Genomic DNA, 71,699 nt, shown 5'->3' on the forward strand with positions numbered 1-71,699 from the left:
AAGCGGGGCGTCACAAAGAACGCCTTGATCACGAGAAAGGTATGCCTAAAATCATTACCTGGAGGATCTTGGGAACGTCCCTGCAAAGGACCTCCAAGGTCGACCGGAGCGACACCACCGTTGCCTCGGCACACTCACGAAGCCCGTCCCAAGACTGCTCCTCCCGCTCATCGTCAAGAACGAAGAGGGGATCCGAGGCCCCACGGGTCCGGAACCGAAGCAACTAGCGCCGCCCCTCAGAACTGCGCCGCGCGGGGACAAGGCTGCCGCTCGATGGGACGGGTCGCGGTCCCGCGCCCCCTCCTCTGAGGCACCAAGTAGCGACGCCTCGGCCATCTCAGCATCGGCGGCGACGGGTGGCTCCACAGCCAGAACGGCAACGGCCTCGGCAGCAGCCGGCAGCATGTCTGGTGGGCCCGAGGCCACGGCCGCGCCAGCAGCCTCCCCCAGCGCGACGGCCGCCTCGACAGAAGAGTCAGCCTCGGGAGCTCGCCCCACGGCAACTGGTGCCGCCTTAGCCTCCCGCTGTGGGGCGTCTTGCGAGGAGGTCAGCTGGCCGACGAGGCCCGTCGCGGCACAAGCTGCGGAAGCCGACACCGTCTTGAGGACCTTCCGGGGAGCCAGATCGGTCGAACCATGCCTCCGCTTGCTAAGGAGAAAAGGAAAATCAGGGTTGGGACATACGAAGGAGGAGCCAGGACGAAGATATCCTAAGATACTTACCCACTCCGGGCCATGATCAATCGTGCCTGTGGGGAGGTCTCTCGAACCTCGATCCCCGAAGGTACCACCGAGGTCTGCCCCGCTGCCAGCGTCGGTGCCATCGTCGCCTTGGGCGCCCTAGGCACCCGAGGGACGGACTGCCCAGACGTAGCCACGACGACCTGAGGATCGCCCTCCTGCGCAATCGGCATAGGCAACGGTTCTCGGGGAATAGGCAGCTCGGCCTGACTCCCCGAGGTCACCTCAACCACCTCAGACGAGGGGTCAAGTACCCTCTCGGTCTGCCCCCGCTCTTCGGACCGGGACCCCGACGTCCCGGCCCCGGATACCGATGGCACCAGCCCGCTCGGGGGCTGGCTTGACGATCCCTAGCCCAGCCCGAGATCCGGGCTGAGGCCGAGACGGGCAGCCATGTCGTCGTCTTCATCATCGTCTTCATCGTCGTCGTCATCGTCAGACGGACACAAGAAGAAAGAAGGAGCGGACACTCACCAGGGACACACACCCGTGATCGGGACGCATCAAGAGCTGGGAGAGGGCGCCGGCGTCCGGCTTCCCCAAAGTGACGGCTACCCGCCTGTGGAGGTCGTCGACGGAAAGGGGATCCGAGGACATCCACAAACCCTCCAAGTCGACCCCCGGCGTCATCTCCCAAAGCGGCAGCCGCCGCTCCGTCAAAGGGAGCACCCTCCGGCGATGAATGGCGGCAACCACCCCCGCGGCGGTGAGCCCTCCTTTCCGTAGCTCCTCCAAGGCCTTCAGAAGGGGCTGGAGATTCTTTTGTCTGTCGCGCGGGGTCCCGTAGCGCCAGTTATCGGCGGCGGCGGTCACCACTCGCGGAGAAAACGACGGGAGCCTCCCGTCGTCATTTCGGAGATAGAACCACCGGCGCTGCCACCCTTTGTTCGAAGACGCGAGGACGGCGGGGATGTACTGCAGCGCCCGCGCCTGCCTCAGCTGGAGGATGCAGCCACCGGCCCGCACCGCCATGCGGACCCTTCTTTCCCTCGTCGGCGAGGCAAAAAGCTCCGCAGAGAAGAGATGGGTCCACAGGTCCCAGTGAGGATCAATCCCCAAGTATCCTTCACAAACCGCCGCAAAGATGGCGGCTTGCGAGATGGAGTTGGGACTGAGGTTGTGCAGCTCCACCCCGTAGACATGCAGAATCGCCCGCATAAAACGGCTTGCCGGCACTCCGAACCCCCGCTCGTGAAAGGAGACGAAGCTCACGACATACCCCGGCGGCGGGGACGGGGCGGCTCCGCTCGAAGGGGCCATCCACTCTGGCTGCGAGTCACCAGAGAGAGGGCGAAGCAAACAATCAGCAACAAGGGCCTCCAGGTCATCCGCCGTGACGGTGGAGAAAGGCCACGGATCGCGCGGCGGAACAATGGTCACCCGGTCGGCCATCACCAAGCAGAAGAGGTGGCGGCGGAAGGAACTAGGTGTGCGGTTTCCTTTCTCTGGCTATTCCCTCAGGTTGCGAAAACCTAAGTGGGAGGCGAGCAGCTGAGTAAAGAACCGTCACCAGCCCCTCTCCCGAATATATAAAGGCCCAGGCGAGACCCATTCAACACTTCGCCCGAACCTGCCGCAAGATTCAAAACTCAAAGCGAGACGCCCGTTCCTCGAACGGCTCGCGCACGCGCAACGGCCGCCCCGTGAACCACTCGTCCCGTCGCATTAACTCTGCGGCAGGACGGGCGACACCTTTGGCGGGCGAAGCAGGCGATGCTTCACCTCCGCCATAATGACCGCGTCAAAAAAGGTGCGCCATGTCATTCGATTTCGTATCCTTTTCCTCTTCCTCTTTCTCTCTCTTACGACAGGGACCGGGAAAGGGGATACCCCGAAAGGGATCCTTCTCCGCGAAGGAAACGGGCCCCGAGCCCCCCTACTGATTAGAGGTTCGAAGGTTGGCCCCTCGGAAGGGTTCAACTGCCGCCTCAGAGCACTCGGGCTCCACGCCCACTACTGGTCAGAGGTTCGAAGGTCGGCCCCTCGAAAAGGTTCAACGGCCGCCTCAGGCCACTTGTGCTCCGCTCCCATTACTGATCAGGGGTTCGTAGGCTGGCCCCCGAAGGGTTCGACAGCCGCTCAGACACAGAGCGAGGGATGACCCTGGGTACGTTCGATACATAACCAAGGCTCGGGCTACGCTCCCGAGGTACCCTAGGACATTTCCGAGACCAACGGGATTGATTTTGTAACGGAATCCCACCAGAGGGAGGCATCGAGCCCTCGGACCCCGTCAAAAGGGGACCGGGTCCGGCAAATCACCCGCAGGTACTTTTGGAGCGCGCCTCCGGGCCACTAGCCGACCCCTAACAAATGGGGCACGGGCGTCCACTCGGATTACCCGTTAGCAACTCACTGGAGACACCATGTTCGGCGCCCTCCGAGGGCAACATGGCGCTTTCCCCCCTCCTCCTTGCGGAAAGGCGACACAGGGGCGTATGTAAAAAAAGTCGAGTCTGTCCTTGACCGTCCTCTCGCTCTGTGCGGGAGCTCAGGGGCTGCTCTCGCAAACCCGGCTCCGGCCAAACCGTTGACAACGTCAACATACCAGCCCGAGAACTTGGGACACGACTGTGCACCCGGGCTACGGCCAGTTCGCATGAGGGAACAACCAGACCGGCCGAAGCATCGTGAAACACATTAAGACCTCGAAGGAGTCAAACCACTCCTCCGAGGCCTCGGGGGCTACACCCAGCGGGTGCGCTCGCGCGCACCCACCGGAACGAAACGCAACCGAGAAAGGCTGGTCCCCTTGCAAAAAAGTGCGACAAAAGCCTCCAAGCGAGTATTAACACTCCCTTTGAGGCTCGGGGGCTACTGTCGGGGACCATAATTAGGGGTACCCCCAAGAATCCTAATCTCAGCTGGTAACCCCCATCAGCACAAAGCTGCAAAGGCCTGATGGGTGCGATTAAGTCAAGGCTCGGTCCACTCAAGGGACACGATCTCGCCTCGCCCGAGCCCAGCCTCGGGCAAGGGCAACCGACCCCGGAGGATTCATGTCTCGCCCGAGGGCCCCCTCAAGCAACGGACACACCTTCGGCTCGCCCGAGGCCCAGTCTTCGCCAAGAAGCAACCTTGGCCGGATCGCCACACCGACCGACCGTATCGCAGTAGCATTTAATGCAAAGGTGGCCTGACACCATATCCTGACGCACACCTTTCAGTCGACTGAGCCGAAGTGACCGCAGTCACTTCGCCGCTCCACTGACCAGCCTGACAAGAAGACAGCGCCGCCCACGTCGCTCCGACTGTTGTGCCACTCGACAGAGTGAGGCTGACAGCGGCCAAGTCCGGCCTCGGGCGCCATAGGAAGCTCTGCCTCGCCCAACCCCAGGGCTCGGACTCGGGCTCGGCCCCGGAAGATGACGAACTCCGCCTCGCTCGACCCCAGGGCTCGGACTCAGGCTCGGCCCCGGAAGACGACGAACTCCGCCTCGCCCGACCCCAGGGCTCGGACTCGGCCTCGGCCCCAGAAGACGACGAACTCCGCCTCGCCCGACCCCAGGGCTCGGACTCGGCCTCGGCCCCGGAAGACGACGAACTCCACCTCGCCCGACCCCAGGGCTCGGACTCGGCCTCGGCCCCGGAAGACGACGGTCTCCGCCTCGCCCGACCCGGGGCTCGGACTCGACCTCGACCATGGAAGACAGACTCGACCTCGACCTCAGAGGAGCCTCCGCCTCGCCCGACCCAGGGCTCGGACCGACCACGTCACAAGGGGGGCCATCATTACCCTACCCCTAGCTAGCTCAGGCTACAGGGAACAAGACCGGCGTCCCATCTGGCTCGCCCCGGTAAACAAGTAATGATGGCGCCATGCGTGCTCCGTGACGACGGCGGCTCTCAGCCCCTTACGGAAGCAAGGAGACGTCAGCAAGGACTCGACAGCCCCGACAGCTGTCCTTCCGCAAGGCTCCAGCGCTCCTCCGACTGCCACGACATCACATGAACAGGGTGCCAAAACCTCTCCGGCTGCCACGACGGCATGTACTTAGGGCACTAGCTCCTCTCTGCTAGACACGTTAGCATCCTGCTACATCTCCTATTGTACACCTGGGCCCTCTCCTTACGCCTATAAAAGGAAGGTCCAGGGCACTCGTGCGAGAAGGTTGGCCGCACGGAGAGGACGGGACGGCGCGTGCAAGCCTCTCGCTCCCTCCCACGCGGACGCTTGTAACCCCCTACTGCAAGCGCACCCGACCTGGGCGCGGGACAACACGAAGGCCGCGGGTTTCCCCTTTACGCCTGTCTCCCTCTGGTTTCCCCCCTTCGCGCTCCGTCTCGCGCCGACCCATCTGGGCTGGGGCACGCGGCGACAATTTACTCGTCGGTCCAGGGACCCCCCCGGGTCGAAACGCCGACAACATGTATCCAAAACCAACTCCTAGAAGATAGGTTTCTGTAGCACAGCCCAGATACGGAGCCAGCGAATAGGCATGTATAGAGTCTGCAAAGGATTAGTCACATTTTTTCTGTTTAAACACAATATCATTTCCAAGACGCCAAATAGTCCAACATATTGATGCTGCCCCTAACAAAGCTAGCGGTTTCAAAACCTTATTAATTCCTCATAGCCAAGAATCAAACATATTCAGTGGATAAAGATTTGTAGGCACGTGCACTATATTCCACGTCATCCGCGCAACCTGGCACTCGAAGAAGATATGCTTAATTGTCTCATCATTGTGACAAAAGCAACATTTCATGCTGCCATTCCAATTTTGTTTCGTGAGATTATCCTTCGTAAGTATTACGCCGTGCCGTAAATACCAAAAGGAATATCTTGATTTTTAGAGGGGCTTTAAGTTTCCATAACCTTTTGTGAGGTTAGGTACAGGCAACTCTTCAAATGAAGATCGGTATGCCATCTTAACTTCTACTGCTGCCAATGGTGTTTACTTGCATTCGTTCATTGTTGCTATGTGTAAAAATGAGGCATCATGTTTGGTTATTATAGATAAGTGACGAGTTTCTACTACGTTGTGTTCTGGGGCTGTCAGTCTAGAGTTTACTCTAACTGGCCAGATAGTTAGGGCCAAGTTCATAGCTTTTCTGGTGCTCGTTATTGCAAGTACAACTTTTATTAAAATGCAATTGATGCCTTCGACTTAAAAACCAACTCAAATCCCCTTTTGCATGCTGGTGAAAACCTATGTGCTGAGAAAGCACCACCTGTTGTGCTCTCATTCTCATACAAGAATGTTTTGGTTATTCTCCTCTGCTTCATGTGAAAGAAGCTTAGCATGTGTACTTGTTGTTTGTTGTACATGTGATGATTAGGGTTGCATTAGTTGCAACAGCATTTGTTGTAGACTAATTATTAACTACATTAATCTTTCCTAGAGTTAAAAACTGCTTCAGTAGCAGCTGTTGAACTGTCCGTGTTTTGGTATGAATGGATAGGTTCTATTCTACCCACTGCTATCCATGCAAAAAAAGGCTCTTGGCGCTCGTTGCTGAAATTGTAGTATTGAGCTCAATACATAGGTACGTATTGAGGTGCTTAAGCTAATTTACACCTAATCCAGCTCAACAAGTGGATTGGGTTAATACTAGATTACCTAAATAAAGCTTTATTGGGAAACGAACAGGATCCTGGCCTAGCCATACCTAGCTGGTCTAGGGCAATCAAACAGAACCTGCATCTTCCTTGCCGCGGGATTAAAAAAAAAACAGCGATAAATGACGGATCTATCAGAGCTTGCTTTCCAGCGAGCTATTTATTTTAGAGAGCCTCCAAATCAAAGTTTTTGTGTAAATTTTACGGATTCCGTTGGAGTTGCTCTTACACTACTGACGTTATTGTAAACTAGATTATGTTGTACAGGGGAGGAAAACGGAATCCCTCCACGTCCTCGAGAAACCCAGCATGCTGGCAGAACTCAACGGTTTCCGCAATTGTTTCCTTCAGCGGCCTGACCTTCCATCCCAGTTTCTTGAGCTTGTCGGACGTCATTGGAGCTGGGTGCTCCATGTCGTAGATGCTCTCCCTACCATTCCCAACTAGCTTCAGTATATGATGAAACGTACAAGAGAAATGGTTAGGTAAGTAAAGTTTACTTGCTAATGAAAGGGTAATCATCAGGGTACATCGTCTTCAGCAGCTCCAGCAGGTCACGCGCGCTGATGAAATGAGGAGCGCAGATGTGCCTGCCGGAGGCTTGTGGTGTCTCGTACACAAGCAGGAGAGCATCGGCAGTGTCCCTGACGTCGACGATGTGCCAAAGCTTGTCCCTCATTCGATCAGGTCCTCCTACATGAACATGAAAAAGGCAAATATAGGACGATCAAGTCAGAGCAATAACACAATCGGCTGTAAGGGGAATTATAAAAAGAAGACATGAATTCAGCGCATTTTGTTTGGTGATGCGTGACAGAAAACCTTTCAGGAAGTAGACGAGGAACTGGCAGCTCGTGTTGAGCGTCGGCTGCAGAAGAGGGCCAAAGACCACAGCTGGATTGACCGTCACAACATCCAGCCCGGTCTGCTTCGCGTATTCAAGTGCGGCCTCTTCTGACGAGATCTTGGCGACAGAATACCAGTTCTGCAATTAAACAGGGCGAAGTGACGAACTCATATTTGGAAGTATGGAACTTATTTTGAAACCAGGTCTTTGGTCTGTCCAGGCTCTCCCTGTTTTCGTTACTGCCGCTGGTTTACAGTTCCGGTTACCTCTTCGTTCCTGCAGAACTCTTTATCTGACCAGCAGTTCTCATCTTTGATCTTGTCTCTGGGCCAGTCTTTCGGGTTGATCTCAACGGCAACCATGGATGAAACGACGACCACTCGACGAGCATTTGCAGCAGACGCAGCCTTGAGTGCGTTTATGGTGCCGGTAACAGCAGGACCCAGCATCTCTCGCTGAAAAGTTGTGCACATCATGATATTGGACCACAAAGTGAGATAAATATAGCACAAATTAAAGCTGCCACAAAGAAGTTGGAGTCTGCATTGCTTTGTACGATTAGCATTCATATCTTTTTTTTTCTCAGCATGTTTCATAATCTTTAATTTTTTTTTGTGGGCAAACAGATGTTTAATTGATGACGAAGAACTGACTTTGAGCCCAATTATTTGTGATTAAAAGTAAACGAATGTTACAGAAAAAAAAACTTGCCTCTGGATCGGTGATCTTCCCTGAAGGCACAGGAGTGGCGACATGAAAGACTCCCTGGCACCCTGCGACTGCACCCGCCATAGCGTCGTAGTCAAGGACATCAGCCTTGAAAAGCTTGAGGTTTTCGGAAGCATTCTCTAACCGCTTCAGATGAGCGGTTTTATTGTCACCTGAAACACACAGGTACGACGACACTGTCGATGCTGTCTGGATAGTTTTCAATTCATTTCAACTGCAAGCTGTCTCCGTAGTGCACAAAAACGAGCTGCCAAGTACGACGGAGTTTTGTTTTTGGTTACAGTACGTACTGAGGTCGCGGACGGTGCCGTGGACGGTGTAGCCACGGGAGAGGAGGAGCTTGACGAGCCACGAGGCGATGTACCCGCCGGCGCCCGTCACGCACGCCGTCTCCGCGCTCCCGGCGGCCTCCTCTGTGCGTCCGGTGGACATGGCCACCGTTCAGCTTCAGCACATCTCTTATCGTCCGCTGCTGCTCGTGTGAGGTGTGCCTGTGAGGAGGCGTGGTAATGGATTACGGTTCGAATCTATAGAAAAATCTAGTAAACAATATGTAGGAAAATAATTGAAGTCCATTTCCTACCCAGTATAATATAGAATATATTTAAAGTCCGTTATAAAAGGACAGGGTTCAAATCGTATCCCGTCGCGTTGCATGAGCACGACGCGTCGCCTAGGGAGTGGCGGTTTTACCATGCGGACAGAGGATGACGGGAGAAAAATCCATGTGATGTCGTTTTCAGATAACGTCGCTGGTGATGATTGTGTTTTCTTTCAAATCCGTTTGTACAACTGTTATCTCGTCAAAGGGTGAACATTGGATGGATATGAACCACGTCAGCTTGCATTATTTATACCTTAAACTAGCCAGGTACCCTATTATACTACGGTTTTTATATATCATATAAATATATATTGAGATGTTTATTAAATATAATTATTGCTTATTTCTAAATATCGTTGGTTAGCTTCAAATTTCTAAAGCAGCGAGCGTGGGTTCAAGTGCTCGCTCTTCACTATTTTTATATTTTATAAAAACTAAGATACGTGTGGTCTGATGCAGACGCTGGGCCTACAGATCAAGTATTATTCGAATGGGATACAATTATTGTTTATGTTTTTATGTTATTGTTGACCCATGTATCCCTTCTCTGGCCGATTCTCTCTTACCATTTTTTTTGTATGCAGTGAACAAATGGCTTGCCTAGAGGACGGCAATGCAATAAATGCCGACCAATTATCTTCCATTCTATGCAAGTATGCATGCATCAATCACTGATTCAAGGATTCCGTTCACGGGCACATGAGGGAAAAAAGACAACTATTAGCTGCTGCTTTAATTTCCGTGAAAAAAAATACGTGCCCTGTTTTTTGGATGGAAGGAATAGTTCATAATACGGTGCCAATGTCTAATCATGCATAGTCCAATACAATATATAAAGATAGTTTTAAATTGACAAAAATATAGTTTTTACTATGTGATTGAAGATCGAATTATGACAAAACTTTTAAATCCATAGCATCTAAAGCATAATAACTTATGTCTCTAGTTCCACTCTTTTAATAGGAATTTAGGTATGAAAGATATTAATAATCATCAATTGTGAACATATTAGACATATCAACACAATGGTTTATATAGGTCAGAGAGCTGAACCCTAGGGATCTAAGATTACTACGTTTTATTTTGTTCTATACCTAAGGTGCTAAAAATTGTCACACATTTTATGCTACAGTTGCCTAAGGTTAAGAACTCAAATTTTGCATTACAGTTTGCCACGTTTGAAGGAATCTTACAACAGTTTTATAAGTCATTGACGAATGAGATCTACGTAGTAGGAGAATGTAACACCCGGTTTTAAGGAACAAAGCCGGGTGCATCTCATACATGCGCCAAGAAGACAACATATATAATAACAGAGTGTATAGAGATAAATGTCATAAAACATCAGAGTATTTATTACATAGCGGAAGACTTATTACAAAATAAAAAAATAAATATAAAACGAACTAAGGATCGTCGGCGCCAACGTCAACTGAGAAACGCCACCTAGATCAGATCAAACTCCTCGCCCTGTGGCTCCTCCTGAACCACCTGCTCTTCTCCTGTGTGGGGGGGGTGAGACAGCAAGGGTGAGCTCATATACATTCATAGCTCAACAAGTCGTGGGGAATAATGTGACATGAACTCACCAAAGGTGGGAGTTCATGAAGTGTAAGGCTGATCAATGAAATAAAGGCTGAAGCTGAGCTTTGCTTTTATAAGTTGGTCAAAATTTTATTAGCAGTTACTAAGTGTAAGTGAATACCAAACCATAGTAATAATAAGTAAAAGTAATAATAAAATAATCCCAAATGCAATGATATGACAAATTGAGTTTAAGTTCCATAAATTAATCATGTGAGTGTCCGAGCCGCTCATGACCGTGAGCACGACTAGTATACCAGTTTTACACTCTGTAGAGGTTGCGCATCTTTACCCACAAGTCGTGTTACCCATTTGCCACGGAGTTGATCAGACCCCATACACCTCTACCAAGGAAGCGAGGCAGGGTACCACTACGAGGCCTTTACAAAGTTCCACTAGCTTCAGACTACCCGCTACAGTTTATAGGAAGCTCCAGTGCATGAATCCCTCGCCTGACCGCCATCGCAGCAAAATCAACCCAAGGACCTCCCTACACTAACCACTCCCCTAATGCCCTTGCCCCTTTTGGGTAAGGTAGCCCTCCACTAGCTTTCCTAGTTAATCAGCCAAGAGCGTCCCATTAAACCCTTGTGGTAGCACTGTTTTCCCGGGTGGTTCTCCATGTTCCCATTAACATAATGATCTTAACATGAATAGTAAAGAATAAAACAGATAATAAGAAGTATAACAATGAGTGATGAATATCTCTATACCCAATCCACATAAAGCAATAGCATGAACTACCCAAAACTTTAGTAGTAAAACCAGTGGTGAGACAAGGTATAAAGATAGTCAAAATCTAGGGTAACCTATTGGGTCCCAGCAAAATTAACCTATGCAGATCATTATGATTTAATAAGAACATGAATGGGTAAAAGAAGTGATCAAGGGCACAACTTGCCTTCAACGAGCTCCTGCTCAGCAGTCTCTACCAGCTGAACCTCAGATTTCACAGTGGCTTGCTCGTCTACTCGTGTCAACACAATACATACATAGCATAGCATAAATTAACATCACATCAAACATGCAAACAGAATATACAGTAATAAACTAAGCATTAAAATAAGATCATAGGAACTGGAGTCATTAAATTTGGAGGTATAGATTTTAAGTTATGGATTTTCTAATGTTTTATGTGCTTAATACAAGATTAAGTGCTAGATGAATCTTAATGAGTCTTTCATGTCAAAACAGAGACACTAATGGTTAGACAATATTATTATAAAAATTTAGGAACTGGAATGGACCAAATTGGAGTTCATATGAATTTTCTATAATTTAAACAAGTTCTAGCAATTATTTTTGTATTAAAATACATTTCTGATTTATTTTCTCTGGTTTTATAGTTCCCTGGAGTGGGCCTCAAATCCTAGAACACGCAGGGGTCCTAGCGCAAAGTGTCCCGAGACACAGCAAAACTAGGCCGTGGACTGCGGGTTTATTAATAGCTTTTTCAGGGGCTCTTTTACAAAATGTTCAAGGCGAAAGGGTATCGGATAGTATCGGCCGTCCGATTAGAAATCACGCGTCCAGATTAAATCAACAGACGCGCGAACCGGTACGCCATGGGATCCACACGATCTAAGATCAACTGTCACCATTTAATGAATACAGAGATAAGCGCCTATCATCCGATTCGAGATCGACGACCCGAACGAAGGGGGGATCACTGATCTAATCAGAACCGTTCGGCCGTAAATCAACGGCCATGGGTTCATCACCTCCACCACTAGCCACCCACGGCGGCGCTCTGCTCCCCAACAGTGGAGCCATTGCCGCCAACAGTGGCCATGCGCCACCGCCACCCCAAACTCCGATTGAACAGGGCAACATGCATGGTAGATGATGGCGAATATGGGTAACCGAGACTCACCGGTGATGGCGTGCCCAAGGGGTCGGTCTGCGGCAGTATGCGGTTCCGCGGTGGTCCTTCAACTGCGGCGAGGAATTCACCGGAGTTCCCTGTCTCCGCTGACGCGATTTTGCCGCAGCAGCAACCCACGCACCACGGTGACCCGTCTAGGCCCAACACGAGTCCCGCAGCGGCGATGTAGAGACGAGTCCTCGGCAGCGACGGCGAACCGGTGTTGCGGCGCTGCCAGGGAACAACGGGGAGGCTCGGGGCGGTGCTAGGTGATGGGATAGAGGAGGAGGTGCGGCGCGGAGTAGTTGAGGAGGAGACGGCCGATTCTTCTTATGCGCAGGGTTGGTCAGCAACGGAGCCCGAGATCTCCGGCGAGCTCCATCGCGAGACGGGCGCGATCCGCGCGGGGCTTGGGCACGACCCGTACTGACGCAGGGGCCCCGCCAGCCAGCGACCGAGCGAAGAATGAGGACGCGAGAGAAAAGCGGGGAAAGGACGGTCTCTTACACGCGGGTCCCGCATCACAGTGGTTAGCGCGCGCTTAAGCTGAATGACAGGTGGGGCCGTGGTGTCAGCGCCGTGTTACCGGGTGGGCTGCGCGAGTTCAGAGTTAGGTGGGCCGATTTCAGGAGATTGAGCCCACACGACCCCCCTTCTTTATTCTTTTTATTTTTCCTTTCTCCTTTTGAATTTCAAATTCAAATTTGAATCAAACTTTAAATGTGAACTCATATTCATTTTGAATGTATAAATTGAACCCAATAATATGGATGGTTTAACTATATTATATATATATTTTTTATATGTATATATATATTGTATAACCTTTTTCTTCCTCTATTCTAAACTCCAATTTGCAAATTAGGGTCAACTCTCCAAATTTGGATTTTAACCTATTTCTTTTTATATTATTTTTATATTGTCACAAAATATACACAAAATGGAAACCTCAGCATGATGCATGTATTATTTTTGGGTGTCCTTTGTTATTTATTTATTTGTTTTCATGTGATGTTCTCATGAAATGACAATGTAATACCCAATTTGTAGATATAATATAAAAGGAGAAAAGTTATTTTTCCTCTATCTATATGTGTGTGTTGTATCTGCTTACTATCACAAGTGAACACCTCGTTAAAAAAACAAAGGATTAATAAAAGCCATCAAATTGTGCATCATGCTGGAGTTTGATTGTTTGTGCATTTAATAATAAAGAAAATATTAATAAGGTTACATTAATGATGTGAATTAAGGATTAAAACCTAATTCAAATCTTGGAATTTGGAAATAAAAATGTAAAGAAAGAAATATTATTCAATATAAAATAATATTAAAAAATTGAATAACTTTACCACATGATGGTGAGAATAAATTGCATAGTTAACATGAACTTGAATTTGCACTTAAGTGGAATTCAAATTTGAGATTTAAATTTGAAAAAGATTAGAGAAGAGAAAAGAAAATAGAAAGAAAAGATAAAAAGAATAAAAATAAAAGCTTCATGGGCTGGCTTTCCTCTGCTCGGCCCAGTTGGTGGCTTGCTCGTGCGGCCCAACCTGACCACGATGTGGATATCGCCATTAACCCTGTGTGGCTGCATGTGGGTCCCTGCGGGCAGGCTCTTTTGCGCTGCTTCTCCGTTGTCTGGGTCGCCGCCGGGTTGCCGCACTTCCCCGAAATCGCCGCACCGGCCCTGATCTATGCGCGGGATTGTCGCAATCGGTCGTTGGGCACCTGTAGTCTTTCCTCCGAGCTATAAACGCGGGATTTCACCGGCCCCGTTCATTGACGCCAACCCAGTAGAGCCGACCCGTCGCCATGACCAGTGAGGAAAAAAAATTGAGCAGGGCCATCCGCACCTTGGGGAAGGGCTATAGGCTGGGCGCCGGTTGCTCCTCCTCCTATCCCACCTCTCTAGAGCTTCAGTGACTGGGCAGGGAGAGATGCACGCGGTCAGGAGCTCGGCGGGGACCACCGTCACGAGTTCATCGGTGGTGCTCCGTGGCCGGCGTGTTGTGGGTCGGCATCGCCGCAACGCCGTTACTGGTAAGAAGCCCTGGACCATCGCTGATCACCTGTGTAGTGTAATACATTAATGGCTAGCATAGGGGCCGGAATCTCTCATCGGAATTGGTGTTTCCGTCGCGGTGTCGCTGCGCGCCGTGGGCAGGGGGATTAGGGTCGATTCCCAGGGTGGATGGCGGTATGCATGGGCTTGATGTCTTCTCCGCACCCTGTTGCACGTATCGGGGTCAATGTTGTGCGCCTGGGTTGAGGAATCGCCTCGCCGGCGATGACGCTCACCGTCACTATCGCGCGGGTGTCGTCCTCTGTTGGGTGTTGTTGGCCGGGGGAGAGAAGAAGGTGTTTGGACCGTAGATCCAGTTATTGACGCTCGGGATAGATTCATAAGGTAACGATTAGGTTGATGCATTTGTAACCGTCGATCTTGGGTCTGGCGGGTGAGATATGATCTCGTGCTCCAACCCGCGGATCGATTGTGGCCGTTGGATCTTGATCCAATAGTCCATATAGCGTACCGGTTCGGATTGCCCCCAAGTCTAATCCGGGCCGTTCATTTGAGATCGGGCGGCCAGTAAACCTCGATACCTCTTCGGTGATCACATATTGCAGTTAGACCCTTAGGTTTTTAGAAAACAGAACCCGCGGTCCACGGTGGGGTTGGATTGAGTCTCGGGATTATTTGTTAAACAGCCCCTAGCGTTCCTGGTAAATGAGGCCCAGTCCAGTAGTGAATTAAATGGATTAAATGAAATAGAAATTGGACTTTTAATATGAAAATAAACCCTAGAACTTGTTTATTTCATAGAAAATGCATATGAACTCCAAATCACTCCATTCCAGTTGCAAAAATTTGGTAATATTATTCTCTTTCACTTAGAGTATCTGTTTTTTTACATGAAAACAGTAAGGAATTTAATTCCTCACTTAATCCATTTTAAATACATAAAATCTTTGAAAATTCATAACTTAAATTCTATAACTCCAAAAATTATGATTCCTGTTCCTAGGATTTTATTTTAATGTGTAGATTATTACTGTGTATTTTGTATATATGTTTGGTGTAATGTTAATTTTCCTATATACTGTGCTTGTTTGTATTGTGGCGAGTAGAAGAGCACGTGACTGAGGATCCTGGTGAGCAGCAGATTGAAGTAGCTGAGCAGGAACTCATTGAAGGCAAGTTGTGCCCTTGACCACTTTTTTACCCAATAATGTTCTTTAATATCACTTATCCATGCATAGGTTAATTTTGATGGGACCCAATAGGTCACCCTAGATTGTTTATCTCATTACCTTGTTTACCCCTGAATCACTTGGGTAGTTTGCTATTGCTTTATATGGTTTTGGGATAATCATTTATTACCTCTATGTTCCAATTCTTTTTGTTATTCTATTTATGTTCATGTTGAGATCATTAATATTAATTGGAACATAGAGCTTAACTTGAGAACCACGTGCCACCACAAGGGTTTAATGGGACGCCCTTGGCTGACTAATTAGGAAAGCTAGTGGAAGACTACCTTACCCGAGAGGGGCAAGGGCAGTAGGGGAGTGGTCAGTGTAGGGAGGTCCCTGGTTGATTTTGCTGCGATGGCGGTCAGCCAGGAACCCTGCATTGGAACTTCCTATAAACTGTAGCGGGTTTTCGGAAGCTAGTGGAACTTTGTAAAGGCCTCGTAGTGTTGCCCTGCCGCGCTTCCTAGGTAGAGGTGTATGGGATTCGCGACCCCTTGGCAGATGGGTAGCATGACTTGTGGGTAAAGGGTACAACCTCTGCAGAGTGTAAAACTGGTATACTAGCCGAGCTCACGGTCATGAGCAGCTCAGGACTCTCTGATGTTTAAATTATGGAACTTAAATTCAATTTGGTCATTTGCATTGCATGGGCTTATTATTAATTTGTTCCATTACTTTATTTAAGGTTTGGTATTTACTTACACTTAGTAATTGCTAATAAAATTTTGACCAACATTAAAAGCAATGCTCAGCTTTAACCATTCTTTTTTTAAGCCTTACACTCCATGAGCTCCCACCTTTGGTGAGTTCATGTCACATTATTCCCCACAACTTGTTGAGCGATGATCATGTGTGAGCTCACCCTTGCTGTCTCACACCCCCCCCCACAGGAGAAGAGCAGGTGGTTCAGGAGGAGCCACAAAGCGAGGAGTATGATCTGATCTAGGTGGCGTTTCTCAGTTGACATTGGCGCCAACGATCCTTAGTTCGTTTTATGTTTATTCTTTTATTTTGTAATAAGTCTTCCGCTATGTAATAAATACTCTGATGTTTTATGACATTTGTCTCTATACACTCTGTTATTATATATGTTGTCTTCTTGGCGCATGTATGAGATGCACCTGGCTTTGTTCCTTAAAGCCGGGTGTGACAGAAGTGGTATCAGAGGAAATGTTGACTGTAGGTCGAAACCTAGATAGAAATGGACAAAACCCTTATCTACTTACCCTACTCTGACTCATTCTATACTCATCTCATCTTGATCTTGTCTCACCTTTTGCTATTCTACTCTGATCATTCTTATCTTTTCTACTCTAAGACAAGATGGATTTCGCACCTTGGAATCCTACCACTATGATCTTTTTAAGAGATAGGGAACCCAAGACAAAAATTAAAACTATTTTCTTTAAAAATGTTGTTTGATTGTTCTGATGTTAAATGTTTGATTTGCTTCTTTGATTGATTGATATATTATATATGGACATCTTAGCATGTACCACCATAAGGTAATGTATTAGCTTTAGTGGGTGACACACTAATCTACTTAGCTAATAAATCCCCCGTAGTAACATTACTCGTAATTACATGCCTTGTCTACAATTCTTTCTTTCTTACCCTGTATTTCTAACCCAGATGGACTACCCCTATAGTGTTAGAAGAGAGCACTATAGACATGATCCTTGGTATATCATGGTTAAGAAAGGCAAATGCAGTAAATACACTATGCTAAGGGAACCGTAGATCACCAGTTCCAAGGAAGAAAGATTTGAAGTTGAAATGGTAGTAACTACCACCATCAGATTAGCGGCATTCCTAGTAGATGAGAAGTTTGTTGGTGACAACATCTGGGTGGTTAGAGATTTTCCGGATGTCTTTCCAGAGGAGTTACCAGGAATGCCACCAGATAGGGAAGTTGAGTTTGTCATTAATCTCTTACCTGAGACTGCACCTAATTCTAAACGGCCATACATGATGTCTGTAGAAGAGTTAAAGGGACTGAAGAAGCAGTTAACTGAGTTACAAGAGGCTGGGTACATTTGTCTGAATTCTTCACCTTGTGGAGCGCCGATTCTAATTGTACAGAAGAAAGAAGGATCGCAAGGGATATACGTGGATTATAGATCTCTCAACGATGTTACCGTGAAGAACAAGTATCCGTTACCTCGTGTTGAGGATTTATTTGATCAGATGAGAGGTGCTAGAGTATTCTTGAAGATTGATCTCCGATCGGAATACCATCAAATGAAGATTAGGTCATCAGATATTCCCAAGACAGATTTCTCGACTCGATATGGATTATATGAGTTCACCGTTATGTCATTTGGACTAACTAATGCACCAACTATTTTATGGATCTAAAGAATAAGGTGTTCATGATCTGGACATATTCGTCGTGGTTTTCATCGACGATATTCTTATCTATTGTAAGAGTGATAGCGATCATGAGGAACATCTGAGATTGGTGCTACAGAAGCTACGAGATAACCAGCTATATGCCAAGTTTAGCAAGTGCGAGTTTTGGATTGACAAGGTGCCATTCCTTGGTCATATTATTTCTAATGGAGGAATAGCAGTGGATCCTGCTAAAGTGAAGGAGATAATGGAGTGGAGAGTGCCCACTACAGTTACTGAGATTCGGAGTTTCTTGGGACTCGCAGGATATTATCGGAGATTTATTGAAGGGTTCTCTAGAATTGCTAAGCCTATGACATCGCTTTTGGAGAAAGGAAGAGAATTTAAGTGGGACGAGAAGTGCCAAGATAGCTTTGGTCAACTAAAGAAGAGGTTAATGTCACCACCAGTGTTGGTTATGCCGGATCTACAGAAAGGATTTGACATTTATTGTGATGCATGTGGCCAAGGCTTAAGATGTGTGCTCATGCAAGAAGGACATGTGACCGACTACGCGTCTCGACAGTTGCGGAAACAAGAGTTGAACTACCCCACGCATGACTTGGAACTGACATCCGTTGTGCATACGCTTAAGGTTTGGAGACATTATATTATGAGAAACAAGTGTCAAGTATATACGGATCATAAGAGTTTGAAGTATATATTCACTCAGAAGGATCTCAACCTTAGGCAACGCCGTTGGTTGGAGCTTATTAAGGATTATGATTTGGAGATTCACTATCACCCGGGCAAGGCAAATTTGGTTGCAGATGCCTTGAGTCGCAAGGAGCATGTTCATTCAGCTATTGTTGCCCAGCTACCCGACGAGATTGTTGAGGATTTCAGGAGACTTAACCTGGGGATAGTTGCTCATACTGAAGGTCGAGTTCCGAAATTTACCGGAGATGAGCAGGGCACTGTATGGTTCAAGGACAGGATGTGTGTTCCTGATATTAAAAGCCTTCGAGAGACTATTTTAAAGGAGGCCCATGATTCAGATTATTCTATTCATCCTGGTAGTACCAAGATGTATCAGGATTTGAAACGGAAGTATTGGTGGTATGGATTGAAAAGAGATGTAGCTGCATATGTGGCTATGTGCGATGTATGTCAAAGAGTTAAGGCTGAACACCAGAGGCCAGCTGGACTACTGCATCCACTGAAGATACCCGAGTGGAAATGGGAAGAGATTGGTATGGATTTTATTACTAGATTGCCTCGCACCCAGAAAGGATATGATGCTATATGGGTGATTGTGGATAGATTGACTAAAGTGGCTCACTTCATTCCTGTGAAGACTACTTATAAAGGTTCTCAGCTAGCAGAGTTATATATGGCTCGGATTGTGTGTTTACATGGAGTACCAAAGAAGATCGTGTCTGATCGAGGTTCACAGTTTACCTCAAGATTTTGGAGAAGCTTTCATGAGAACATGAGTACAAAGTTGAATTTCAGTACGGCATATCACCCTCAGACTGATGGACAGACTGAGAGGACTAATCAAGAATTGGCGGACATGTTGAGAGCTTGTGCCCTTCAGCATGGAGGACGTTGGGATAAGAGCCTACCATATGCTGAGTTTTCATATAATAATAGTTATGAGGCCAGTATGAAGATGTCACCTTTTGAGGCTTTATATGGAAGCAAGTGCAGGACTCCTCTATATTGGGATCAGACTGGAAAAGACAGTTCTTTAGACCTGAACTAATTCAAGAAGCAGAAGAACAAGTCCGTATAATTCGAGAGAATTTGAGGGTAGCTCAAACCAGACAAAAGAGCTATGCTGATAATAGAAGAAGACCCCTGGAATTTGAGGAAGGAGATTATGTGTACCTCAAGGTGTCACCACTTCGTGGAATGAGGAGATTCAAAGTTAAGGGCAAATTGTCCCCTCGCTATATTGGACCATTCTTGATCTTTAGGCGAGTTGGGGAGATGGCATACCAACTCGAGTTATCTGCTACTCTATCGGATGTGCATAATGTGTTCCATGTATCTCAACTGAAGAAGTGTCTTCGTGTTCCCGAGGAACAGTTACCAATGGAAGAGCTTAGTGTTCAGGGTGATTTAACTTACACGGAATACCCAATCAAGATTTTGGATACTTTGACTCGAGTTACAAGAAATAAGGTGATAAAGATGTGCAAAATGCAATGGAGTCACCATGGCGAAGATGAAGCGACTTGGGAAAGAGAAGAAGAGCTTCGCATAGATTTTCCCCATTTTTTTTCCTCGTTCCTCCTGAATCTCGAGGACGAGATTATTTTTAAGGGGGGTAGGATTTGTAATACCCAATTTGTAGATATAATATAAAAGGAGAAAAGTTATTTTTCCTCTATCTATATGTGTGTGTTGTATCTGCTTACTATCACAAGTGAACACCTCGTTAAAAAAACAAAGGATTAATAAAAGCCATCAAATTGTGCATCATGCTGGAGTTTAATTGTTTGTGCATTTAATAATAAAGAAAATATTAATAAGGTTACATTAATGATGTGAATTAAGGATTAAAACCTAATTCAAATCTTGGAATTTGGAAATAAAAATGTAAAGAAAGAAATATTATTCAATATAAAATAATATTAAAAAATTGAATAACTTTACCACATGATGGTGAGAATAAATTGCATAGTTAACATGAACTTGAATTTGCACTTAAGTGGAATTCAAATTTGAGATTTAAATTTGAAAAAGATTAGAGAAGAGAAAAGAAAATAGAAAGAAAAGATAAAAAGAATAAAAATAAAAGCTTCATGGGCTGGCTTTCCTCTGCTCGGCCCAGTTGGTGGCTTGCTCGTGCGGCCCAACCTGACCACGATGTGGATATCGCCATTAACCCTGTGTGGCTGCATGTGGGTCCCTGCGGGCAGGCTCTTTTGCGCTGCTTCTCCGTTGTCTGGGTCGCCGCCGGGTTGCCGCACTTCCCCGAAATCGCCGCACCGGCCCTGATCTATGCGCGGGATTGTCGCAATCGGTCGTTGGGCACCTGTAGTCTTTCCTCCGAGCTATAAACGCGGGATTTCACCGGCCCCGTTCATTGACGCCAACCCAGTAGAGCCGACCCGTCGCCATGACCAGTGAGGAAAAAAAATTGAGCAGGGCCATCCGCACCTTGGGGAAGGGCTATAGGCTGGGCGCCGGTTGCTCCTCCTCCTATCCCACCTCTCTAGAGCTTCAGTGACTGGGCAGGGAGAGATGCACGCGGTCAGGAGCTCGGCGGGGACCACCGTCACGAGTTCATCGGTGGTGCTCCGTGGCCGGCGTGTTGTGGGTCGGCATCGCCGCAACGCCGTTACTGGTAAGAAGCCCTGGACCATCGCTGATCACCTGTGTAGTGTAATACATTAATGGCTAGCATAGGGGCCGGAATCTCTCATCGGAATTGGTGTTTCCGTCGCGGTGTCGCTGCGCGCCGTGGGCAGGGGGATTAGGGTCGATTCCCAGGGTGGATGGCGGTATGCATGGGCTTGATGTCTTCTCCGCACCCTGTTGCACGTATCGGGGTCAATGTTGTGCGCCTGGGTTGAGGAATCGCCTCGCCGGCGATGACGCTCACCGTCACTATCGCGCGGGTGTCGTCCTCTGTTGGGTGTTGTTGGCCGGGGGAGAGAAGAAGGTGTTTGGACCGTAGATCCAGTTATTGACGCTCGGGATAGATTCATAAGGTAACGATTAGGTTGATGCATTTGTAACCGTCGATCTTGGGTCTGGCGGGTGAGATATGATCTCGTGCTCCAACCCGCGGATCGATTGTGGCCGTTGGATCTTGATCCAATAGTCCATATAGCGTACCGGTTCGGATTGCCCCCAAGTCTAATCCGGGCCGTTCATTTGAGATCGGGCGGCCAGTAAACCTCGATACCTCTTCGGTGATCACATATTGCAGTTAGACCCTTAGGTTTTTAGAAAACAGAACCCGCGGTCCACGGTGGGGTTGGATTGAGTCTCGGGATTATTTGTTAAACAGCCCCTAGCGTTCCTGGTAAATGAGGCCCAGTCCAGTAGTGAATTAAATGGATTAAATGAAATAGAAATTGGACTTTTAATATGAAAATAAACCCTAGAACTTGTTTATTTCATAGAAAATGCATATGAACTCCAAATCACTCCATTCCAGTTGCAAAAATTTGGTAATATTATTCTCTTTCACTTAGAGTATCTGTTTTTTTACATGAAAACAGTAAGGAATTTAATTCCTCACTTAATCCATTTTAAATACATAAAATCTTTGAAAATTCATAACTTAAATTCTATAACTCCAAAAATTATGATTCCTGTTCCTAGGATTTTATTTTAATGTGTAGATTATTACTGTGTATTTTGTATATATGTTTGGTGTAATGTTAATTTTCCTATATACTGTGCTTGTTTGTATTGTGGCGAGTAGAAGAGCACGTGACTGAGGATCCTGGTGAGCAGCAGATTGAAGTAGCTGAGCAGGAACTCATTGAAGGCAAGTTGTGCCCTTGACCACTTTTTTACCCAATAATGTTCTTTAATATCACTTATCCATGCATAGGTTAATTTTGATGGGACCCAATAGGTCACCCTAGATTGTTTATCTCATTACCTTGTTTACCCCTGAATCACTTGGGTAGTTTGCTATTGCTTTATATGGTTTTGGGATAATCATTTATTACCTCTATGTTCCAATTCTTTTTGTTATTCTATTTATGTTCATGTTGAGATCATTAATATTAATTGGAACATAGAGCTTAACTTGAGAACCACGTGCCACCACAAGGGTTTAATGGGACGCCCTTGGCTGACTAATTAGGAAAGCTAGTGGAAGACTACCTTACCCGAGAGGGGCAAGGGCAGTAGGGGAGTGGTCAGTGTAGGGAGGTCCCTGGTTGATTTTGCTGCGATGGCGGTCAGCCAGGAACCCTGCATTGGAACTTCCTATAAACTGTAGCGGGTTTTCGGAAGCTAGTGGAACTTTGTAAAGGCCTCGTAGTGTTGCCCTGCCGCGCTTCCTAGGTAGAGGTGTATGGGATTCGCGACCCCTTGGCAGATGGGTAGCATGACTTGTGGGTAAAGGGTACAACCTCTGCAGAGTGTAAAACTGGTATACTAGCCGAGCTCACGGTCATGAGCAGCTCAGGACTCTCTGATGTTTAAATTATGGAACTTAAATTCAATTTGGTCATTTGCATTGCATGGGCTTATTATTAATTTGTTCCATTACTTTATTTAAGGTTTGGTATTTACTTACACTTAGTAATTGCTAATAAAATTTTGACCAACATTAAAAGCAATGCTCAGCTTTAACCATTCTTTTTTTAAGCCTTACACTCCATGAGCTCCCACCTTTGGTGAGTTCATGTCACATTATTCCCCACAACTTGTTGAGCGATGATCATGTGTGAGCTCACCCTTGCTGTCTCACACCCCCCCCCACAGGAGAAGAGCAGGTGGTTCAGGAGGAGCCACAAAGCGAGGAGTATGATCTGATCTAGGTGGCGTTTCTCAGTTGACATTGGCGCCAACGATCCTTAGTTCGTTTTATGTTTATTCTTTTATTTTGTAATAAGTCTTCCGCTATGTAATAAATACTCTGATGTTTTATGACATTTGTCTCTATACACTCTGTTATTATATATGTTGTCTTCTTGGCGCATGTATGAGATGCACCTGGCTTTGTTCCTTAAAGCCGGGTGTGACAGAAGTGGTATCAGAGGAAATGTTGACTGTAGGTCGAAACCTAGATAGAAATGGACAAAACCCTTATCTACTTACCCTACTCTGACTCATTCTATACTCATCTCATCTTGATCTTGTCTCACCTTTTGCTATTCTACTCTGATCATTCTTATCTTTTCTACTCTAAGACAAGATGGATTTCGCACCTTGGAATCCTACCACTATGATCTTTTTAAGAGATAGGGAACCCAAGACAAAAATTAAAACTATTTTCTTTAAAAATGTTGTTTGATTGTTCTGATGTTAAATGTTTGATTTGCTTCTTTGATTGATTGATATATTATATATGGACATCTTAGCATGTACCACCATAAGGTAATGTATTAGCTTTAGTGGGTGACACACTAATCTACTTAGCTAATAAATCCCCCGTAGTAACATTACTCGTAATTACATGCCTTGTCTACAATTCTTTCTTTCTTACCCTGTATTTCTAACCCAGATGGACTACCCCTATAGTGTTAGAAGAGAGCACTATAGACATGATCCTTGGTATATCATGGTTAAGAAAGGCAAATGCAGTAAATACACTATGCTAAGGGAACCGTAGATCACCAGTTCCAAGGAAGAAAGATTTGAAGTTGAAATGGTAGTAACTACCACCATCAGATTAGCGGCATTCCTAGTAGATGAGAAGTTTGTTGGTGACAACATCCGGGTGGTTAGAGATTTTCCGGATGTCTTTCCAGAGGAGTTACCAGGAATGCCACCAGATAGGGAAGTTGAGTTTGTCATTAATCTCTTACCTGAGACTGCACCTAATTCTAAACGGCCATACATGATGTCTGTAGAAGAGTTAAAGGGACTGAAGAAGCAGTTAACTGAGTTACAAGAGGCTGGGTACATTTGTCTGAATTCTTCACCTTGTGGAGCGCCGATTCTAATTGTACAGAAGAAAGAAGGATCGCAAGGGATATACGTGGATTATAGATCTCTCAACGATGTTACCGTGAAGAACAAGTATCCGTTACCTCGTGTTGAGGATTTATTTGATCAGATGAGAGGTGCTAGAGTATTCTTGAAGATTGATCTCCGATCGGAATACCATCAAATGAAGATTAGGTCATCAGATATTCCCAAGACAGATTTCTCGACTCGATATGGATTATATGAGTTCACCGTTATGTCATTTGGACTAACTAATGCACCAACTATTTTATGGATCTAAAGAATAAGGTGTTCATGATCTGGACATATTCGTCGTGGTTTTCATCGACGATATTCTTATCTATTGTAAGAGTGATAGCGATCATGAGGAACATCTGAGATTGGTGCTACAGAAGCTACGAGATAACCAGCTATATGCCAAGTTTAGCAAGTGCGAGTTTTGGATTGACAAGGTGCCATTCCTTGGTCATATTATTTCTAATGGAGGAATAGCAGTGGATCCTGCTAAAGTGAAGGAGATAATGGAGTGGAGAGTGCCCACTACAGTTACTGAGATTCGGAGTTTCTTGGGACTCGCAGGATATTATCGGAGATTTATTGAAGGGTTCTCTAGAATTGCTAAGCCTATGACATCGCTTTTGGAGAAAGGAAGAGAATTTAAGTGGGACGAGAAGTGCCAAGATAGCTTTGGTCAACTAAAGAAGAGGTTAATGTCACCACCAGTGTTGGTTATGCCGGATCTACAGAAAGGATTTGACATTTATTGTGATGCATGTGGCCAAGGCTTAAGATGTGTGCTCATGCAAGAAGGACATGTGACCGACTACGCGTCTCGACAGTTGCGGAAACAAGAGTTGAACTACCCCACGCATGACTTGGAACTGACATCCGTTGTGCATACGCTTAAGGTTTGGAGACATTATATTATGAGAAACAAGTGTCAAGTATATACGGATCATAAGAGTTTGAAGTATATATTCACTCAGAAGGATCTCAACCTTAGGCAACGCCGTTGGTTGGAGCTTATTAAGGATTATGATTTGGAGATTCACTATCACCCGGGCAAGGCAAATTTGGTTGCAGATGCCTTGAGTCGCAAGGAGCATGTTCATTCAGCTATTGTTGCCCAGCTACCCGACGAGATTGTTGAGGATTTCAGGAGACTTAACCTGGGGATAGTTGCTCATACTGAAGGTCGAGTTCCGAAATTTACCGGAGATGAGCAGGGCACTGTATGGTTCAAGGACAGGATGTGTGTTCCTGATATTAAAAGCCTTCGAGAGACTATTTTAAAGGAGGCCCATGATTCAGATTATTCTATTCATCCTGGTAGTACCAAGATGTATCAGGATTTGAAACGGAAGTATTGGTGGTATGGATTGAAAAGAGATGTAGCTGCATATGTGGCTATGTGCGATGTATGTCAAAGAGTTAAGGCTGAACACCAGAGGCCAGCTGGACTACTGCATCCACTGAAGATACCCGAGTGGAAATGGGAAGAGATTGGTATGGATTTTATTACTAGATTGCCTCGCACCCAGAAAGGATATGATGCTATATGGGTGATTGTGGATAGATTGACTAAAGTGGCTCACTTCATTCCTGTGAAGACTACTTATAAAGGTTCTCAGCTAGCAGAGTTATATATGGCTCGGATTGTGTGTTTACATGGAGTACCAAAGAAGATCGTGTCTGATCGAGGTTCACAGTTTACCTCAAGATTTTGGAGAAGCTTTCATGAGAACATGAGTACAAAGTTGAATTTCAGTACGGCATATCACCCTCAGACTGATGGACAGACTGAGAGGACTAATCAAGAATTGGCGGACATGTTGAGAGCTTGTGCCCTTCAGCATGGAGGACGTTGGGATAAGAGCCTACCATATGCTGAGTTTTCATATAATAATAGTTATGAGGCCAGTATGAAGATGTCACCTTTTGAGGCTTTATATGGAAGCAAGTGCAGGACTCCTCTATATTGGGATCAGACTGGAAAAGACAGTTCTTTAGACCTGAACTAATTCAAGAAGCAGAAGAACAAGTCCGTATAATTCGAGAGAATTTGAGGGTAGCTCAAACCAGACAAAAGAGCTATGCTGATAATAGAAGAAGACCCCTGGAATTTGAGGAAGGAGATTATGTGTACCTCAAGGTGTCACCACTTCGTGGAATGAGGAGATTCAAAGTTAAGGGCAAATTGTCCCCTCGCTATATTGGACCATTCTTGATCTTTAGGCGAGTTGGGGAGATGGCATACCAACTCGAGTTATCTGCTACTCTATCGGATGTGCATAATGTGTTCCATGTATCTCAACTGAAGAAGTGTCTTCGTGTTCCCGAGGAACAGTTACCAATGGAAGAGCTTAGTGTTCAGGGTGATTTAACTTACACGGAATACCCAATCAAGATTTTGGATACTTTGACTCGAGTTACAAGAAATAAGGTGATAAAGATGTGCAAAATGCAATGGAGTCACCATGGCGAAGATGAAGCGACTTGGGAAAGAGAAGAAGAGCTTCGCATAGATTTTCCCCATTTTTTTTCCTCGTTCCTCCTGAATCTCGAGGACGAGATTATTTTTAAGGGGGGTAGGATTTGTAATACCCAATTTGTAGATATAATATAAAAGGAGAAAAGTTATTTTTCCTCTATCTATATGTGTGTGTTGTATCTGCTTACTATCACAAGTGAACACCTCGTTAAAAAAACAAAGGATTAATAAAAGCCATCAAATTGTGCATCATGCTGGAGTTTAATTGTTTGTGCATTTAATAATAAAGAAAATATTAATAAGGTTACATTAATGATGTGAATTAAGGATTAAAACCTAATTCAAATCTTGGAATTTGGAAATAAAAATGTAAAGAAAGAAATATTATTCAATATAAAATAATATTAAAAAATTGAATAACTTTACCACATGATGGTGAGAATAAATTGCATAGTTAACATGAACTTGAATTTGCACTTAAGTGGAATTCAAATTTGAGATTTAAATTTGAAAAAGATTAGAGAAGAGAAAAGAAAATAGAAAGAAAAGATAAAAAGAATAAAAATAAAAGCTTCATGGGCTGGCTTTCCTCTGCTCGGCCCAGTTGGTGGCTTGCTCGTGCGGCCCAACCTGACCACGATGTGGATATCGCCATTAACCCTGTGTGGCTGCATGTGGGTCCCTGCGGGCAGGCTCTTTTGCGCTGCTTCTCCGTTGTCTGGGTCGCCGCCGGGTTGCCGCACTTCCCCGAAATCGCCGCACCGGCCCTGATCTATGCGCGGGATTGTCGCAATCGGTCGTTGGGCACCTGTAGTCTTTCCTCCGAGCTATAAACGCGGGATTTCACCGGCCCCGTTCATTGACGCCAACCCAGTAGAGCCGACCCGTCGCCATGACCAGTGAGGAAAAAAAATTGAGCAGGGCCATCCGCACCTTGGGGAAGGGCTATAGGCTGGGCGCCGGTTGCTCCTCCTCCTATCCCACCTCTCTAGAGCTTCAGTGACTGGGCAGGGAGAGATGCACGCGGTCAGGAGCTCGGCGGGGACCACCGTCACGAGTTCATCGGTGGTGCTCCGTGGCCGGCGTGTTGTGGGTCGGCATCGCCGCAACGCCGTTACTGGTAAGAAGCCCTGGACCATCGCTGATCACCTGTGTAGTGTAATACATTAATGGCTAGCATAGGGGCCGGAATCTCTCATCGGAATTGGTGTTTCCGTCGCGGTGTCGCTGCGCGCCGTGGGCAGGGGGATTAGGGTCGATTCCCAGGGTGGATGGCGGTATGCATGGGCTTGATGTCTTCTCCGCACCCTGTTGCACGTATCGGGGTCAATGTTGTGCGCCTGGGTTGAGGAATCGCCTCGCCGGCGATGACGCTCACCGTCACTATCGCGCGGGTGTCGTCCTCTGTTGGGTGTTGTTGGCCGGGGGAGAGAAGAAGGTGTTTGGACCGTAGATCCAGTTATTGACGCTCGGGATAGATTCATAAGGTAACGATTAGGTTGATGCATTTGTAACCGTCGATCTTGGGTCTGGCGGGTGAGATATGATCTCGTGCTCCAACCCGCGGATCGATTGTGGCCGTTGGATCTTGATCCAATAGTCCATATAGCGTACCGGTTCGGATTGCCCCCAAGTCTAATCCGGGCCGTTCATTTGAGATCGGGCGGCCAGTAAACCTCGATACCTCTTCGGTGATCACATATTGCAGTTAGACCCTTAGGTTTTTAGAAAACAGAACCCGCGGTCCACGGTGGGGTTGGATTGAGTCTCGGGATTATTTGTTAAACAGCCCCTAGCGTTCCTGGTAAATGAGGCCCAGTCCAGTAGTGAATTAAATGGATTAAATGAAATAGAAATTGGACTTTTAATATGAAAATAAACCCTAGAACTTGTTTATTTCATAGAAAATGCATATGAACTCCAAATCACTCCATTCCAGTTGCAAAAATTTGGTAATATTATTCTCTTTCACTTAGAGTATCTGTTTTTTTACATGAAAACAGTAAGGAATTTAATTCCTCACTTAATCCATTTTAAATACATAAAATCTTTGAAAATTCATAACTTAAATTCTATAACTCCAAAAATTATGATTCCTGTTCCTAGGATTTTATTTTAATGTGTAGATTATTACTGTGTATTTTGTATATATGTTTGGTGTAATGTTAATTTTCCTATATACTGTGCTTGTTTGTATTGTGGCGAGTAGAAGAGCACGTGACTGAGGATCCTGGTGAGCAGCAGATTGAAGTAGCTGAGCAGGAACTCATTGAAGGCAAGTTGTGCCCTTGACCACTTTTTTACCCAATAATGTTCTTTAATATCACTTATCCATGCATAGGTTAATTTTGATGGGACCCAATAGGTCACCCTAGATTGTTTATCTCATTACCTTGTTTACCCCTGAATCACTTGGGTAGTTTGCTATTGCTTTATATGGTTTTGGGATAATCATTTATTACCTCTATGTTCCAATTCTTTTTGTTATTCTATTTATGTTCATGTTGAGATCATTAATATTAATTGGAACATAGAGCTTAACTTGAGAACCACGTGCCACCACAAGGGTTTAATGGGACGCCCTTGGCTGACTAATTAGGAAAGCTAGTGGAAGACTACCTTACCCGAGAGGGGCAAGGGCAGTAGGGGAGTGGTCAGTGTAGGGAGGTCCCTGGTTGATTTTGCTGCGATGGCGGTCAGCCAGGAACCCTGCATTGGAACTTCCTATAAACTGTAGCGGGTTTTCGGAAGCTAGTGGAACTTTGTAAAGGCCTCGTAGTGTTGCCCTGCCGCGCTTCCTAGGTAGAGGTGTATGGGATTCGCGACCCCTTGGCAGATGGGTAGCATGACTTGTGGGTAAAGGGTACAACCTCTGCAGAGTGTAAAACTGGTATACTAGCCGAGCTCACGGTCATGAGCAGCTCAGGACTCTCTGATGTTTAAATTATGGAACTTAAATTCAATTTGGTCATTTGCATTGCATGGGCTTATTATTAATTTGTTCCATTACTTTATTTAAGGTTTGGTATTTACTTACACTTAGTAATTGCTAATAAAATTTTGACCAACATTAAAAGCAATGCTCAGCTTTAACCATTCTTTTTTTAAGCCTTACACTCCATGAGCTCCCACCTTTGGTGAGTTCATGTCACATTATTCCCCACAACTTGTTGAGCGATGATCATGTGTGAGCTCACCCTTGCTGTCTCACACCCCCCCCCACAGGAGAAGAGCAGGTGGTTCAGGAGGAGCCACAAAGCGAGGAGTATGATCTGATCTAGGTGGCGTTTCTCAGTTGACATTGGCGCCAACGATCCTTAGTTCGTTTTATGTTTATTCTTTTATTTTGTAATAAGTCTTCCGCTATGTAATAAATACTCTGATGTTTTATGACATTTGTCTCTATACACTCTGTTATTATATATGTTGTCTTCTTGGCGCATGTATGAGATGCACCTGGCTTTGTTCCTTAAAGCCGGGTGTGACAGACAAATATAGATAACACACATATATACAAAGGGATATCATTTTCTCCTTTTAGGTTATCTTCCACTAATTACAAGTTGGGTATTACAGAGAAAAATCATGCCACAACTGTGACTACAAACCAAACATATACCTAACTTAATCAAACTTGTCTACTCTTAGGCGTGACAAACTGTGACAAGTGAGGCAGCGAACCAAACACACCTAAATCGATGGTTGAACTTTAGAAAGTGGTGCAATGTTAAATTCCAAGCCAAATAGCCCACTATTATTTATATTCTAATTCCTCTAAAATGAATGAATCTAAACAGTCCTTAGAGAACTTTAGCTGAAGTCCGCTTATTCCATAGATTTTGTGCTTGCTGTAAGGAAACACGTCATATCTAACTTGTAACATTTCCAGGGCTCATTTTAGCACTCATTTGCATCACTACATAAATAGTCAAAGGTAACCATCACTGAGTGTCAACAACATTTTTAGGCATTTTCTTATGAACATGAACTTGTTTGAAGTAATAAAGTTGCTATTTGTTGGGGCCTGTCTATGCCGAAGGTCTTCAAAATAATAAACAAGCAGTTTTCTCCAAGATCATTTCAGGAATAATGAGGGGATCTTCGTATCAATGATGTTCGCAGTATAGAACAACAACTTCGGCACCAATGGTTGAACAAAGGCACCAAAGGATGGCCGAGGTCCAAAGCATGAAACCTAGGAGGCGAAGGAAGGATCGAGAAGCCTGTACTATAGATGTACATTTGGGCCGGGCCTGATGGACCGACCCGAAGCACAGAAAAAAGCACGGCTCAGGCATGACACGGCCCGAATATTTTAGTGTCGGGCCGGGTTTAGGCCGAGGTCACGGCCCATGGGCGGGCACGAGCACGACCCGTTTAAGGCAGGCACGATATAGAGGCACGAAAAGACCCATATATTTATTAAAACCACACTTCATTCCACACTTTTATATACTTGATAAAGAACACAAAGCTAGAGATAATGCTAGTTAGATGTTTTTTATAGCTTTGAATTAGAGTATGTGATGTAATTTTACTTTTGTTATGAACATTAGACAATAAACTAAACTTACGAACTTTGTATAGAGCTGATTATACACTTTTTCCTTCTAATAAAATGATTTGTAAACGAGGTAGTCATTGCATAGCTGTGGTAACTTTAATACAAATATTAAGTTTGCTTTTGTTCAAATTTATTTGTCTTATCTTTTATTTGTTTTATTATTTTTTTTTGAATTTAGGGCTCTGATGTGAATTTCGGACCAAAAATTAAATTTCGGGCCCTAATGTGAATTTCGGGCTTTTATAATTTTGGGCCACCCAAAATAAGGCCGGCTTGTTTAACAATTATGGGCCAGGCCGTGGCCGGCCCGAAATTCAAACAATACAGACCTTTTCGGACTTGAGCCGGGCCGAGCCGGACGGCCCGAATGTACACCTATAGCCTGTACAGTGCGTCTCCCGTGGGGGAGTATGGTTTACCTTCGATTAGCCATGTGTTATGTCTATGGGGTCCATGCACATGAATGTAATTTTACACGAATATGTACGTCATGTCGCTACTATAAATAGAGGTACAGTGCCATACATAGGGGGACACGTGAGATACCCGCTCTTGCTACGGAGCCAATCTACATCCAAAATTACATAGTGCTCATATCTTCAAACCATTAACATTAAAAACAAAGGTACTTTTGTAATTAGATGTAAAAAGAGGTAATAACCAAAGGATGAAGATTATATTATTTCATTCGCTTGTAAATGGTACAGATGTTATCTGTTCATTCTCGAATTCGATTTGTCTAAGAGAGCTGAGATTTGATCCATATTTGAGTCCGAGTATTTAGCATCCGATTCGTATAGTAATGTTATCCGTATCTGTATTCTTAAAGTTAGATATTTAACATGTAAATATCCATTCAAATCTTATCCGACACAACCTAATAATATCCGTATCCAATTCGAATCCGAAAAAAAATATGGAAACAAATATAGAACTAGTAATATTCGTCCTTATCTGATTTGATTACACCCCTACTTGTTGTTATGTTTCCATACCTGTCAACTTTTCTAACCTTCTCCATATGATTCACCTTTTTATTATAAGTAAACAAAAAAAGAACGAAAAAACACATTACCTTAATTGTGTTGTCCTATTATAGTGCTACTTAGAAACTCAAACAGGTGACCAACATTATTTTAATGCCTTCTTCACGTGACATGTTTATTTAGTTCTATAAAAGCTTTTATACATGCTCAGTCCATCATCGCTTCTTGAGAGGGGCATCTATTCATTGCAATATTCTAGTTTTGCAGGTTGAGTGTCACAATTATTCCAACGTCACATCAGAATGGTTGGAACTCGGCGATGGTATTTTTATTATTTGTTAGCACTTGATAATTGTTTGATTGTTACTGTTATATTATTCTCTTAAAAATATTACTCTATAATTTATTTGAGATTTCAAATATATTTTAGAAATTTATAATGGTCTCTAGCGTATGATAGGCTGGCGCCAGCATGTCCAAGCCTAATGTTTGGCACACAATCATGTTTGATGATATTGTTTGAAGTAAGTTAGGTCCAACCAGCAGCGTAACGGTTGAGAGACACATGAGGATATAATAACCCATAAAAAATAAATTTAATATCAAAATGAACATATAGTCATTGTCAAATATGTGTTCTAATCACACACTAATAATATTGATATTCAATGGAGAGAATGGTTGATTACAAGTAAGGGTTTGTTTGGTTGCTTTAGTTGAGTGACTAAAAATATCCACAACACATTAAATGACTTATAATAAGACCAAAACGCCCTTGTCATTTTCCTGCTATTAGTGCAACTAAAATAAATGAGGGAAAATATGGAATTAATATGGTTTAATCCCTTTTAGTCATCTTTTGAGGGACTATGGACTAAATCTGTTTAGTCCTGTTTTAGTCCCACCATTTGACAATTTATGGACTAAATGAGACTAAAATGAAGAGACTAATATTTAGTTCATGTAACCAAACAAGACCTAAATGTCTAGTTTATTACGTAATTTATATGAAATAAAATGCACCTTTCACTCAGTTTCGTATGGAAGTTGTCATCGATCTCTTTTATCAAAAGAGATGGCAAAAATATCACTTAGTTTATAACAGAATTAGCCTTGTCTTATGGAAAAAATGAGCCCAAATGCGACATCTTCACAATTTGTTGGTGGTCATCGAGAAACTTGTAACTAGAGCAGCACCACAACAAGTGCATTTCATTTGATCTATGTCTAACTAATTCATATGCATAATGTTAAGTTATTTTTAATTATTTTTAGAAGCCAGACTTTTGTCGAGACCATGTTTATTAATCGATTTTGAAAACAGATCTTGGAATGTCTATATCTATTAATCAATTAATATAGGCCACGCAAACGGACACACTTAATTGAGTGACATCCGTCTAAGCAATTTTGGATTTTAATAGATTGGATAATATACAATATTTCAGCCTCCAATCTTCACATTGAATATGTAGTGGTTGTTTGGTTTTCTGGCTAAGGCGTCATAATTTGTCTAATTTTTATGTATAAGATTAGTTATTCGAGCGACTAACCCTAGTCAAATTAAACCAAACAGCCCCGTCATCTTCATGTAATTAAAAAACCATCTAAAGCCCTTTTAACTCAACGTGACTTAGACACTTTTTTTATTGTTAACACTTAATAATTGTTAATAGTTGTATGTTTGATTCTTGTCCGGCTCCGCCGCTACTACTTGCCATGCGACAAACGTGCTCAGAACTCGCTGCGGACGCTAGCGATCGTCTATCGATATAAGACGAGCAGCTTAGCAGTGGCTGTGACACGGGAAAGGAGTACGGAGTACCGGAGACATCGTCAACGCCATGGCCGGAGGAGGTGCAACGGTGTGCGTGACCGGAGCCGGCGGGTTCATCGCCTCGTGGGTAGTGAAGCTCCTGCTCTCCCGCGGGTACACCGTGCACGGCACCGTCCGCCACCTCAGTGCGCAACCTGGCATCCACCCTTCCTCTCCTTCCCTGTCCTGTTGGACGTACTGGTTTCGCTTGCATATTCAGGACGACACGGCATTTCAGGTGACGAGAAGACAGGCCACCTGAAGCGCCTGGAGAATGCTGCCGGAAACCTTAGGATCTTCAAGGCTGACCTGCTGGACTACGACGCCATGGCAGCTGCGGTCGTCGGGTGCCAGGGGGTTTTCCATGTGGCCACTCCTGTGCCTTCGGAGGACCTGACTGACCCAGAGGCAAGTTCTGTTTGTTTCCCGCTTTCGTTGAATCTGATGTTCTCTCTTAATTCAGAAACAATATAATGTGCAGCTACAAATGCTGGGTCCTGCTGTTACCGGCACCACGAATGTGCTCAAAGCTGCCTCCAGCGCGAACGTCCAGCGAGTGGTGGTGGTGTCGTCCATGGTTGCCGTCGAGATCAGCCCCAAAGATTGGCCTGAAGGTAAGGTCCGAGATGAGAGGTGCTGGTCAGACCGAGAGTTCTGCAGGAGCATTGAGGTAAACTTTACTAGTAACTTCTGCATGTTGCGTACGTAGTTTTAGAGGACGCACGGCCAAGATCTGTTATTTTGGACGATTATTGCAAGATCTGCTTAGCCGGTTTGTGTACTCCAGAGCTGGTACCCGGTGGCTAAGATCATCTCAGAGGAGGCGGCGCTGGCGTACGGGCAGCAAACCGGGCTCGACGTGGTGACTATCAATCCAGGGTTGGTGTTCGGCCCCATGCTGCAGCCGACGGTCAACACGACCATCCAGTTCCTCATCTACTTCCTCAAAGGTTGGCACTTGACATGTACTAGCTATCTGTCTCCCGATCCATTCATAGCTAGCTCACGACATCCACGCCGGCCGATGCATGCATGCAGGAGGCCCCGACCCGGTGAAGAACAAGCTCTGGCATATCGTCGACGTCCGTGATGTGGCCGACGCCATGCTGCTGCTCTACGAGGTGCCTGAAGCGACCGGCAGACACATCTGCGCGCCTCATGTTATCAGTGCCCGCGACCTGCTGGATCTGCTGAAGAGCATGTACCCTGACTACCCTTGCATTGCCAAGTAAAAGATCTCGCTTCTACTATTCTATACAGTAAGATGAAAAGATTACAAAAAAGGTAACTCTCCCATTTTTGCTAAATGTTGCATCTGGTGGCTAATTGAATGGCAGCGAGAGCATACTTGACAGAGACCACCCAGCGCCGATGACCTCTGACAAGCTGAAGAAGATCGGGTGGAGCTGCCGACCGCTGGAGGAGACGATCGTGGACACCGTCGAGTGCTGCCTGCGGGCTGGATTTCTGGACCATGTGGGTGGGGAGACTTCCTGTCGCTTCCCTCCTCTTTTAAACCAGATCTAGCCTCGGCGAAAGCATGAATTGTGATTGCCTATGCTCTTGCTTATGTTACCGTGGACGACGAGCGTCAGCTTTTAAATAAACGTTGTTGCATGCTGTTGTATTCCTTATATTACTGTGGACAAGCATCGATCAGAGCTTTTAAATAAATGTCATTCCATGTGTTGTATTCGGTGGTGGTGCTCACGTGAATGTGATCTCGAACTAATTCTAAGATTAATTAAGACTTACTCACTCCGTTCTTTTTTATTTGTCGCGCTTTAGTTCAAAAATAAATTAGCGGACAACAAATATTCTCGAGAATGGAAGTAGTATTTTTTTATCTATTTATCAGTAAAAGAGTGATATGTGGTAACTCTTAGATCTTTAAAGGTCTGAGTGGTTGACTGTATGGTTGAGTCTCACTCGTATCGAGTGAGATTGGTTGTGGCCGGCCTGGTTGTCTCATATTTGGTTATCTCCATGTGTTCAGCTTGGCCCGTTAGAGATGTTGTTTGATTCCTTACATTAATAGTACTAGACGGTTGGCTGTACGTTGCGATGGCTCACAACAATACCCACATAAACTATCTACAAAAAAATCTCAACATTTTTTATTTATTGTCTCCGCTCTTCGCATACTAATTATTTTGATTTGACTAACTGATGTTATTGTTTACTCCATCCAATATATCTTGATACAACACGACTAATGAAAGGAGCGATTAGAAGAGGGTTCACAATGACAGACTGAACGAACATAGATTATAGAATGACATAATTCTGCTATACAGAGACCAAATAAGAGGAAGTATGTGAGTTCGAATTTCTAAAATAAGTCACATGAACTCAAACTTATAAAAAATATAAATCAAAATATGTAGTGGTTGCTAAAGTCAGGCATCAATAAAATCTGGATGCGCTCCATACAAATTATGGTACTTCGTAGCAATTATTAACGTTTAAAACCAACAAATAACCTTTCCTTTTATTGTTAGCATGACAAATCATTGCTGCTCCATCCAATTCAGCAACCTCAAACACCATAGAGTTCATTACGCCAATGTGGTCTCAGAAAAGACCTAATGGATGCAAGAGCCAAGAACACAAGGGAGGAACATCCTGTGGTAGTGCCCGCATAGATCTCCAAATCCTAACACATATTTCGTAGGATTCATGAGCCATCATTAGAAGAACACAAACCATATGAAGACAATAAATAAAGTATTAACACACCCAATTATGTTTAGTCCTTAGCACAACAAAAAACTAACACCCAAAACAACAGAGGAACAACACAATAATTTTTGCAATGACATAAGGATGGGTGACAGATACATAGAAGTGGTATAAGCATACCGAGTCGACACCGTGGTAAGAGAAAGAGCATGAGACAGGCGATGCCGAGCCATCGAACGGGTACCATAGGCAGCAAATCAGGTACCCCATCCCTCGCCTCCCCCACTTCTTAGGTTTCGTAGAGCAGTAAGGGAAGGGAAGAGGCGGGCATACCTGTTCGTTGCTAGATAAGGACACGACGAAGACCGGGGCATCTGGAGGTGACATAGGTAGTATACCGGTAGATACATATAGGGAGAGAGCACGCAAACGGAGAAAGAAGCCTAGCTAGAGCAGCTCGAGAGGCACTCACACCAGGCGTTAGTCCGAGAAGGGCGAGAGAATGTGAGTGCCTTCTCAGCCCTGGACCCGCTGAGGCGACACAACACCACTACCAACTCCGTAGCATATGCCGACTGCTGCCGCGCTACGGGCCTTGGTTGTCCAATATCTAAGACCTAGACTCCTCATCGCCAAGATAACCTAAGTGTGGCACGCGTCACCATGTCCTCCTCGGCGGCACGCACGGAGAAAGGCCAGGAGCAAGACCAACTAGCCACGTATCCGCGTCGACGAGCGTCGGTCGACTCGCGACTGTGACCGTGGGGGCAGCTGATTGGGGAGGAAGAGCAGGGCAAAGGCCGGGAAGACGAACGGTACGTCCGACGATGGCGAAAACGATGGTGCACGCATGCTATGAAACATCCTCGTGGACGTGCAATAGCCACTATGCAGGTCGGTGTCGGGGCTGGTGTTGGACGAATACGACGAGGAGGCGCCTGCTCCCACGCCCTCTACCGAGAATGAGGGATAGAGAAAAGAAGCAGGATGACGAACGGGGTGGCAACAACTGAGGCGAAGACCATCATTATCGTGCGAAGGTATAGATGGCCAAATGAGTCGTGTCTGGCGGGCCGGCCCGAGGCACGACCCATTTAATAGTGCCTGGGCTAGCCCGACGCAAGCGTCGTGTCGTGCTTCGGCTGTAGCCTCGACCCGTAGTGCTGGCTCGGCCTGTCACGATTATTTTTTATTTTAGAAAAAATCATATATACATATGTACACTTTATATTCAATATTTAAAACACATAAGCATGAAGTTCTACTGGTTAGCAGTCGTGTCTCCAGCCCTTCTTCCATCAGGGCATAGGTTTAAACCCCACCTTCTGCACCGCTTTTTAACATTTTACGCTGATTTAACCAAATGACCCGACGGGCTAACGGGTCGGCCGAGCATGGTCAGCAGGCTGGTGTGCTGTGCCCGGGCCGAAGCTATGGCCCGCGGGTGTCGGGTCTAGCGGGCCCCTGCCGGGCCGCCTTTTGGCCATCTATATGTGGAGGTTGGTTGCGCGGAGGGGACAAATGTGCATCGTATTAATTTGAAATAGTTGTAAAGGGTTATTTGTAAAAAGATGACGCGGAACGACCGTTGAAACTGAGTAAAGATAAAGATAAAGACTCGTTGCATGAGACAAAAAACTATTAAATTTTATTATATTTTCATGTGATTCAATAACTCATGCGTTTATAATTTATCATTTCACGTCTCAAGCCTTAATCTACTTTTAAATAAATTAAAACCATTTAAAAGACACTAATTACATGTTAATACATTATTAAAAAGATTAATGTTGTATCTATAATTTATCATATCATGCCTTAAGCCTCAATATGCTTCTAAATAAATTTAAAATCATTTAATATGTTGGATTAATGTGGACTTGATCCAAATTATTATTCAATAATAATCAATGCTAATGACCTATTTTAATGCTACTGTATACTAATAATTTAGTACCATACTGTAAGTTCAATGGACAAATCAATCAACTTAAATAGGCGGACCATTAGTGCATCTATTGAGAAGTTGAGAAAAGGATAGAGAAGTACCACACGCGCATGCGCGCCGCCGCCACCGGGTCATGGCCGTGGTTCGTGGACCTTGGTACGAATATTCCTTTCAAACGGTTGTGCATTTTGCCTGGAGTCGTCGGTCTCTGGTTCTCATGACGTGACCGTTACTGTTCGTTGCCCTTCTCCTCTCCCTCTGACTATGTATAAGAATGAAGGAGTATGCTCTTCCGGTCAGACGAACAATCTCTGAGCCGAATTGCAAACAACACATCCCCGTTCCACCTTCTACGAGCACAGAGAGAGTGGCACTGTCCGTTGCCCTTCTCCTCTCCCTCTGACTATGTATAAGAATGGAGGAGTACGCTCTTCCGGTCAGACGAACAATCTCTCAGCCGAATTGCAAACAACACATCTCTGTTCCACCTTCTGCGAGCATAGAAAGAGTGGGAGAGCAGGCCTCCAAAATCGCCGTCCGCAGAGGTACACTTGTACGTGTGTGCGGGAGATCAAGTTTTTGGGGAGCGTACTCGCGATTGCTCGCTTCATCCGCTCGACCAGCGCCGCTTCGTCTATATCCGGTTCTTCGTTGTTGGCACCGTTCGAGAGACCACACTGCAGAGTACTTTCTGTTTTCCCTCCTTATGCATGTATCATTTCTGTTTAGTGCTTATACGAATAGTGGTACACCCATGCACATACATGTCATAATATATATTACACTGTTCTTCTGGATTAAATTAAAACTGATAATATCTAATTTTCTAACATAATAGACACTAATCATACGTTAATACATCATTAGTGGAGAGAAACTTACCAGCTTGATTGCTCCTACACGTGAGCAAGGTCGGTCAGAATTTATCTACGTTAAGGTGTGTTTGGTTGAGGAGCAAAGAGGAATGCAACGTCTCCATTCTTATCTTTTTATTCTTATCTTTTTATGTTTGGTTTCCAACGGAGGAGAGTGGAGTGGCTCCTGGAGTATATATATGGCAAATATTTGGGATGCTCTCGTTCCACCAAAACGATCGAATGCGAACGCTCTCCTCTCTCCCCTCCACTCCACACGCATATGGCTCTCCAACCAAACAATAAACGGAGTGGCTCCGCTCTATTCTACTCTTCAACCAAACAAAAAATGGAGTGGTTTCGTTCTGCTCACCAAACACAGAATGAAATGGATTAATTCATAGATACTGGAATGGAGCCGCTCCATCCTAGTTGGCTCCTCAACCAAACGCACCTAGGCTCGACGAGACCATTTGTATGCATTCAGCCAGGCTCATCTGTGCAGCAAATGAAAACAACCAGTCCATGCATACTATCGACCAGGCCAAGCTGGAACAAACAATCAATCAAGAGTTCCACGTCCCTAACCCATAGAAATTTATAAAGAAAAAGACACCCATGACGTCATCACTCATGTAAATAACCTCAAAACGATCACTTAGGCCTCGTTCGTTTGTGTTGGATTGCACCCGGAATCGTTCTAGATAATCAAAGTTTATATAAATTAGAGAAGCAATCCGGTTAGGAATCATTCCGACCCACCAATCCGACACAAACGAACAAGGCCTTAAGAGTTGAAAGGTTAAGAAAGATGGCTGGTGGCATCTAGAAGACCCCCGCTATCCGACTTTTTAGACTGCTCGAGTAGCTCCCCTGTTCTATCCACTATTTTAAATTTCACTCTGCAAACGATCTACATTATTCACCAATAGAGGTCGTACACAATCATCAATGAGTGAAGACATCACATCTCCTACACCTAAGAACGCCACATCAATACCAGCATTTGGCATACTCGATCCTTCCATTATATGTATAATTTGGGGTGACATATTGGTCTATGTTTAAGATCATGTGTACATGTGCAACATGTTTTATACCAAGATTAGTTTCATCAATCGGTATCAAGAGCTTATTTAGATCAACTGTGATCCTATATTCCTATTGCTCTATTTGGTTTTGCTTCTTCCTAGTGTTGGGATGTCCTCCATGTAACCGAAAAGAGAATTTCGAGGGGTCCTGACTTATCGCGCCCTGATAAGGGGCGCCTTCTAACCATATTAGATTAGGGCCCAAAAGGTTCAAGCCAATGCTACTGCTTGCCTAAACCATAGCCTGACATATGACAACCCCGATCAGTATTTGTGCTTGTAGTGACCGAAAACGCCGCAACTCATGGCTTCGGATAACACACGCAACCTAACAGCGCTAGGTCCCGACCCTCCACTGTAGGGCCTCAGTAGTAGCAACCAAGCTCCTCCACAGCAAGACATAGGGACAAGCGCCATATAGGACCCAAATCAGATGGCTAACCATGCCCTTAATCAAGGGCAAGAAGGTCCACATAAATCCCCCTCTCTATTTATGTGTTTGTGGCATAAGATGAAGTAGATCACCTCACTGTAAATTCGCTTAGTTCTTGGATTACTAAGTAAACATTGTTAGATCCTATAATTCTATTAGTGGCATCAGGAGCCAGGTCTGTTGTCTTCTTAGACTAATCTGATAGCACTAGATTGGAAGGAAAGAGCTCAGATGGAATCTGAGTCTAGAAAACAAACAAGAACAGAGGGTTTGTGGAAGGGAGCTCTGCTCCATGTAAGAATCAAAACCCTAAACTAGAGAATAAGAATCCGAGGAGGGTGAAGGTATTTACCCCTTACCAAAATACTCCTCGACTCTAACTCAAAAAACTCAGATTAGATCGAGTTAGCTACAAATTAATTAGGAGCTTCATTTAGGAGCCTATGCACAGCTTCGTCAATTGCTTCATTTGCTATCCGGATCACATCGAGAGCACCCTTCAGGGCTGGATCGGCCTCAGGGTTGTACGGCTCCGGAGGAGGAGAAAGATCAGCATCACCAAAATATAAGTCCTTGTCAATTACGAAGCTAAAATATTTACAAAGCTAAGACTTAACAAACATACCTATACGCCTTTCGCGCAATGCGGCTTCTTCAACCCTTCTCGCTTCTTCTGAAGCAGTGTGAGATTCTTTTTCATTTTGCCTAAAAGCTTCATCTGTCATTTTTTCGGCCACCATTCATCCATACTTCAGAATAAAATTTTCCACTAAGGTCAATAGCTTCGGCTGAAGGATTCTTAAAGTCACTCGCTGAAACTGAGAATTCTGGCTGAATTATAGCCTTTGCATGCTCACAACTAGCCTTTTCAAGCAGAGAGACAGCTCCTCGAGCGCCGATACAAGCACAAAAATCTCCTCTATCGCTAAGGATCTTATCAAAGGCTTCAGCTTCACCTTAAATCCATTTGATAACTCCTTCGGGATCACCAAGAATAAAGTTTTGTTCAGTAGAGAACGCCCCAACCTTAGCAAAACTACTCTTTACCTTGTTGCAACATCGCATAGCAACATCGTAACACTCCTCCTTCGCCTGACAAAGCTCCTCAATATTCTTCTAAACCCTCATCTGTTCGGTATCGGATATCTCACGTTTTGTTTGCTTGACGTTGAAGTTTTCAGTAATTTCATCAGGTTTCTTCTCTAGTCCTGCTACTTCGGATCTGTGTAATCCCACTTGAATGGACAAAGCATATTATAGATCAGCGATACACTTTGCATCTTCTTCTTTTTATTTTTCAAGTTTCAGATTTTTTTGATCCACCTCAGAGAATCTAGCCAATTTAGCTTCGCTAGTCTTTAGCCTCTTGACTAAGGAACGTAGGATTTTGTCTTTCTCAAAGGCCTCATTCCGAAGAGTTATAACTTCTGAGCACAGGTTTCCAAAGGCTATCCGTGTGCCTTCATCTTCAGCATCTTTTTGAGCCTTCAAAGCCTTGCTAAGAATAAGGCCCTGATAAACAAAAAAATACAAATAAATAATAATAAGCATTACTAAAAATTGTTTACCAAAAATCTTTCTGAAAAGAAAAAAAACATAAATAAGACTAAAATGTACAAACCTTCAAACTGTTGTAAGTAAGGCAGTCTGCAAGCTGATCCTTTGGCATTGCAGATAAACCAAGTTTAAGCTTCGAATAGCCCATATTATTCATTAATTCCCAGCAAACATCTATCTCTTTGTTCTTCGACAGGCAGTAAAGGTAATCATCGTCGTCATTTCCTCCATATACCAAGGATCCTCGAGGATACTTCAGGTCCTTTGCATAATATTGCACTTCAGCAATTTGTTGTTCTGATAATTGTTTCCCTGAAGCATGGCGAACAATGTATCCAAAGTCGCCATGAGAAGCCGCTTCGGGTATTGGCAATGTTATTTTCTTGGGGTAGACTTTCGCATTCTTGATCCAATGGTCTAGTCTCCGAAGGTCCGACTTTGGCATAATCAGGAAGATTAGCTTCGTCAGAAGTCATTTTCAATTCATCAACCTTGCCTTCGCAAATCTCTGTTGGAGCAGGTGTCTCCAATTCTTCGATTTTGTCTTTGGAAACTCTAGTGGGAGCAAGAGTAGCCGTCTTCGATGGTTTCAGTATAGCATCTAGAACGCTGGCCATTCTCTAGGAGTTGTTGTTGAAACGGTTGCTGTCTTTGACAACCCCATCATTGCTGGAGGACTCTACAGCTTCGGATGCTGCTCTGTCCTTGAACTCCCTGCTTCTGATTTTTCTAGCTGAGCGGCGGCAGCTTCGGCAGCCCCAGCAGGTATTATCTCCAAAGTTGAGGGAGTAGCTTCGACAGATTCAACAGTTTCCATCTTTTCTGTAGCAGGCAGTGCAACAACTCTCTCTAAGAAATACGAGCTCAACCGATGAGTTAAAACTTTTGCCCTTTTCGGATTCAGCGCGGAGGAAGAGGTCGTAGCTGTGATTTTCCTCATCGTACCTTGTTTTTGAGCGAGAAAGTAGTAGTCAGGATAGGCAAATCCAATTACATCAAAAACTTTGTTCAACCTTCTCTTTCCTCGAGCACTAAAGGCAGTATTCATGGCTTCGTCTTCTCCCTTCGTATAAGCCCCCAACAATTCATCACTGGTCGCTTCAACAGCTTAAAGCCATTCATCATTTGGCTCGCTGAACTGACTTCTGTAATGATAAGTGTATTTCAGATAAACCAGGTCGCCTTCACAGGAACCAACAGCGTCTTCCTTCGGCATCTCCCAATCGTTAACAAGGGGCCATACCTTGAAAGCAATATGCTCCTGGACCAAATCTTTGGTGCCAATGTAGCTACACACTGTGTTGAAGGCAATCAGACATGCTTGTGCTTTGTTACCACCCACGATCGAAGGTCTCCTAATACCGAAGCGCGATCGTATGGGGCGCTAAATTATGCTTTTTCACATCCCCCTCTCACTCAAATCATTTTAACATAAAACCATTGCTTCATCCATGAGTCCAGCCATTTTTTCCGAAATGTTGGCACATGACGCCTCATGTCAGACTGATACATGAAGTTATAACATCCGAAGTTGTTATGGTATTGCTCCTTCCCTGTGGCCTTCGTTTGATAAGACAACTCGTGGATGTTGGAAAAACAATCAGCGTCCAGTTCCAACCCTTAGCTTCTCATTGCCCAAATAAAAATCCCAACTTTAACTAAAGCTTCGGGAATAAGTTGATGAAGGTATATTTCAAATCGATTTAACACTTCAACCAACATCTTATGTCGAGGAAACTGAAGGCCAGCCTTCATAAAACTCTTGAAAACAACCACTTTGTCAGCTTCAGGAAGAGGAACAATGTTCTCTCCTCCAGCCCTCACAACAGATATATCATAAAAATATTTGCCCTTTATTGCTTCAATTTGTCCCTTCTTAACGGTGGATTTTCCGAACACAACATGACTTGGCCTCCATGGCCGATCTTTGGGATCATCATTGTCACTCTCGATATCAAAGCCCTCACTGTCACTTGAGTCTTCAGACAGTCCAGCCAACATCTCATTAGTAATATTTTCAACATTAGTCTTTTCCATGGCTTCGTAGAAACCAACTAGAGCGGGATCCGCGCTTCTTTTTTCTTCGGCCATCTCGGTGGTGATTGCAACAAAAAGCCAAAGCTCCAAAAGCAGTCGCGATTACAAAATCAGAAAGCTAAAACGACAAACCCAACACAAAGCTTGATATCACGATTTTTTTCAACGCAATCCCTCATATATATACACAAAGCACCACTGAACGATGGGCCCCACAATACAGAATGACTCGCTATTCTAGCGAAGGTAAGGTGTTTTTTCGTACATTCGGCTAAAAGTATTCGTTCTTTTCCTAGTCTGAATTTGTTACAAAGAAACAAACTAATACTGCGAGGGGCTACTGTTAGGGACCTTACTCTTCCGAAGGTCCTAAAAAACATGGCTAACCATTTGTTTTCAGCATACTACTAAGTATTACAGGAGCTTCGTCACCATGAAAGCTTCGACATGACATGAGAAGAGTATGACGAAGCAAGCTTCATCAAGTAGGCTTCATCTTGGTGAAACATGGAGATGACATAAGGGAGAAGGTGTTGTTCAAGTTATTAAGTACAAATGACGATACCGTCCTTGTAACATTTGTAAATATGTATGTAATTGATAAGGGCATGAATGTAATAATGCGTGAAGCCTTATGATTGCTTATAAATAGATAAACAGTACCCCCGTTCTGTTCACGCTGGATTGTAATCACCCTCGCACCACTATCTTCAAACAAGCTGAATGTATCATTGTATTACAATCTTTAAAGATATGTTTATATTCAGCATGAAATGAATACATGGCATGAAATTGCATCTTGCCAATATATCTTTATATTTATGAGTAATGATAACTTGTTACTTATGACCTCCGTCTAAGATTCATTATATCCAAGAGGAAATAATGCTTCGGGGGACGAATGTCTTTAATATAAAACAAATGTGTTGCCTTCTACTTGATTCGCATCAATTGAGAATAAGTAAACAACAATAAAGCTCGACTCGAGCAACTCCAAAGCGGTACCTTAAAATAGTTCAAAAAAAACACCACATCATTTAAAATGCTTAGGACACTAAAAAGAAATTGAGCTCCAACGCTTAATCCATAAATCATGTATTTTAGAAAGTAAATTATATTATTAGAAAAGAATATGTTGAGAATGATGTAGAAAATAAGGACAAGGAACTAATATGCAATGTACTATATTTAGGTCATTTTATGGTGTGCTCTATGTTTTTAATAAAAATTCGTAAAATAAGTTTTTTATGTGTTGGACCCTATATTTGAAGATAGAGCACTGCTTTAAGGCACGGTTAGAGATGCTCTAGAGCCTATATACTGAAGCCTTATGCTCATTTTATTCACTATTTATGACCATTTATTTCCTAAATAACCATATCTATTTTTTAATAACATGATATGTGATTCAATTGTTGGAGCTGCAAATGTTTTTTTATCTCAAACAGTTTAAATCAGGTCTTATTTTAATTTTTAGAACTGAAATATAAAACTTCTTGGTAGAGATGAACTTAAATCAGATCATATTTTAATTTTTAGAAATTAAACATAGAACTTCTTGGTGGAGATGCTGCTAGTTATTCTTAATAAATAGAAAGAGATTTAATTTTTCTTGATCTCTTCTGATCTCCGTACAACTCTCCAGCTTCCCCAGCTAGGCGTTCTTGGGATCACCTGAAACATTGTCGGCCGCGATTAGTCCTCCACCTCAGCACGTGTGGTTAATTATCACGGAATCAATTCCCACCAGATGATCAGATGCAAATAAATTAATGAATATTGCCAAAACAGCCTGATGCCACCGTTCATGTGGTCGGTGATATGTGATGTGTAGATTTTGTCATGACTCACGAGAAACCAACAATTCTAGATTAATACCATTACTTTTCTAATTTTTTTTGTGTCTGACTCTAAAAGCTAAACAATTACTACAATACGTACTTCTATGTAATGGCTTATCATGTATGTTAAACTAGCGAGTTGTCCGTGCTTTTGCTACGGACCCTAAATATATCATATCAATAAGTATTGAAATATTTATTCAAATATAATTATTGTTTATTTCTAAACACCAAGGTATGTGTAGCCTAGTGGTTAGTACCAAATTTTTAGAGTAGAGAGAGTGTGTTCAAATGTTCGCTTTACACTATTTTTTATATAATTATTGTCTATTTATGAACACTAAGGTACGTGTGGTCTGATAGTGGCTGCGCGGGCGCTGAGGTCCATAGGGCAATATCTAAGAGTGTGCTGAGAGTGGGGCCAACATGGCACGACGCCGAGGCGGGGGGCGCGTGGGGTTGGGCCTAGTATGTGAGCGCAGGGTGAAGCCGTGCTCACCTAGTGGACAATATCCCTGTATTTTCTCGTTGTAGCTAGGGATGAAAACGGTCGAAAACGATCGGAAGAAAGCTCAACCACTTTCACTTTCATATTATTTTTTCGAAAACGATAGCAGTACGATATTTGACGGTAACGAAAACGGTGACAGTATTTAATGATAACAAAAACGATAACTAAAGGATCGAAGACGCATCGAAATCGATCGAAAACCATCAAAACAATATTTAAAAACGATAAACTCATAAACATGTCAAGCCGTAGAACATGATAATATCTATAAATCTTGATCATATAACAATACTTACTATTACGTCATAATCACAATACCTATATATTATATAGCATCCAAAAAAGTGAAATAGCCATAAGTCCATACAACCGTAGCACAAACACAAGCACATATACCATAAATATCATAGTCCATATTCCATAACCATAGCTAGAAATAAAATGATACACTGCAAGTCCACAACCACAAGTGGCAAGAAAATCCACAAAGACCAGAAGTTCATCTCACTAAACGTCAAATGACATATGTCATGTGATAAGTTTCAGACTCAAGCACAGAAGCACTGACTCACTAACTCATTTAGTGCATTGCAATACTTATAGCTGAATCTCTGGAATGTCGTCATCATCTTCCACCTGATCACGTCCCAATTCTGAAAATTCATCCTAATTTTGAAACAAATATGTGTTAGCACTCATATAATCCAAATCTGACACAAACATGTAGCAGTTATGAATATTAGCGGATAGCGGGCCCACATTTTATTACCTCAAACTCACTGGCCAAATTGTTCTTAATGGCGTCAAGAACCTCAAGGTCGGTAGGCAACGAAGAAATATTTCTAGAACCTGAAAATTAACAGGCAATGAATGAATAAAACTATAAAAGTACATTGAGAACTAAGAACCAGTTTACAACTTTTACCTTTTCTAGATGCAACTATCCAATCTTTAGTGCACACAAGTGCTTCTACAATGTCAGGATCAAGGTGACTTCGATATGGATCGATAACACGACCACCGACACTAAATGCCGACTCAGATGCAACCGTTGAAACTTGCATTGCCAACACATCACGAGCAAGTAGTGAGAGGATTGGATATTCGTCAGCTTGATTTTTCCACCATGCTAGGATATCAAATGCATTCAGGTTGGCTTTAGAAGTATTCAATGGTGGTTGTGACAAATACCTATCTAATTTAGTTGATTCCACACCAGCACCACATGACTCATTGTCAAATAGATAGTGTCGGCGTTTCGAGACCGGGGGGTCCCTAAGCCGATGAGTGAGTGTGCCGCGTGCCCCAGCCCAGATGGGTCGAGCGCGTGGGCGAGCGCGAAGGGGGGAGAGCGAGGTGGCCGGAGACGGGCGTGAGAGAGGTGGAAATCCCGCGGCCTTCGTGTTCATCCCGCGCCCAGGTCGGGTGCGCTTGCAGTAGGGGGTTACAAGCGTCCATGCGGGTGAGGGAAGCGAGCGGCCCCAAGAGAGCGCCTGTCCCGTCCTCGTCCCCGCGTGGCCAACCTTTTCTAAGAAGGCCCTGGTCCTTCCTTTTATAGGCGTAAGGAGAGGATCCAGGTGTACAATGGGGGTGTAGCAGAGTGCTACGTGTCTAGCGGTGGGAGAGCTAGCGCCCTAAGTACATGCCAATGTGGCAGCCGGAGAGATCTTGGCACCCTGCTGGCGTGATGTCGTGGCTGTCGGAGGGGCAACGGAGCCTGGCGGAGGGACAACTGTCGGAGCGGTCGAGTCCTTGCTGACGTCCCCCTGCTTCCGTAAGAGAGCTGAGAGCCGCCGTCGTCACAGAGCTTGTGGGGCGCCATCATTGCCCATCTGGCGGAGCTAGCCAGATGGGACACCGGTCTTGTTCTCTGTGACCCGAGTCGGCTCGGGGTAGGATGATGATGGCGCTTCCCGTTGACGTGGAGGGCCTGTGCCCTAGGTCGGGCGACGTGGGGGCTCCTCCGAAGCCGAGGTCGAGCCTGTCTTCCGTGGCCGAGGCCGAGCCCGAGCCCCTGGGTCGGGCGAGGCGGAGATCGTTCGGCAGAGGCCAGGGCGGAGTCCGAGCCCTGGGGTCGGGCGAAGCGGAGTTCGTCGTCTTCTGAGGCTGAGCCCGAGTCCGAGCCCTGGGTCGGGCGGAGCGGAGTTAGCCGTCTTCCGGGTCTTAGCCCGAGTCCGAGCCCTGGGTCGGGCGGAGCGGAGTTCGCCGTCTTCCGAGGCTTAGCCCGAGTCCGAGCCCTGGGTCGGGCGGAGCGGAGTTCGCCGTCTTCCGGGGCTTAGCCCGAGTCCGAGCCCTGGGTCGGGCGGAGCGGAGTTCGCCGTCTTCCGGGGCTTAGCCCGAGTCCGAGCCCTGGGTCGGGCGGAGCGGAGTTCGCCGTCTTCCGGGGCTTAGCCCGAGTCCGAGCCCTGGGTCGGGCGGAGCGGAGTTCGCCGTCTTCCGGGGCTTAGCCCAAGTCCGAGCCCTGGGTCGGGCGGAGCGGAGTTCGCCGTCTTCTGGGGCTTAGCCCGAGTCCGAGCCCTGGGTCGGGCGGAGCGGAGTTTCCTATGGCGCCTTTGGCGGGGCCTGACTGCCTGTCAGTCTCACTCTGTTAAGTGGCACCGCAGTCGGAGTGGCGCAGGCGGCGCTGTCCTTCTGTCAGACCGGTCAGTGGAGCGGCGAAGTGACGGCGGTCACTTCGGCTCTGCCGGGGGGCGCGCGTCAGGATAAAGGTGTCAGGCCACCTTTGCGTTAAATCCTCCTGCAACTCGGTCAGTCGGTGCGGCAATTTAGTCAGGGTTGCTTCTTAGCGAAGGCAAGGCCTCGGGCGAGCCGGAGATGTGTCCGCCGTTAAAGGGGGGCCTCGGGCGAGACGGAAATCCCTCGGGGTCGGCTGCCCTTGTCCGAGGCTAGGCTCAGGCGAGGCGTGATCAAGTCACTCGTATGGACTGATCCCTGACTTAATCGCACCCATCAGGCCTTTGCAGCTTTATGCTGATGGGGGTTACCAGCTGAGAATTAGGCGTCTTGAGGGTACCCCTAATTATGGTCCCCGACAGTAGCCCCCGAGCCTCGAAGGGAGTGTTAGCACTCGCTTGGAGGCTTTCGTCACACTTTTTTGCAAGGGGACCAGCCTTTCTCGGTTGCATTTTGTTCCGGTGGGTGCGCGCGAGCGCACCCGCCGGGTGTAGCCCCCGAGGCCTCGGAGGAGTGGTTTCACTCCTTCGAGGTCCTAATGCCTCGCGTAATGCTTCGGCTGGTCTGGTTGTTCCCTCATGCGAACTGGCCGTAGCCCGGGTGCATGGTCGGGGCCCAAGTTCTCGGGCTGGTATGTTGACGCTGTCAACGGTTCGGCCGGAGCCGGGTTTGCGAGAGCAGCCCCCGAGCCTCCGCACAGGGCGAGAGGGCGATCAGGGACAGACTCGGCTTTTTTACATACGCCCCTACGTCGCCTTTCCGCAAGGAGGAGGGGGGGGAGAGCGCCATGTTACCCTCGATGGGCACCGAACATGGTGTCTCCGGTGAGCTGCAAGCGGGTAATCCGAGTGGACGTCCGTGCCCCGTTCGTTGGGGGTCGGCTAGGGGCCCAGAGGCACGCCCAAAAGTACCTGCGGGTGATCTGCCGGACCCGGTCCCCTGGCGACGGGGTCCGAGGGCTCGATGCCTCCCTCCGATGGGATTCCGTTACAAGATCGCTCCCGCTGGTCTCGGAAATGTCCTAGGGTACCTCGGGAGCGCAGCCCGAGCCTTGGTTATGTATCGAACGTACCCCTGGTCATCCCTCGCTCGGCGTCTGAGGCGACTGTGAACCCTTCGGGGGCCAGCCTTCGAACCCCTGATCAGTAATGGGCGCGGAGCCCGAGTAGCCTGAGGCAGCCGTGGAGCCCTTCGGGGGGCCGGCCTTCGAACCTCTGACCAGTAGTGGGGGTAGGGCCCACGCGATCTGAGGCGACTGTTGAACCCCTCGGAGGGCCAGCCTTCGAACCTCTGATCAGTAGGGGGGGCTCGGAGCCCGGTTCCTTCACAGGGAAGGATCCTTTTCGGGGTATCCCCCTTTCCCGGTCCCTGTTGCAAGAGATAGAGAAAGAGGAAAAAAGGAAAAGGATACGAAATCGAACGACGTGGCGTACCTTTTTTGGCGCGGTTATTACGGCGAAGGCGAAGCGTCGCCCGCTTCTCCTGCCAGGAGCGCCGCCTGTCCCGCCGCGGAGTTAATGCGACGGGGCGAGTGGTTGGCGGGGCGACCGTTGCGCGTGCGCGAGCCGTTCGAGGAACGGCTGTTTTGCTTCGCGTTTTTCGAATCCCGCGTCCGGTCCGGGCGGAGCGCTGGAAACGGTCTCGCCCTGGTCTTCATATATTCGGGAGCGGGTCTGGTGACGGTTCTTCGCCCCGCTTCCTGCCTCTTCCTTTAGGTTTTTGCAACCCGAGAGACTTTAGCCAGCGAAGTGGAAAACCGTCCTTCCTGCCCCTTGCGCCGCCATCCCTTCCGTTTTGGTGATGGCTGATCGGGTGACCATCATCTCACCGCGCGATCCGTGGCCCTTTTCCACGGTGACGGCGAGCGACCTGGAGGAGCTAGTCGGCGAGGGTTTGCTTCGCCCTCTCACCGACAAGCAGCGACCAGAATGGATTCCTCCCACGGGCGGAGTCGTTCCATCCCCACCGCCGGGGTACGTCGTGAGCTTCGTCTCCTTCCACGAGCGGGGATTCGGCGTGCCGACGGGCCGCTTTATGCGGGCAATCCTGTTCCACTATGGGGTGGAGTTGCACAACCTCACCCCCAACTCCATCTCGCAGGCCGCTATCTTCGTAGCGGTGTGCGAAGGGTATTTGGGGATCGCCCCCATTGGGATTTGTGAACTCATCTCTTCTTCGCCGAGCTTTTTGCCTTGCCGACGGGGGAAAGGAAGGTCCGTGCAGCGGTGCGGGCCGGCGGCTGCACCCTCTTGCTGAGGCAGTCGCGGGCGTTGCAGTACATTCCTGCCATCCTTGCGTCCTCGAACAAGGGGTGGCAGCGCCGGTGGTTCTACCTTCGGAATGACGGTGAGTCACTCCCGCCGTTCTCCCAGCGAGTAGTCACCGCCGCCACCGACGCCTGGCGTCATGGGACCCCGCACGAGAGACAGAAGAACCTCGAGCCCCTTCTCCAGGCCCTGAAGGCGTTGCGGGAGGGGGGACTCACCGCTGCGGGAGTAGTTGCCGCCATCCACCGTCGGAGGGTGCTTCCCTTGGCGGAGCGGCGGGTGCCGCTTTGGGAGATGACCCCGGAGGCTGACTGGGAGGGCTCACGAATGTCCCCTGATCCTCTTCCCTTCGACGCCCTCCAATGGCGGGTGTCGGCTGCGATGGGGAAGCCGGACTCCCACGCCTACTCCCAGCTTCGGATGCGCCCCGACCAGGGGTGCGTAACTCTGGTGAGTGTTCACTCCTTCCTTCTTCATACATCGGGTTGCTCCTGGTTCTGATGATCGAGTTTCTTTCTCCCCTTCTTTAGGAGGTGGGGTGACACAAGCCCTCCCTGCCACGGGTCCCGGAGGACGCGGTGGACCGAGCAGCGCTGTGGGTCGCCGCGGAGGAGAAGAAGAAGAAGAAAGACGCGGAGAAGGCCCGGGCCCGCGAGCGGAGGCGGGCTCGGGACGCCTTGGAGAAACGCCGTCGCCAGCAGGAGAGGGAGGGACTCCCAAGGGAGCCGTCGCCGGAGACGCCCGACGACGATGATGACGATGACGATGAGGAGGAGGACGACATGGCCGCCCGTCTCGGCCTCAGCCCCGGCTTGGGGTGTGGCCAGGAGTCGTCGAGCCAGCCCCCGAGCGGGCTGACACCGCCAGTCCCCGGAGTTGGGGCGTCGGGGTCCCGGCCCGACGCACGGGGGCGACTCGAGAGGTCGCCTGACCCCTCGGCTGGAGGAGCTGAGGTGGCTCCGGAAGGCCAAGTCAGGGCGTCTGCTCCCCAGGGGCCGCCGCTCGTACCGGCAGCGCATGGGGGTGACCCTCAAGTCATCGCGGCCGTGCCCGGGCAATCTGCTCCCCGGGCGTCCAAAGCGAGGGTGGCGCCGAAGTTGCCGGCGAGGCGGACCTCGGCGGCTATTCCGGGAGCCGGGATCCAAGAAACCTCCCCCCAGGCGCGGTGGATCATGGCCCGAAGTGGGTGAGTATCTCGGAATGTCTTCGTCTTGGCTTCCCATTCATATGTCTCGGCCGTGATTTTCCTTTTCTCTCTTTTTTTTATCCAGCAAACGAAGCCATGGCCAGACCGACCTAGCACCCCGGAAGGCCCTTAAGTCGGCGCCGGACTGCGCGGCCAGCGCCGCCCCAAGCCTTGTCGTTCAGCCGACCCTTTCGCAGGGCGTTTCACCGCAGGAGGCTCGGGCTGCGCCTGTCTCTGGGGAGCGGGTTCCCGAGGCTGGCTCTTCTGCCGAGGCGGCCATCGTGATAGGGGAGGCGGCTGACGCCGACGTGGTCCCGTGCCCGCCTGTCGTGCCGGCCATGCCGGCGCCTGCCGCTACCGAAGTCGCCGCCATCCCAGTCGGAGAGCGACCGGTTGCTGCCAGCGTCGGGATGGCTGATGCGTCGGCGCCCAGTACCTCGGAAGAGGTGGGCGTGGACGCGCGATCCGTCCAGCCGTGCGACAGCCTCATCGCTGTGCGGCGGAGCCCCGAGGCCCGGCGCCAGTTGCTCCGATTCCGGACCCGCGATGCCTCGAACCCTGTCTTCGTTCTCGACGATGAACAGGAGGACCAGTCCTAGGATGAGCTCCGCGAGCGTGCTGAAGCAACGGTGGGGTCGCTCCGGTCGTCGCTGGAGGTTTTCTGCAGGGACGTCCCCAAAATCCTCCAGGTAACGGTTTCAGGCATACCTTTTCCTTTCTGTGAGCGAGGCGTTCGTCGTGACGCCCTGTTTACTTCCCCCAGGATCTGACGGACCGGAGCGCCGCTAAGTCGTCGTTCATCCGCCGCGAGGTCGATGTCTGGGGCTCGCTGTGATCCCTGAGGACCTCGCTTGCCGGGGCTACTGCGCGCCTTTCTCAGCAGGATGCCAAGATAGCGGACCTCCAGTTGCTCTGCGCTGACATGAGAGCCGAGGCGGCAGCAGCGCGCGCGGAGACGCAACGGCAGCGGTCGGAGTCCGCCCAGGTCGTCGAGGAGCGGGACCAATCTCGGGACCGGGCTGCCGAGGCCGAAAGCCGGGCTGAGACCCTCGCGGCCGACCTAGCCGCAGCCCAGGTCGCGGCCTCGGAGCAGCGTGCCCGAGCCGGAGGTACGCCTTGGCTGTCCCTGGTTCTTGTTCTTGCCTGTTTCCTCTGCTTTGTGCTTGAGGTCTTTCTTCTGGCTGTTCGCAGAGCTCGAGTCTGCCCTTGACGAGTCCGCCAAGGCGCTCGCCGAGGCGCTTGCCGGGGCTGCCGAGCAGAGGGAGGCTGACCTTGCGGCCATGTCCGAGGCCGTCTCGGACGTTTATCGGATCCATGGCTCCGGCGACGTCCCTTCAGGAAGCTCCCCTCAAAGCCGCCTTCAAGCCTTGGGTGATCACGCGCGCGGCAGAGTCCGCGAGGCGCTACACCACGGCGTCAGGCGGGCCTTCGCTGTGCTCGCTTCCCACTATGTTGTGGACCTGGAGCGGGTTAGTGAGGGGTATTGTCTTCCTGACAAAGACGAAGCTGCCCTGGCAGAAGTTCAGCGGCTCGACGCGGTCGCCGCGGGTCCGAGCGCGACGCTGGCGACTACCTTTGAAGCGGAGATCCTTCCCCCTGCGTCGTCGCCGGAAGCCGAGATGGACCTTACCGACGGCGGGGACGGAACTGAGGGCGCGGCTCCTTCCCAAGGCGGCGCCTAACTTTTGTTGGAACAGTTTCTGCTGGATGTGCGTCTCACCGCGGCCGCTAAGGCCTGAACACTTTGTCTTTCTTGCATGAAGTCGTACTCTCCTTTCTTTCAATTTGCGTGTCCGTCCTAGCTTGTCAATAATAGGGTGGCTTCCTGAGTTGGGTCATTTTTCGTGGCAGGTGATGAGTGAGGTGTCCCTGACCCGGAGGCACAGGAGTTCCTCGGCTCGGTCGGCCTCGCCACTTACATGTACCCACGTTCGCTCCTCGGGACCCTACTTCTGACATAGCCGGGAGAACGCAGAAACCCCCTTTTTGATCGAAAATTTTTGATGCGGAGAAGTACACCCAATCTCGATGCAGAGGGGTTCCCCCTTTTTAGCCCCCGAGGGAGGGTCGGGCTCTGCCGAGGCGAGGCCGACCCTTCCTTGACGACTGAGGCGCAGAGGCTTCCTGACGGGTCGGGCTCCGGCCCGAATATCCAGCGAGTGTTCGGTGACATCCCTCGGTATGCCGGGCATGTCCGAGGGACTCCACGCAAAAACGTCGGCGTTTGCGCGGAGAAAGTCGACGAGCACTGCTTCCTATTTGGGGTCGAGCCCGGAACTGATCCGGATCTGCTTGGAGGTGTCGCCACCGGGGCTGAGAGGGACGGCCTTAACCGTCTCCGCTGGCTCGAAGTTGCCGGCATGACGCTTCACGTCTGGCACCTCTTTGGAGAGGTTCTCCAGGTCGGCGATGAGGGCCTCGGATTCGGCGAGGGCCTCGGCGTACTCCACGCACTCCACGTCGCATTCGAACGCGTGTTTGTACGTGGGGCCGACGGTGATGACCCCGTTGGGGCCCGGGATCTTGAGCTTCAGGTAGGTGTAGTTGGGGACGGCCATGAACTTCGCGTAGCATGGCCTCCCCAATACCGCGTGGTAGGTTCCTCGGAACCCGACCAGCTCGAACGTCAAGGTCTCCCTTCGGAAGTTGGAGGGTGTTCCGAAGCAGACGGGAAGGTCGAGTCGTCCGAGGGGCTGGACGCGCTTCCCAGGGATGATCCCGTGGAAGGGCGCAGCGCCTGCTCGGACGGAGGACAGATCGACGCGTAGGAGCCTGAGGGTCTCGGCGTAGATGATGTTGAGGCAGCTGCCCCCGTCCATCAGGACCTTGGTGAGCCTGACGTCGCCGATGACGGGGTCGACGACGAGCGGGTACTTTCCCGGGCTCGGCACGTGGTCGGGGTGGTCAGCTTGGTCGAAGGTGATGGGCTTGTCGGACCAGTCTAGGTAGACTGGCGCCGCCACCTTCACCGAGCAGACCTCCCGGCGCTCTTGCTTGCGGTGCCGAGCCGAGGCATTCGCCGCATGCCCACCGTAGATCATGAAGCAGTCGCGGACCTCGGGGTACTCTCCTGCTTGGTGATATTCCCTCTTGTCGTCGTCACGGGCCCTGCCACCCTCTGCGGGCGGCCCGGCCCTGTGGAAGTGGCGCCGAAGCATGACGCACTCCTCGAGGGTGTGCTTGATGGGCCCCTGATGATAGGGGCACGGCTCTTTGAGCATCTTGTCGAAGAGGTTAGCACCTCTGGGGGGCTTCCGAGGGTTCTTGTGCTCGGCGGCGGCGACAAGGTCTGCGTCGGCGGCGTCGCGTTTCGCTTGCGACTTCTTCTTGCCTTTCTTCTTGGCGCCGCGCGGAGTAGACGCCTCGGGAGCCTCTTCCGATGGGCGGCCCTAGGGCTGCTTGTCCTTTCGGAAGATAGCTTCGACCGCCTCCTGGCCAGAGGCGAACTTGGTGGTGATGTCCATCAGCTCGCTCGCCCTGGTGGGGGTCTTGCGACCCAACTTACTCACCAGGTCGTGGCAGGTGGTGCCGGCAAGGAACGCGCCGATGACATCCGAGTCGGTGATGTTGGGCAGCTCGGTGCGCTGCTTCGAGAACCGCCGGATGTAGTCCCGGAGCGACTCTCCCGGCTGTTGCCGGCAGCTTCGGAGGTCCCAGGAATTCCCGGGGCGCACGTACGTGCCCTGGAAATTGCCGGCGAAGGCTTGGACCAAGTCATCCCAGCTGGAGATCTGCCCCGGAGGCAGGTGCTCCAACCAGGCGCGAGCGGTGTCGGAAAGGAACAGGGGGAGGTTACCGATGATGAGGTTGTCGTCGTCCGTTCCGCCCAGTTGGCAGGCCAGGCGGTAGTCCGTGAGCCACAGTTCTGGTCTCGTTTCCCCCGAGTACTTTGTGATAGTAGTCGGGGGTCGGAACCGGGTCGGGAACGGCGCCCGTCGGATGGCCCGACTGAAGGCCTGCGGACCGGGTGGTTCGGGCGAGGGACTCCGATCCTCCCCGCTGTCGTAGCGTCCCCCACGCCTGGGGTGGTAGCCTCGGCGCACCCTTTCGTCGAGGTGGGCCCGACGGTCGCGACGATGGTGCTCGTTGCCGAGGTGGCCCAGGGCCGCAGGCGCGGTGTTGCGCGTGCGCCCGGTGTAGACCGAGGCTTCCCGCATGAATCGGGAAGTCGCGGCATGAGGTTCCGAGGGGTATCCCTGCCTTCGGGAGGCAGTGCTCTCGGCCCGTCGGACCGCAGTGCCTTCCAGGAGATTCTTGAGCTCTCCCTGGATTCGCCGACCCTCGGTGGTTGATGGCTCCGGCATCGCGCGGAGGAGCATCGCTGCTGCAGCCAGGTTCTGACCGGCCCCACTGGATGCGGGTGGTGGTCTGATCCTGACGTCGTTGGCGACGCGGTGCTGGAAACCTTGGGGCAGGTGACGTATTTCCCCGGCCGGGGGTTGGCCCGCCCATACCTGCCCGACGTCCCGGCGGATCGGCTCGAGCGCTCCTGCTCCCTCGTCGAGCCTGGCCTGCGCCCCGCGGACTTGCTCGAGCTGTGGGTCGTGACCCCCCGCCGGAACGGGGACCACAGCTAGCTCCCGCGGGATGTCAGCGCGAGGCGCCGGCCTAGGGAGATCTCCGTCCTCCGGCATGCCGAGATGGTTGCCTTCGGAGGGATCCCCTAGCTCGACGTGGAAACATTCGTGGCTCGGGCCGCAGTCCTCGTCGTCGAGGCTGCAGCTACCGTCGAAACAGTCGGAGAGGCAGTAGTCACACGCGGTCATAAAGTCCCGCATGGCACTGGGGTTGCCAAATCCGGAGAAATCCCAACAGATGCTGGGATCGTCATCTTCCTCGGACCCAGAGGGCCCATAGGTCGAGACGTCCGTCAGCCGGTCCGAAGGCGACCGCACACGAAACCCCAGTGGGGTTGCACTCGCCTCAATGAGAGCGCCCGCCAAAGCGAGGTCGCTTGGCGAGTTGAGGCCGAGTCGAAATGACGTAGGATGGGAATTGGTCGGTACCTTTTGGTCGACGAGGAGCGGCATAGTCGCATCGGGGACTGGTTGCACCATCGTCTCAGGTACGAGGGCGACGTCCTGCAAGCTCTCCGCAAGCGCGCTGGCGTCGTCCACTTGCTCAGGATTGGCGTGTCGCGGGGGGACGGCGCTCGCCTTCGTCTCGAACGCGAGGTCGACGCCCGGCGTGCCTTCCACTGGGGCGCTGGGGACGTCGATTCGCTCGACAGCTGACGAAGCGCGGCCTCCCGCTTGGCCTTGGTTGCCCCGCCTCCTCCTCCGTTGGCGGGGGAGAGGACGGGGCGAGCTCGAATGTTGTTCTTCCATCACGCGGGGAAGATGTCGTCGATTCCGCCGCCGGCGGGCGGGTTGTCGGCCGCCATTGGCGTTGTCGCGCGGCGGTGGAAGGAGTACCATGTCGTAGCCGCCGTCGAAGGACATGAACTCAAGACTCCCGAAACGGAGCACCGTCCCGGGCCGGAGTGGTTGCTGGAGACTGCCCATCTGGAGCTTGACGGGAAGCTGTTCGTCAGCACGCAGCAGGCCCCTACCTGGCGCGCCAACTGTCGGCGTTTCGAGACCGGGGGGTCCCTAAGCCGACGAGTGAGTGTGCCGCGTGCCCCAGCCCAGATGGGTCGAGCGCGTGGGCGAGCGCGAAGGGGGGAGAGCGAGGTGGCCGGAGACGGGCGTGAGAGAGGTGGAAATCCCGCGGCCTTCGTGTTCGTCCCGCGCCCAGGTCGGGTGCGCTTGCAGTAGGGGGTTACAAGCGTCCACGCGGGTGAGGGAAGCGAGCGGCCCCAAGAGAGCGCATGTCCCGTCCTCGTCCCCGCGCGGCCAACCTTTTCTAAGAAGGCCCTGGTCCTTCCTTTTATAGGCGTAAGGAGAGGATCCAGGTGTACAATGGGGGTGTAGCAGAGTGCTACGTGTCTAGCGGTGGGAGAGCTAGCGCCCTAAGTACATGCCAATGTGGCAGCCGGAGAGATCTTGGCACCCTGCTGGCGTGATGTCATGGTTGTCGGAGGGGCAACGGAGCCTGGTGGAGGGACAGCTGTCGGAGCGGTCGAGTCCTTGCTGACGTCCCCCTGCTTCCGTAAGAGAGCTGAGAGCCGCCGTCGTCACAGAGCTTGTGGGGCGCCATCATTGCCCATCTGGCGGAGCTAGCCAGATGGGACACCGGTCTTGTTCTCTGTGACCCGAGTCGGCTCGGGGTAGGATGATGATGGTGCTTCCCGTTGACGTGGCGGGCCTGTGCCCTAGGTCGGGCGACGTGGGGGCTCCTCCGAAGCCGAGGTCGAGTCTGTCTTCCGTGGCCGAGGCCGAGCCCGAGCCCCTGGGTCGGGCGAGGCGGAGATCGTTCGGTAGAGGCCAGGGCGGAGTCCGAGCCCTGGGGTCGGGCGAAGCGGAGTTCGTCGTCTTCTGAGGCTGAGCCCGAGTCCGAGCCCTGGGTCGGGCGGAGCGGAGTTCGCCGTCTTCCGGGTCCTAGCCCAAGTCCGAGCCCTGGGTCGGGCGGAGCGAAGTTCGCCGTCTTCCGGGTCTTAGCCCGAGTCCGAGCCCTGGGTCGGGCGGAGCGGAGTTCGCCGTCTTCCGGGGCTTAGCCCGAGTCCGAGCCCTGGGTCGGGCGGAGCGGAGTTCGCCGTCTTCCGGGGCTTAGCCCGAGTCCGAGCCCTGGGTCGGGCGGAGCGGAGTTCGCCGTCTTCCGGGGCTTAGCCCGAGTCCGAGCCCTGGGTCGGGCGGAGCGGAGTTTCCTATGGCGCCTTTGGCGGGGCCTGACTGCCTGTCAGTCTCACTCTGTCAAGTGGCACCGCAGTCGGAGTGGCGCAGGCGGCGCTGTCCTTCTGTCAGACCGGTCAGTGGAGCGGCGAAGTGACGGCGGTCACTTCAGCTCTGCCGGGGGGCGCACGTCAGGATAAAGGTGTCAGGCCACCTTTGCGTTAAATGCTCCTGCAACTCGGTCAGTCGGTGCGGCGATTTAGTCAGGGTTGCTTCTTAGCGAAGGCAAGGCCTCGGGCGAGACTTTAAAGGAAAATGTGGGCGCATCGATTTGACCCATTCTACAAATACTTCATGCTCAACCATATTGAAAGGATACTCATGAACAATCATAGCTTCATATAACCTTTTCAAGCTAGCTTCTTGATCATACTTGTAAGGTTTAACTATAGCAATTTCTGTCTCACTATCCTTACCGGTTGTGAGCTGATGTTGTCCTTTCTTTACATGGTGGTAATTATTCAGATGTGTCCAAAAACCAGTTGTTCCAAATTTTCCCTCAGCTCTATGCTTGCTAGTCTTGGTCTGACACCCTTTGAAATTGCACTTTGCCCACCTCAGTCTCTCTTGCTTGCCATCCACCTCCACTGTCACCCAATACTTGGTGAAATATTGCCAGACTTCAGATGTGCTCTTCTTTGCCCTTTTGCCAGAAGGCTCATCGTCATCGTCGTCACTGTCCATGTCCACATCTACATTAATTGTGTCATCACGATTTGCACCACCAATTGGCTACACTTGATGGTGTTGCAGACGATGTGGATATAATACGCTGACTCTAACTTGATGCCGCTGCTACAAATAATTAGAGGACTCTTATAAGCAACAAGCCAACAACAAACAAACAGAGGTTCACCATTGCCCCTAAGATGTTTACCTGAGGCAGAGGAGGCCACGACTGCTGCCGTAGAAGCCTGAGAGCCGGATCCATTGATGTCGCGGACCTGAGGTTGTGCACCGCCACCAGATGCATCCATCGTTGTAGGATCCACAGTCTCATCAGGAGCAATCGAGGTTCTGTAGCTCTGCGTTGGCGGGCTGGCCGCTGGCGAGGGGTAGGGCGCTAGGTGATTGGCCATAGGCGGGTGGGTGGCCATTGGTGGCACGCTGGTCGCTGCAGAGAGCCCCTGCCCCTGGTGGCTCGCTGGTCGCCAGAGTGCAGAGCGGAGTCGCGGAGTGCCCGTGCCTCGGGTGGCTCGCTGCCTCGCTGGTCGCTGCAGAGAGCCCCTGGACGGCTGCACCCTGGTGGACAGGGGGCGGACCGGTGGACAGGAGGCTGTGGGCGTGCAGCGCTCCCTAGGCTAGGCGGACAGGCGGCTGTGTGGCCGGGGCGCCGGGCTCCCTAGCGGCGTGCGGCGCGTGCCCGGGGCCCTGCTCCCAAGCGGCGTGCGGATAGGCGGCTGGGCGGCGCGCGAACAGGCGGCTGTGGCTGTGCGGCACGCGGACAGGCGGCCACGGCTGTACGGTACTGCGGTGCATGTGGAGTGGAGGAGGACAGGAGATTGGAGATGGAGGGGATTAGGTTTGCTTGATGGGCTTTTGGCTGGGCCTCTACAGTTGCGCTGGAATGTAATTCAAATTATCGACGGTAAATTATCAAATAATATCGAAAATTATCAAAAACGGTCAGTAAAACTAATATCGATTTCGGTTTCGGTTTCGTATTATTTTTACCGGAACAGATTTCGAATTGTCAATAACTGTTACCGTTTTCGTTTATCCTGAAAAATCGATAAAAAGTCAAAAACGATTCCGAAAATTCGACAATTACCATTCTTGTTTTCATTCCTAGTTGTAGCAACATCCGAAAGTACTCTAGTATTGACATCAATCCACATGTGTTGAGATGAATTGCGGTATAATTTAGTTTAAATATGGATTGACGTCAATACTAGAGTACCCAAACTAGGCCTTAAGGTAATCCGGTTAGAAATAAAATATGTTTTTTTCTAGCGAAGAAAAAGATCATTTCAGGTGCATAATGTAGCCAAACATGGACTCCAACCCCCAAAATATTGATCCTCACTAATATAATTAGTCGCATATTATCCACTTTGCAATATGTAAATGATACTATTTTAGAGCATCACCAAGAGTCTTTCTAAATTTTGCTCTCTAAATGGCCGTTTGGAGTTTGGAGAGACGTTTGCATAAAAACCGCTTTCTATATCTCCTCAATCTCTAACGGTCTTTCTATATCATGTTTGCACTCTAGAGAGCCATTCACATTTTCTATAACTGGCCACGAGAAACCCAAAATAGAAGATAACTATATTTAGATAAGCTATTGAAGGGTGAGTTTTACAAAAATCTCTATTTATATAGATTAGGAAGAATATAGAGAGCCTCTTGGAGTTGCTCTAATGGATCATCATTATCCATTTTGCAATATGTAAATAATATAATTAGGTCCTATTTGGAACCTAAAAACTAACAATTAACTACTAAAATTAGTTGTGAATGTTCCAAACACTCCTAGCTAATACCCTAATTAATTGTTAGCTAACTCACAACTAACAATTAGTTCATTAGCTGACTCAGCGCAGCTAATAAATTATTAGTTGGCTATCCATTAGCTCTAGGGGTTCCAAACAATGTCTTAGTCGCATATTATCCATTTTGAATAGTTATCAACTCTACAGATTAACTTCCACAATAATGAATTTTTCTGTTATCATTGTCATGCTAAGCATTATGAGCATGAATCAATACTATAGAAAGGGTCATTACTACAGTTGAAAAAAATCAACTACAGTATCCAATATCCAACTGGTATTGGACAACCGGGACTAAAGATCTAAAGACGTAAATCTTTAGTCCTAGTTGCATAGCCTGGTACTAAAGAGTGGACTTTAGTACCAATTCGTCACTCGAATTGGTACTAAAAAAGGTATGGAATCAACACCCTCTAAGGATCATTTAGTACCGGTTCGAGGTACTAACTGATTTTTCCCACTTATAACAAATGTGTTGTTTTGTACTTGATTCACAGTAATTGAGAATAAGTGAACAACAATAAAGCTCGACTCGAGCAACTCCAAAGAGGTACCTTAAAATAGTTCCAAAAAAACACCACATCATTTAAAATGCTTAGGACACTAAAAAGAAATTGAGCTCCAACGCTTAATCCATAAATCATGTATTTTAGAAAGTAAATTATATTATTAGGAAAGAATATGTTGAGAATGATGTAGAAAATAAGGACAAGGAACTAATCTGCAATGTACTATATTTGGGTCATTTTATGGTGTGTACTATGTTTTTAATAAAAATTCGTAAAATAAGTCACTGCTACAGCTGTTTTTTATGTGTTGGACCCTATATTTGAAGATAAAGCACTGCTTTAAGACACTATTAGAGATGCTCTAGAGCCCATATACTGGAGCCTTATACTCATTTTATTCACTATTTCTGACCATTTATTTTCTAATAACCATATCTATTTTTTAATAACATGATATATGATTCAATTGTTGGAGCTACAAATGTTTTTTATCTCAAACAGTTTAAATCAGGTCTTATTTTAATTTTTAGAACTTAAATATAAAACTTCTTGGTAGAGATGAACTTAAATCAGATCATATTTTAATTTTTAGAAATTAAACATAGAACTTCTTGGTGGAGATGCTGCTAGTTATTCTTAAATAGAAAGAGATTTAATTTTTCTTGATCTCTTCTGATCTCCGTACAACTCTCCAGCTGCCCCAGCTAGGCGTTCTTGGGATCACCTGAAACATTGTCGGCCGCGATTAGTCCTCCACCTCAGCACGTGTGGTTAATTATCACGGAATCAATTCCCACCAGATGATTAGACGCAAATATATTAATGAATATTGCCAAAACAGCCTGATGCCACCGTTCATGTGGTCGGTGATATGTGATGTGTAGATTTTGTCATGACTCATGAGAAACCAATAATCCTAGATTAATACCATTACTTTTCTACAATTTTTTTTTGTGTCTGACTCTAAAAGCTAAACAATTACTACAATACGTACTTCTATGTAATGGCTTATCATGTATGTTAAACTAGCCAGTTGTCCGTGCTTTTGCTACGGACCCTAAATATATCATATAAATAAGTATTGAAATATTTATTCAAATATAATTATTGTTTATTTCTAAACACCAGGGTATGTGACTATGTGTAGTCTGGTGGTTAGTCCCAAATTTCTAAAGTAGGGTGTGTGTTCAAATGTTCGCTTTACACTATTTTTTATATAATTATTGTCTATTTATGAACACTAAGGTACGTGTGGTCTGATGGTAGCTGCGCGGGCGCTGAGGTCCATAGGGCAATAGCTAAGAGTGTGCTGAGAGTAGGGCTAACATGGCACGACGCCGAGACAGGGGGGCGTGGGACGGGCCCAATATGTGAGCGCAGGGTGAAGCCGTGATAGGGAAAAGCACATACAAACATAAAAAAATAATCATGAGCAAAGTCTATTACGTCTCTATTCATTGTCGGCAAAAATACAATATCCCTGTATTTTCTCGTTGTAGCAACATCCGAAAGTACTCTAGTATTGACATCAATCCACATGTGTTGAGATGAATTGCGGTATAAATTAGTTTAAATTACACACTAATCCATCTCAACACATGTGGATTGAAGTCAATATTAGAGTACCCAAATTAGGCCTTAAGGTAATCCGGTTAGAAATAAAATATGTTTTTTCTAGCGAAGAAAAAGATCATTTCAGGTGCAAAATGTAGCCAAACATGGACTCCAACCCCCCAAAATATTGATCCTCACTAATATAATTAGTCGCATATTATCCACTTTGCAATATGTAAATGATACTATTTTAAAGCATCACCAAGAGTCTTTCTAAATTTTGCTCTCTAAATGGTCGTTTGGAGTTTGGAGAGACGTTTGCATAAAAATCACTTTCTATATCTCCTCAATCCCTAACGGTCTTTCTATATCATGTTTGCACTCTAGAGAGCCATTCACATTTTCTATAACTGGCCACGAGAAAGCCAGAATAGAAGATAACTATATTTAGATAAGCTATTGGAGGGTGATTTTTACAAAAATCTCTATTTATATAGATTAGGAAGAATATAGAGAGCCTCTTGGAGTTGCTCTAATGGATCATCATTATCCATTTTGCAATATGTAAATAATATAATTAGGTCTTATTTGGAACCTAAAAACTAACAATTAACTACTAAAATTAGTTGTGAATGTTCCAAACACTCCTAGCTAATACCCTAATTAATTGTTAGCTAACTCACAACTAACAATTAGTTCATTAGCCGTCTCAGCGCAGCTAATAAATTATTAGTTGGCTATCCATTAGCTCTAGGGGTTCCAAACAATGTCTTAGTCGCATATTATCCATTTTGAATAGTTATCAACTCTACAAATTAACTTCCACAATAATGATTTTTTCTGTTATCATTGTCATGCTAAGCATTATGAGCATGAATCAATACTATAGAAAGGGTCATTACTACAGTTGAAAAAATCAACTACAGTATCAAATATCACACTGGTATTGGACAACCGGGACTAAAAGACGTTAATCTTTAGTCCTAGTTGCATAGCCTGGTACTAAAGAGTGGACTTTAGTACCATTTCGTCGCTCGAATTGGTACTAAAAAGGGTATGGAATCAACACCCTCTAAGGACCATTTAGTACCGGTTCGAGGTACTAACTGATCTTTCCCACTTTACTTTGTCGATGTTGTGCTGGAACATCTTATGATCATACTATGGAGATGAAATGAAAATGTGTCACTAGGCCATTTCTAGTTGATTTAGTGATTAAATGTTGAACACACAACTATGAACTAACTGTCTTTACATGAGCATGAGCACAGGTTTAGAAAAAGCAAATTGAAGACACCAAGTCCAAATAAGTTGAATTGGAGGGCCAAAAGTGTAACTTTGAGCAATCCAACATAAACATGTGGTTTAAGTGTCGGGATAGGTTGCACACACTCTATTCTATGTTTCTAGCACTTTATTTAGGCATATTGTAAATCCTAGAGGAAATGAGTAAAAAAGGTATGGTCCCAACACTCAGTTAATTGTTTTATGTGCTAACTATGTTTATCTAAGTGCTAGGGAACCTCTCAAGAAGAGCAAAAAGAAGTTGGAGAAGTTTAGCAAAAAAGAGCTAAAATTGGGCCAGTCTGGGACCCACCGGACTATCCGATGCCGCGTACGAAAACTCGCTAGTCTCCGAAATTTTAATTATAAAATTCATCGGACAGTGAATAGTGCACTGCCCGGTGCACCGGGCATCGGTTCCAATGACTAGCTAATGTGGCAGCTGTCTGGTGCACACTGGACTGCGCAGTGCCATGCCTGTAAAATTAAACTAACCAATCAGATCGCCAGCCAACTGGTGCACCGGACTGTCTGGTGCACTCGCTGACATGGCAAGTTTTGGGCTTCTAAATGGAGAAGCCAACGACTCCTAGGTCCCTTGGTGCTATAAAAGGGACCCTTAGGCGCCTTGTAGCAGCACCCAAGCACCTCAAGAGCTGCACAACATTCTGATACGCTGCATCCACGCCTTCGAGTGATTCTAGAGAGATTTGAGCACTACTTGAGCTGTAACTGTCACTGTGTTCTTGGGCTCTTGTATTTGCATCTCTTGCCTGGGTTGCTATGATTTGCTCTTGCATGTGTGTTCTTGAAAGGGAAATGTGCCCTTGGGCCATTTCTATTATATTTTGGTGATTAAGTGTCCAACACATAGTGAGTGAGTTATTATGTGCCAAATGAAGAGAGAAGTGCAAATCATGCAACAAGGTATGTTTCTAGACTCAGGACATTGTTTTGAGTACTAACATATATTGTCTATGTGCTAGAAACAGATAAAAGAAGAAAAGAAAAGAGATGCAAAAGACTTGGCTTGGTACAACCAAGACTCTGCTCAGTCTGGCACACCGGACTGTGTGATGGTGCACCAGACAGTGTCCGGTGGTGCACCGGACAGTGTCCGGTGCGCCAGGCTGAACTCCAGTGAACAGGCCGCTCTCGGGAAAATTTGGCGGCGTACGGCTATAATTCATCGGACTGTCCGGTGGTGCACCAGACTGTCCGGTGAGCCAACGGCCGCCAGCGCAACGCTCGGCCGCGCAATCTGCGGGCGACGCGTGGCCCGCACCAACGGTCGGCAGGGGGCACCGGACAGTGTCCGGTGCGCCAACTGCCACGACGCTGCAACGATCATCTGTGCCAAATTAGGAAGGAGATCCGCACCGGACATGCTACAGTGACTGTCCGGTGGTGTACCGGACTGTCCGGTGCACCACCCGACAAAAGGAAACTTTGGCCTTCCTTGTTGGCCTCCAACGGCTCCTAGCTGCCTTGGGGCTATAAAAGGGACCCCTAGGCGCATGGAGGAGTCACCCAAGCACACTCTAAGCATTCCAAGACTTCTAGTCCTCACTCTCGCGCAATCGTTCATCGTTCTTGAGATTGGAACACTTTTTGAGTTGTAAACTCCCCGCGCGTGTTTTGTGTGCTCATCTTCTCACTTGTGTGCGTGTTTTCAGTGTGGATTTAATTCTAGTGTGCGTTGCTCTTCCCAACCTTACTCCGTGCTTTCTTTGAGATCAATCTTGTAAGGGCGAGAGGCTCCAACTTATGGAGATTCCTCGCAAATGGGAAGAAAACTATAAGGAAGAATATCGTGGTATTCAAGTTGATCATTGGATCACTTGAAAGGGGTTGAGTACAACCCTTGTCCATTGGGACGCCACAACGTGGAGGTAGGCAAGTGTTATACTTGGCCGAACCACGGGATAAACCAATGTGTCTCTTGTGTTGTCTCTCTCTGTGATTACTGTGATTCGCAAGAGCTCGCTCGATAGCCACTTGGTTCTATTGCACTAACATCTTTATAACCAAGCTTGTGGCTATTTAGTATTGAATTTTACAGGATCACCTATTCACCCCCCCTCTAGGTGCTCTCAATTGGTATCAGAGCCGTTCTCTTCACGTAAGGGACTAATCGCCCAAAGAGATGGATCCTAAGGGAAAGGGGATGGTGGTCAACGACAAGGAAAAGGAGTCCTTCCTCAATGAGCCTAGAGACGACAAGCCCACTGACTCTGGCTTGAGTCACAAGAAGAAGGACGGGAAGAAGAAGAGGCGCATCAAGAAGGTCGTCTACTACGACAGCGACGAATCTTCCTCTTCACCAAGAGACGATGACGACGAGAAAAAGAAACCGGTTAATTCAAATTTTTCATTTGATTATTCTCGTATTCCTTTCAATTCCAATGCTCATTTGCTTTCAATCCCTCTTGGTAAACCTCCACACTTTGATGGAGAGGACTACTCTTTTTGGAGTCACAAAATGCGTAGTCACTTATTTTCTCTCCATCCTAGTACTTGGGAGATAGTTGAAAATGGAATGCAATTTGATAGTACGGATAACCCTGTGTTTATTAACGAGCAAATTCATAAAAATGCACAAGCTACCACTGTTTTGCTAGCATCTTTGTGCAGGGATGAGTACAACAAGGTGAGCGGCTTGGACAATGCCAAGCAAATCTGGGACAACCTCAAAATATCACATGAGGGAAACGACGCCACCATGATCACCAAAATGGAGTTGGTGGAAGGCGAGCTGGGAAGGTTCGCTATGATCATGGGAGAAGAGCCAACACAGACGCACAACAGGCTCAAGACCCTGGTCAACAAGATTAGGAGCTATGGGAGCACGAGATGGACGGACCATGACGTCGTCCGACTTATGCTCAGGTCTTTTACTGTTATTGACCCTCATCTTGTGAACCTCATTCGTGAAAATCCTAGGTACACAAAGATGACGCCCGAGGAGATACTCGGAAAATTTGTGAGCGGGCGCATGATGGTCAAGGAGGCAAGGTATGTTGATGATGCATTAAATGGCCCCATGCCCATCTACGAGCCGTAGCCCGTTGCGCTCAAGGCAACAAGCAGCAGGGAGGCGCTACCAAGCAAGGTGGCACAAGTTGAGGCTGCCGGGCTAAACGAAGATGAGATGGCTCTAATCATCAAGCGTTTCAAGACCGTGCTAAAAGGACGCAAGGAGTATCCCAACAAGAGCAAAGCAAAGGGAAAGCGCTCCTGTTTTAAATGCGGTAAGACTGGTCATTTTATAGCGCAATGCCCCGATAATAACAATGACCAGGAACAAGAAAAGCATGGGAAGAGGAAGAAGAAGAAGGCTTATAAGAAAGCGAAGGGTGAGGCGCACCTTGGCAAAGAATGGGATTCAGACTGCTCTTCTTCCGACTCCGACGACGAAGGACTTGCTGCCTCAGCCTTCAACAAGTCCTCTCTCTTCCCCAACGAACGCCACACTTGCCTCATGGCAAAGGAGAAAAAGGTAAGCGTTCGAGAAACCCCTAAGTATACTACTTCAAGCGATGATGAAGTAGACTATACCAATTTATTTAAGGGGTTAAATAGAGCAATAGTAGATAAAATTAATGAGTTAATTGATGCTCTAAATAAAAAAGATAGATTGCTAGAAAAGCAAGAGGACATTCTATATGAAGAACATGACAAATTTGTTAGTGTACAAAAGTCTCTTGCTTTAGAAACTAAAAGAAATGAAATGTTATCCTCTGAATTGTCTGTGTGCCATGAATCAATCTCTAGTTTAAAGATTTTGAATAATGATTTAAATGCTAAGCTAGAGGTAGCCAATAAATCTAGTTCATGTGTAGAACATGTTGTAGTTTGCAATAGATGCAAGGATTTTGATATTGATGCTTGTGATAAACATCTTGCATCTATTACCAAATTGAATGATGAAGTGGCAAGTCTTAATTCTCAACTTAAGACTTGCAAGATTGATTTTGATAAGTTAAAATTTGCTAGGGATGCCTACACCGTTGGTAGACACCCCTTAATTAAGGATGGACTTGGCTTTCGAAAGGAAGCCAAGAATTTAACAAGCCAAAGGGCTCCCATTCCCAACAAGGAGAAAGGGAAGGCCCCTATGGCTAGTAGTAATCAAAAGAATCATGCTTTCATTTATGATAGGAAATTTTCTAGGAATGATCATTTTAATAGGAGTTATGTTGATGACTCACATGCTATGTTTGCCTCTAGCTCTACTTTTGTGCATGGTAGGCCTAGGAAAAGTAATGTTGTGCATCATGTGCCTAGGAGAGTATGTCATGAACCTACTACTATTTACCATGCTTGCAATACCTCTTTTGCTATCTTTTGTAAGAAGGAAAAAGTAGTTGCTAGGAAGTTGGGATCCAAATGCAAGAGAGATAAGACTTGTATTTGGGTTCCAAAGGCTATTGTGACTAACCTTGTAGGACCCAACAAGAGTTGGGTACCTAAAACCCAAGTGTAAATTGCCTTGCAGGTTTATGCATCTGGGGGCTCAAGCTGGATTATCGACAGCGGATGCACGAACCACATGACGGGGGAGAAGAAGATGTTCACCTCCTACGTCAAGAACAAAGATTCCTAGGATACGATTATTTTTGGAGATGGGAACCAAGGCAAGGTTAAAGGTTTGGGAAAGATAGCCATCACAAGCGAGCACTCTATTTCAAATGTATTCTTAGTAGAGTCATTAGGGTATAATCTCCTGTCTGTAAGTCAATTGTGCCACATGGGCTACAATTGTTTGTTTACAAATATTGATGTTTCTGTCTTTAGAAGGAGTGATGGTTCATTAGTGTTTAAGGGTGTATTAGACGGCAAACTCTACTTAGTTGATTTTTCGAAAGAGGAGGCCGATCTAGATGCATGCTTAATAGCTAAGACTAGCATGGGCTGGCTGTGGCATCGCCATCTAGCACATGTTGGGATGAAGAACCTTCATAAACTTCTAAAGGGAGAACATGTGTTAGGACTAACCAATGTCTGCTTCGAAAAAGATAGACCTTGTGCAGCTTGTCAAACAGGGAAACAGGTGGGAAGCACTCATCACAACAAGAATGTGACGACTACATCAAGACCACTGGAGCTTCTCCACATGGACCTCTTCGGACCCGTCGCCTACCTTAGCATCGGGGGAAGTAAGTATGGTTTAGTAATTGTTGATGATTTTTCCCGCTTCACTTGGGTATTCTTTTTGCAGGATAAATCAGAAACCCAAGGGACCCTAAAACGCTTTCTAAGGAGGGCTCAAAATGAGTTTGAGCTCAAGGTGAAAAAGCTAAGAAGCGACAACGGGTCCGAGTTCAAGAATCTGCAAGTCGAGGAGTACCTGGAGGAAGAAGGTGCCAAGCATGAATTCTTCGCTCCCTACACACCACAGCAAAACGGTGTGGTAGAGAGGAAGAACAGGACACTTATCGACATGGCGAGGACGATGGTCGGAGAGTTCAAGACGCCCGAGCGGTTTTGGTCGGAAGCTACACAGCTTACCACGCCATAAACCGGCTCTATCTGCATCATCTCCTCAAGAAGACCTCCTACGAACTCCTTACCGGTAACAAACCCAATGTTTCTTACTTTCGTGTATTTGGGAGCAAATGCTACATTTTGGTGAAGAAAGGTAGACATTCCAAATTTGCTCCCAAAGCTGTAGAAGGGTTTTTACTAGGATATGACTCAAATACAAAGGCGTATAGTGTCTTCAACAAATCATCGGGTTTGGTTGAAGTCTCTAGCGACGTTGTATTTGATGAGACTAATGGCTCTCCAAGAGAGCCAGTTGATCTTGATGATATCGATGAAGATGATGTTCCGACGGCCGCAATACGCACCATGGCGATTAGAGATGTGAGACCATAGGAACAACAAGAGCGAGATCAACCTTCTTCCTCAACGATGGTGCATCCCCCGACTCAAGATGATGGACAGGTTCATCAAGAAGAGGCGTGTGATCA

The 71,699-nt window shown here is 47.5% G+C and overlaps 2 protein-coding genes across 3 annotated transcripts; one reads left to right on the plus strand and one right to left on the minus strand.

Moving 5' to 3' along the window:
• Positions 1–6,199: 6,199 nt before the first annotated feature.
• On the minus strand, positions 6,200–8,443 carry LOC100193770 (uncharacterized). 2 transcript variants are annotated; one of them, NM_001358879.1, is made up of 6 exons: positions 8,171–8,376; positions 7,863–8,032; positions 7,418–7,606; positions 7,127–7,289; positions 6,805–6,997; positions 6,200–6,734 (listed from the first exon to the last, which is right to left on the minus strand). In NM_001358879.1, the coding sequence occupies exons 1-6, from the start codon at positions 8,310–8,312 to the stop codon at positions 6,554–6,556; spliced, it is 1,038 nt and encodes a 345-aa protein (NP_001345808.1). In that variant the 5' UTR covers positions 8,313–8,376; the 3' UTR covers positions 6,200–6,553. The 2 variants fall into 2 exon arrangements, with proteins under 2 accessions (NP_001345808.1, XP_008650923.1); XM_008652701.3 differs by having other exon boundaries at positions 6,202–6,734; positions 6,835–6,997; positions 8,171–8,443.
• A 25,549-nt stretch (positions 8,444–33,992) lies between these two features.
• On the plus strand, positions 33,993–35,807 carry LOC100284190 (dihydroflavonol-4-reductase). Its single transcript, NM_001157086.2, has 6 exons — positions 33,993–34,178; positions 34,271–34,440; positions 34,514–34,702; positions 34,820–34,982; positions 35,071–35,260; positions 35,370–35,807. The coding sequence occupies exons 1-6, from the start codon at positions 34,061–34,063 to the stop codon at positions 35,557–35,559; spliced, it is 1,020 nt and encodes a 339-aa protein (NP_001150558.2). The 5' UTR covers positions 33,993–34,060; the 3' UTR covers positions 35,560–35,807.
• The last annotated feature ends 35,892 nt before the right edge of the window (positions 35,808–71,699 follow it).

The sequence above is a fragment of the Zea mays genome, chromosome 7, assembly GCF_902167145.1.
Source record: "Zea mays cultivar B73 chromosome 7, Zm-B73-REFERENCE-NAM-5.0, whole genome shotgun sequence".
Lineage (NCBI taxonomy): Eukaryota > Viridiplantae > Streptophyta > Magnoliopsida > Poales > Poaceae > Zea > Zea mays.

Coding starts and splice junctions, on each gene's coding strand:
- LOC100193770 (NM_001358879.1), bottom strand. CDS start 8,312: ATGTCCACCGGACGCACAGAGGAGGCCGCCGGGAGCGCGGAGACGGCG. Junction 7,607..7,862: donor GGAAGATCACCGATCCAGAG/GCAAGTTTTTTT, acceptor ACAACTTTTCAG/CGAGAGATGCTGGGTCCTGC. Junction 6,735..6,804: donor GATTACCCTTTCATTAGCAA/GTAAACTTTACT, acceptor TGGGAATGGTAG/GGAGAGCATCTACGACATGG.
- LOC100284190 (NM_001157086.2), top strand. CDS start 34,061: ATGGCCGGAGGAGGTGCAACGGTGTGCGTGACCGGAGCCGGCGGGTTC. Junction 34,441..34,513: donor AGGACCTGACTGACCCAGAG/GCAAGTTCTGTT, acceptor TATAATGTGCAG/CTACAAATGCTGGGTCCTGC. Junction 34,703..34,819: donor AGTTCTGCAGGAGCATTGAG/GTAAACTTTACT, acceptor TGTGTACTCCAG/AGCTGGTACCCGGTGGCTAA.